Source organism: the organism of the source record quoted next, unplaced genomic scaffold (genome assembly GCF_019419815.1).
Source record: "Pyrus x bretschneideri cultivar Hongxiangsu unplaced genomic scaffold, Pyrus_bretschneideri_v1 Contig2, whole genome shotgun sequence".
Taxonomy (NCBI): Eukaryota; Viridiplantae; Streptophyta; class Magnoliopsida; order Rosales; family Rosaceae; genus Pyrus; species Pyrus x bretschneideri.
In genome coordinates, this window is record NW_025999501.1 from 12298024 (window position 1) to 12370112 (window position 72089).

The 72089-nt window shown below is 38.6% G+C and overlaps 4 protein-coding genes and 1 pseudogene across 4 annotated transcripts; 3 read left to right on the forward strand and 2 right to left on the reverse strand.

The window, feature by feature from the left end:
* Positions 1–24444: 24444 nt before the first annotated feature.
* LOC103931181 (26S proteasome non-ATPase regulatory subunit 7 homolog A) lies at positions 24445–27830 on the forward strand. The gene is made up of 10 exons (XM_009340602.3): positions 24445–24846; positions 25174–25266; positions 25362–25443; positions 25690–25786; positions 25921–25996; positions 26129–26187; positions 26362–26484; positions 26634–26691; positions 26790–26875; positions 27534–27830. The coding sequence occupies exons 1-10, from the start codon at positions 24660–24662 to the stop codon at positions 27603–27605; spliced, it is 933 nt and encodes a 310-aa protein (XP_009338877.1). The 5' UTR covers positions 24445–24659; the 3' UTR covers positions 27606–27830.
* A 754-nt stretch (positions 27831–28584) lies between these two features.
* LOC103949461 (putative tRNA (cytidine(32)/guanosine(34)-2'-O)-methyltransferase) lies at positions 28585–31322 on the forward strand. The gene is made up of 9 exons (XM_009360582.3): positions 28585–28925; positions 29034–29083; positions 29176–29284; positions 29400–29460; positions 29555–29607; positions 29804–29896; positions 30037–30100; positions 30445–30552; positions 30736–31322. Exons 1-9 carry the CDS (start codon positions 28755–28757, stop codon positions 30975–30977), a joined length of 951 nt encoding a protein of 316 aa, XP_009358857.2. The 5' UTR covers positions 28585–28754; the 3' UTR covers positions 30978–31322.
* Positions 31323–32498: 1176 nt separating this feature from the next.
* On the reverse strand, positions 32499–33344 carry LOC103931183. The gene has a single exon (XM_009340604.3). It carries the CDS (start codon positions 33044–33046, stop codon positions 32654–32656), a length of 393 nt encoding a protein of 130 aa, XP_009338879.1. The 5' UTR covers positions 33047–33344; the 3' UTR covers positions 32499–32653.
* A 14445-nt stretch (positions 33345–47789) lies between these two features.
* On the forward strand, positions 47790–51956 carry LOC103949460 (sulfoquinovosyl transferase SQD2). Its single transcript, XM_009360581.3, is given in 12 exon segments — positions 47790–48369; positions 49281–49347; positions 49544–49614; positions 49741–49858; positions 49982–50055; positions 50199–50254; positions 50339–50422; positions 50555–50642; positions 50729–50806; positions 50961–50973; positions 50975–51018; positions 51196–51956. Coding segments are annotated over 12 exon segments (1545 nt in total). The 5' UTR covers positions 47790–48019; the 3' UTR covers positions 51698–51956.
* Positions 51957–55053: 3097 nt separating this feature from the next.
* Positions 55054–56858, reverse strand: LOC103949459 (annotated as a pseudogene).
* Between the last annotated feature and the right edge of the window lie 15231 nt (positions 56859–72089).

Genomic DNA, 72089 nt, shown 5'->3' on the forward strand with positions numbered 1-72089 from the left:
ATTTTAATCTATTTGTAATAGGATAAAGATATAGGAACATGATTAACATATATCTTATTTAGTTTCTTACACACACTTGTTGAATTATGATCAAATTAAAAAATTAACAGTAGGGTATAAATTGACTAATTATAAGAGTTGGGGGAAATTGGCTAAATTAAAGTTGAGGGGGAAAATTGGCCAAAATTAAAGTTGAGGGAGGAAATTGACTAATGATCACAAGTTCAGGAAGGAATTTGATGAATACCTCTATTGAGTTTTGTGAGTATACAAAAATTTTAATTTAATTTACTTGACCGAGAAAGGGTGCCACGCGTGTGCTTCCAAATTCGTCTCCCCCATGACATTTTTCAACTTTTTTATTTGTTAATTAAAAGAATAAAATAAAAACATTCAACAACCAAACAACAGGCGATCTAGCCCAATAGCCAGCCACCAAACCACACCAACCCTTCGCAAGTGGCCCTTAGGGTATTGACCTAATTTTAAATATTATTTTTTCACAAATGTTCCTCAATGTATTGTTAAGTCATGAGTTTGGGCTTTCATGTTTTAAAGTCATCAATTTCGTCCTCCATTTATTGACTTAGACCTGACATACGTATCGTGTTTTTTATGTTTTTGTTGTTGTCTTGACATACTTGATACCTTCATGGCTTGTGTTGTGTAACATCCGTTAAAATAAACGGTAATATGAACCAACCAGAAATCGGTCCATTAATATTATCAGATAATATGATCCGACCTTTTACCTATTAAAGGAAATATATTTTAAATCAATACATAATGAAAATGAAAAACATAATTTGATAAAAAAAAAAGTGGAAAACATAATACTAAATTAGTATATGTATATCATATTTTCACATTTTTCAGACTTGAACATTAATGGTTATTAATTTTATTTATGTTGAACTCCCTTAAAATACAATTCATGAGGGTTTGTATGGTTTTAAAAATTCAAACGATGACGTATCCATCCTCAAAGCGTAGATGATGTGATCACGAGCCTTGACATATTTTTTCACATTTTTTGCAAATGCAAATTAGTAATTATAATTTTTTAGAGAATTGTTATTGATACTTCCAAAAATCTCATTTTACACTCCAAATTTTCAATAATCAGAAAGAAAAATACACTTGTGAGGATTGTATAATAAGATTTTGGAGTGTTAATAACAATTCTTTTTTTTTAATGTGTTTGGTATTTTTAAATTACCTGATATTTTTATTTTTAATGTGTTTTATAATTTTTTTTTAATCTCACTCTTTGTCTACAGTATAATATAAAAAGGGATGTAATATCCACACACCCCATTTTACTCCTCACACACCTTTTTAATTTTCGATCATTGAATCAGATGAATTGAAGAAAATCAACGGACAGAAATTATCAAGGGGTGTGTAAGAAGTAAAATGAAATGTGTGGATAGCACATCTCTATAAAAATAAATAAATAAATAATTTTTTTTTTTAAAAAAAAATTTGTATAGAATAATAATACAATAATACATATTTAATATACAATATATATACATATATATATACACACATATTCACTATAGCTATTGTATTTTATAGTAAGTTTTTTACTAGAGTGGCAAAACGGGTTACCTGTGTGTCACTCTTATGTAAACTTGTTAAAAATCCGTTATTAATGAGTTCTTATCGTGTGACCTAATAACGACCCAATTAATTATCGTATTTAATTTACAGAAGTCATAGTAGTAGTAGCTGAAGGAGAAGGCTACACTCAACCTCTCCATTGAAATCAGTTCCTTAAATTAAGTAAAGTTACGTCAAATTGAAATCAGTCACACATTAATCCATAAGGCTTGCAATCAGCTACCTTAAGAGCAACTCCAGCGTTGGAGCCCTCCCCCCTGGCAATTCACTATTCAATCCACCTAATGAACAGTAATTGCCCTTAATGAACAGTAAGTAGCCCTGGCAATAGATTTTGCATCTCCACCGTTACACTTCTATAGCCCTGGCAATAGGCAATAAAATATTAGTTTTTTTTTTATTTATAAAATTAATACAAAATAATTTTAAATGTAATATCGGATAAGATTTTTAATCGTTGTCGGTGCGCCACGTGTCATTATCCTAAGTATTATTAAATAATACAAAATAAATAATTATAATATGGATTTCTGATAAGATTATTAACCAATCACGTCGCGCCACGTGTCATAATCGGTTCACAATCTTTGAGGATAGATTTCCATCAGATTTTAAACGAATGACGGCATGCCACGTGTCATAATCTGTTAACAATCTTGGATGATAGATTTCCATCAGATTTTTAACGAATGACGGCATGCCACGTGGCATTATGCAGAACCTAATCCTTTCTGAATCCTCTATATAATCCACCTTCCATCTTCACAAATCTCACACCAAAATTCTCAAAATCTCTATCATTATTCATAATTTCTGCTTCCTTATTCACAAAAATTAGTTTCAATATTCATAGTTTCTGTTTCTTTCTTTCAATGTCTTCTTCTTCTTCGTCAAGGATGATGTGGGAATTGAATCAGGAAGAGGAAGACTTGTTTAACCAATCAGAATCAATGTTCAATCAGCAGCGGGTAAGAAATGAGAGGGAAGAAGATGAGGAGCGTCAAATGAGAGATGACGACGTAAGAAGGGGCAGAGCCTCACATTCCCGTCGAGTCATCCAAGCTGCAGCTCAGATCTGCAGGCCCAGGCGTTCCGGAAACATTGATAGAAGCAGGCAACGACGAGGTATGGAACTCTTGGATGATTATTTTGTTCCTAATAGTGCATTCCCTGATACGTACTTTAGACGTCGTTTTAGAATGGAACGACATTTGTTCAACAAAATCATGATTGCTGTTTGCAACCATGATTCTTATTTTGTGCAAAAAAAAGATGCTTTTGGTGCTATGGGTCTACTGCCGGAGCAAAAAATTACTGCTGCCTTGCGGATGCTTGCATATGGAGCATCTGCAGACCAAGTGGATGAGATAACGAGGATGGGGCAATCAACCATTCTTGAGTCCCTGATGAGGTTTTGCGGAGCAATCGAATCTATCTATACCGCTGAGTACCTCCGGAAACCCACACACATGGACTTGGAGCGGCTGTTGAAGAAGGCGGAGATGCGTGGCTTTCCTAGGATGATTGGAAGCATTGATTGTATGCACTGGACGTGGAAAAACTGTCCAAGTGCATGGCAAGGTGCTTACGGGGACAGAAAAGGGGAAAAAAGTATCATTCTGGAGGCGGTGGCATCTTTTGATACATGGATTTGGCACGCCTTTTTCGGGGTCCCGGGAGCTCAAAATGACATCAACGTCCTTGCCCAATCCCCAGTGTTCAACGATGTCCTGCAAGGAAAGGCACCAAAAGTTACATATGAAGTCAACGGACGTATGTACGACGGGCCATACTACCTAGCTGACGGCATCTACCCGCGCTGGTCAACATTTGTCAAAACAGTGCCACGTCCGCGGAGTGCGAAGGAAAAACACTTTGCAAGCTGTCAAGAGGGGTGCAGGAAGGATGTGGAGCGTTGTTTTGGTATCCTCCAAGCTCGCTGGGCGATCGTCAGGGGTGCGGCCAGATTGTTTGATGTAGAGTCGCTTCGATCCATCATGATGACGTGCATCATTCTTCACAACATGATTGTGGAAGATGAGTACGATTATGAAGCTGTTGATGAATATGAGCCAGACCCGATGAACAATTCAAGAACACGTATATATTGTGCTCATGACGCCACCGATGACCCCGTGCAACATGAGCCATTACAAAGGAATGGACGTTACAATGAAAGGCTCATTCAACGATATACTGCATTTCAAATGCCAGACATGCACAATGCCCGACAAATTGACTTGATAGAGCACCAGTGGGCATTGAAACAAGCTGAGGATAATTAAGTTCATTTTAGTGTGTTTATGTTTATGTTAATTTATTTGGTATGTTTATGTTATTTTATTTGGTGTGTTTTATTATTTGGTATGTTTATGTAATTCTTAGTATATGTAATTCTTAGTATGTTTATGTAATTTTTTTATGTTTATGTTTATGTAATTCTTAGTATAAATAACTTACCAAATTAAATAACTTACCAAATTAATTCTTAATATAAATAACTTACCAAATTAAATAACTTACCAAATTAATTCTTAATATAAATAACTTACCAAATTAATTCTTAATATAAATAACTTACCAAATTAATTTGAATAAATATTCATGAACATGGAAACAACATAAATAATAAATTACAACCCAAAGTGATTGGAAAATTATGGGCTCCGATTACAAAAAGTACTCTATTCATCATCACTTAACCAATTTGTGCTGCTAGGATGATCTTCTCTTGCGGTGCTAGAACCACCTTGGCTTGCTATTGTTTCTCTTGCACGCCTCCTTCGCACCACGTCCGCTTTCTCTGACTTCCAAAAAAATTTAGAATTTGGAGACTTCCCTTCTAAAGACATGTTCATAATCTCACGATCTTGTTGAGCTCGTCTTTCTTCTCTAACATGTTCCCTTTCTTGCCTAAGTAGCTCTCTTTCTCTCTCATTAGCATAAAATTCTCTCTCAACAGCTGCTGCTTTTGATGCCTTATCAGCCTTATCAGCCTCATCTTTCGCCAGTTCCCTCGCCAAAGTCAATTCACCTTGGCGAGTAAGTTCTTCCATGAACTTTGCATAATCGTTCTTGGAAGCACTCCCTTTTCTCTTTGTAGCCTTCTTACCTTGAGGCCTAATTGGAAAACGGGTCGAACCCGACGCTTGTTCAGGGAGGGGCGTTTCGGGCACTTCTTCTGCATCATCTTCATGAACATGATCGGGTGTAGAGTGTAGAGGGGTGCTGTTCATGTGCACTTCTGGACCAACTGGCACAACTCTAAATTTAGGACAATCTTTGACAATATTCCAACATTCCCACCGGTTGAATGATTTATTTTTGCCTTTGGTTTTGGCAGCATACCAAGCTTGTGCTTGAAGTTCCTACACAATAAAAATAAGTAACAAATAAATAATTATAATGAAAATAAATAACTAGCAAATATATACATATATATATATATATATATATATATAAGTAACAAAGATAATGAAAATAAGTAACAAAGCAAATAAGAAGGCTTCAAGTTTAGTAAATAATGAAAATAATTAACAAATATATATATATATATATATATATATACATTAATTTTAATGAAAATAAGTAACAAATAAATAATACAAACAACATAATTATAATGTAACAAATAAATGTAACAAATAAGTAACAATAACATAATTATAATGTAACAAACAACATAATTATAATGTAACAAATAAGTAACAATAAATAATAAATTTTGTACGTAACAAATAAAGAATACAAACAATAAATAATAATATCTTGTTACCATATCCGAGTAATTTTCCCCACTTCGAATATTATTACTAGCTTGTGCCAAAGCGTCTCTCCACGTACTAAACGATTGGCTAAGTAATTTCCAACGACTGGACATCGATTCTTTGGTTCTTTTCCCACCAATTTTCTCAAGATAATTGGTATGAATAAGACTCCACATTTCTCTTAACTGCATCTCATTACCCGTAAGCGAACTATGAGTAACTTCAACCCAGCTAGTACACAACGCAACATCTTCAATAAGCGACCAATTCGTACCTGCACCAGTGGTCATTTTGTTGAAAAAAAATTGATTCAAACTTTGAGACAAAGAAAGGAATGTGATTGAAAGTGGTTGAGAAAATATGAAATTGTTGTGAAGGTAGATGATAATGAGAAGGTATTTATAGAAAAGTAAAAACAATTTTTTTTACAATTTTTTTCAGATTTTTTTTTGAATTTTTTTGAATTTTTTACATTTTTTTTTGAATTTTTATTCAATTAATTAATCTCTGCCGTTGGATATAAAAAAATTTGAATTCCAACGCTCCAGATTGTGCCACGTGTCACAACGGTAACTTTTCATATTTTTAAAACTATTTTTTCATTTATTTTTTAATTTTTAAAGCATTTTAATATCCACCGTTGATCTCAGATCGAACGGTGGATATTAAATCTGACAGTTTGAAAATTTTTTACCGTTGAGATCTAACGGTCCACATTAAGTGACCGTTACGATCTAACGTACCGTGGGAAGCCACGTGGCTTCCCAACGGTAACAGACAAACATTTTTTTTTTTCTGATTAATGTGTCAGGACGCGCCCCCACGCGCGGGTGGGGTGCACGCGCCTGACACAAAAAAAATAAAATAATAGGCTGACGCCACGCTGGCGTCAGCATGGCGTCACTCCCACCCCGGGCTCAAGGCCTGTCGATTCCTCACGGGCCTGGCCCTCGGGCCTTCCCCTTCCCCCCGGCTTCCCAACGCTGGAGCTGGTCCACCTTCACTCGGGCCTCCGTTTTGGAGCCCGTCCCCCGAGCTAAACCCCACGGTGGGGATGCTCTGATAGCTGGGAGCAGCAGTTGACTTTTGATAACAACTTCCAGTACTTTCCGTATCTAAAATTCCACTGATATGAAACGGCCGACACTCTCTCCCCTTCTTCAATACCTTCTTTTTTTTTCTTTTTTTTTTTTTTTTTTTTTTAAGTACTATATTTATTGCAAATCAAATTGAATAGGTACAAACTGATGATAGTGTGCATAATGAGTCTCGATAAAAAACTTATCAAAACTTTCAACTCGATCCCAGAAAAAAAGTGTCCCACAGTACAGAAGAAACCTATCCTCATAAGACAATGCATCAAATTATAAACTTTCTTCAAACAAAATATCCCTAATCAAACAGGAGGTTTCTCAAATCATAAGAAAGATTGGCTACTACCCACCCCCATAGGAACACGGCGGTGTGCAGCAGAATTGCCCTCCCTCGGCACATGGGTGACCATCCACTGAGGAAACGACTGAAGAAGAAATCGAAGTTCATTTTTTAAAGGTCCTAGCAGCGAGCAATCATCATCCTTCCCTTTCATGGCAGCCAAAGCCAAACTAGAATCACCCTTGAAAATGATATTGGACCCACTTGGACAACACTTTTGGACTAGCAGCACCGCTTGACGAGCAGCAAACAACTCAGCCTCGATCGCAGAATTTATTCGCCCACTAAATCCAGTTGCAGCTGCTGTGAGACCTCCGTCATGATCTCGTAGAACAACCCCAAAGCCACCTCACATTTCGTTTTGAGCCTAGGCACCGTCAAATTTGCATTTGACCTAGCCAACACCAGGCTTACTCCACTGTTTAACAGGTTGAGTGGATTTCTTCGAAACCGGCTTGTGCCATTTTTGAAACTCCTGCAGCCAACATTCCGACTGGACTACCATTTCCTACGGTGACAACCTAGTCTCTCTCTCTTCGCACTCTCTCTTCCCTCATCTTCACAGACACGAGCTACATAAATTTTTCGGGGCTCTGCTGCTATGTACGAGATCGGAAATTGTTGATTCAAACCGCCTAGTCTGCCGCCTAGCGCCACCTAGCCCACCTATGTCCTCCCCGCCTAACTGAACATTGTGGTCTAAATTGAGCCGGAGCTCCGCTGCCCAGCGCCTCGGCGGCCGTTTATGTCGATTTTTAGAACACTGGTTGACTCATCAGGTGATCCACAAAACACACAGTGATTCTCCACATTCACCTTTCTTTAGCAAGATTGGACATTGTAGGGAGAGCATCTAAGCATGCCCTCTAGGCACAAATTTTAACTTTCCCTGGTACACAAGCATTCCATATCTTCCTCCACAGCCTATCACGTCCGTTATCCGACGAAGAGGCAGAAGTACTCGCACCATCCCCGCCCGCAGAGACAATCTCCCTAGCAACAAGATAAACACTCCACACCGAGAACTTCCCATGACACTCGTAGTGCCAAACTCGTCTATCTCCAACGGTCCAAAAGTTTAACGGCATATTTAAAATTCGGTCTACCTCCTCTTGAGAGAATAACTGTTGTAGCAACTCAACATTCCAAACCCGCGACTATGACACTATAAGCTTGTCCACCGTAGCCTTTGTATCCTAATTCACCGGCGAATGACTTAATACTTTAAAATAAGAGTCTCTCGGCAACCAGTTGTCGTGCCAAATCTTGTTATTCACCCCATCCCCCACTTGCCAATGATGCTCCTTGAGTATTACCTGCCTAGCAGCCGCAGTACTCCTCTATATATATGACCCATTGTCATTAATCGGAGTAGTAAGAAACTCAGAAGTTGGGAAGTACTATGCCTTAAACACATGGTATGCGAGGGATTCAGGCTGATTAGTAAATCTCCAAGCTTGTTTTGCCAACAGTGCTAGGTTGAAAGCATAAAAATCTCTGAATCCCAACCCCCCTTCGAACTTAGGCTTACATAAGTGTCTCCAATTGAGACAGTGGATTTTCCTCTTTCCCGGATCACCACTCCACCAAAACCATGCAATCATAACATTCAATTCTTCACAGAACGATTTAGGAAGGAGAAAACATTGCATGGAATACATAGAGAGCGGCTGAACCATGGTCTTTACAAGCATCTCCCTACCTGCACAACTCAACAGGCCCTTACGCCGACTTTGAAGTTTCTTCCAAAGCCTATCCTTGACATAGGCAAAAGTTTCCTTCTTCGACTTTCGAACAAGAACCGGTAAGCCTAAGTACCTATCGTGAAACTCCACTCTCTTTACTCCTAAACAATTAGCAAGGAGTTGTTTGTCAATGATGGGGAGATTATTACTAAAGGACACACAACTTTTGTCAAAGTTTACGGCCTACCCCGATGCCACCTCATACACTTGTAGAATCTATTTGATACTTTGACACTCCTGTAATGTAGTCCTAGCAAACAAAAAACTATCATCTACAAAAAAAAAAGAGATGGTGGATAATCGGGGCCTGTCATCATACCTTGATACCCTTCAACACGCCGTCAGCTTCTATTGCTGTGAGGATAGCCGATAAACCTTTGGCACACATGACAAATAAATAGGGGGAAAGTGGATCCCCTTGTCGAACTCCCCTATCAGGTTTCACATACCCAACTGGATCCCCATTGAGCTTGAATGAATAGGTCACGGTAGACACACACGTCATTATTGTATGGATCCATGTAGAAGAAAAACCCATGCGTCTCATTATAGCCTCCAAGAAACTTCATTCCAGTCTATCATACGCCTTACTAATATCCAATTTTAACGCCATAAGCCCATTCAACCCTGAACTCCATTTATGCATATAATGAGCAACCTCCGTTGCTACTAAATAATTATCTAAAATCAACCTACCTGGAATGAAAGCACTTTGAGTAGGTGAAATGATATAAGGGAGTATGGTCTTCAGAGTATTCGCTAAAACTTTCGCCAAAATTTTATACAACACGTTACAAAGACTAATAAGACGTAATTGAGCCATCTTAGTCGCCTCCTTAACTTTGGGAATTAGTGTAACGTGTGTGTAGTTGATTTCCCGAAGAATATGCCCCGATGACACCATCTCTCGGATACCATTACAAACACCCTTCTCAATACCTTGCATCGAACCAAGTTGCTCTCTCTCTGTGAATACCTTGCATCGCGCTGCGAGCATCAAAACCGCCGACAACAGCGTTAAGATTCAGATCTGATTTGAGGATTCAAATCGGTTATAATGTCAAAACTCCAACATATCCAGCCATGTCAAATTCTCGTTTGCTCTAGTAGCTTAAGAGAAATTGACTACTAATAATTATTAAATTTCGGTCAATGAGTTCGAATTCTTGTAAAATATACCTTTCGATTAGATATTGGAGTTCTTTTGAAAGTTGAACTAGGAAGGGGAAGACTAAAGAAAGTTTTTGTTAATTTCTTACTCACTAATTAAGCTTAATTAAATGGCGGGCACAATAGCCACTGGCACGAGAAAGATTTAATGCCAGCCTGGGTTGGTACACCTCTTCCTTAGAGGCAGGTAGTAACTTTACTAAGAGTCTGTTCAATGAACGAAGTCTTTCGCAAGACTGGCAATTCCTCAGCCTTATCCATCCTGTAAAATAACTACTTCCCTTGGAGTATCTGAAGGGTTGGATTTCTGGGATATTCTTTTTCTCTGACGCTTTTTCCCCGGTTTGCAGCCGTCCTTATTCTCAAGAATGACATCATGTACCATGCTTATGTTCTCTGGTAAGTAATCCTGATATACATACCTTTTGAGTGGATATGTCAGACTTACATGCATGGAACAGGTTGATTGAGCGCCACTATATATATGGTAGTCTATGACTAGGTCTATGACTAGAATTGTACTAGTGTGTGGCGTTCAGGCCGTAATATGATGTCACATGTTTAAGTCAATTTCTCTTCAGATGTCACTGCATTATTAGATCGAAATGCCATGCGGCAATGAACAAGTTCCATGTAAGGTAAAGGTGTGTTAACCCCAGACATTTATAGATGATCACACTTGATCATAAACTTTGCTTCTTTTGTTTTACAGTTCTGATGCTGGCTTATATGTAGGTGTGTGTACTAGCCGTATATACTAACGGCGTATTTCATGTCGGTAATGACAACGTACTTAACTGGTGTGTAGGAGCTCACTGTCACTGACTCGGCTGCAATTCTCAATTTGTATTCCGGTATTGTAGTTATCATGCCGGCGTTCATTAAACCTATACAGGATATTTGCAGGGGTAGCTATTGGATGTTGTTACTCTGAGGGTCGGCCCTCAGGGTAGCCCAAGTAGGCACCCGCCTAGAGCCCCTACTTCGGAAGGGGCCCCAAAATTTTTTTATATCCTGTAATTAATAAATAAATACAAAAAAAAGTAAGAAATATCATAATTCATTGTTAGTGCAGTGGAAATGTTGGCTTCATTTTTCTTTGGGGTGTTGAGTTTGAAACACGAAGCTGCCTTTCAATCACTAGATTTTTCTTGTTTTTCAAATTTATTGCCAATTCATCTGTCCAATTCCCAATCTATCTGTTCAAATGCATATAAAGTTATAAAACTCAAGTCTCTTTGCAATCTTTTTTCTTTCAACTTCTCATTCTCTCAATTTCAATCGAATGTTTAAACCAACTTCTCATTCTCTCCATTTCTGTTAAATGCTTAAACCAACTATCATATGGTCTTAAAGATTGTGCTTTAAGGTAATCAAAACTTTGAATTATATATTTTTATTTTCAATAACTTTTTATTCAATGGATTATTTTAATATTCAATTCGTTAGTGTGAAGTTGATTTTAGAAAAAAAAAAAAAAAACACAAGAGAAGCAATTGGCGTTGAATTTATTATACTCATCAATTAAGTTTTATTGTTATTTACTCTTGTGATCATCAAGTTTTCACTCTCAATCTTAAATTCTTAACTGCAAACATTTAGTACATTTGTGTCTAAAAACGTGAATCATGTAATGTTTAAATAATGTTTGTATATTTATATTCTTTTGACATTAATTTTTAATGATATTTGATGTGAAAATAGAACTTTTTATGTATTTAGCAAATTCTTTTTTATACAAATCAATGTACAAAGAACAGGAGATCAGATAATTTTAGGGCCCCACTTCGAAGGCTCGCCTAGGACCCCCCAAATTCTCAGGGATGGCCCTGCTCTCCAGATTTGTCTTCCTTACCGTAAGTTTTTCTAGGTCACAAATTACTGATACATACAAATTACTTATACATATATACTTTGTAGATTCGGTAATATATATATATATTAGTTATAAATGGCACTCATTGTATAAAAAATAAACGTGTGACTCAACATATACATATAGAATTCAGGGGTTTTCACGTGTAAGGCCCGAATAACATCAAAATTTAGGAAAATGATGAACACTTTTTTAGCCTCTTACAAACTTCTGTTTAGTCTTGGTCGTTTTTTCCATTTGACATATTTGGTTACAGATAAAAAAGGATGTGTGAAGGTTAATATGGGTGTGTGGAAATCATCTCTCCATTTTTTTTTTTATTTGTTTGGAATACATACAAATTATATACACTAACACTACTACAGAAAAGTGTTTTCCCGACAAAAGACCATTCGTCATGCAACACGTAAATTTGTCCCTTAAAACATTGGGCAACGAAAATTTTGTTGCCCCTCTATACTCGGATAAAGTTCGAGACTCAAAGCTTTGCGTGGCAAAATATAAAGCTTTGTTGCGCGCAATAGTGTCTACACGACGAAAGTTACGTTAGAAATGCGACGAAAAACTTCGTCAAACGAAACTTATCGCGACAAAATACTTTATTGCGCCAAATTTAGGCGACAAAGCTTATCCATCGCAAAGAACTTAAGGCGACGACACATCTTCATTGCGCTAAGGTTTAGGCAAAGACCTTCGTCTCGAGAAAGTTTGTGCGATGAAAAGACGTCGTCGGGTAAACCAAGGCGCAACAAAATCCTTCCTCGCATATTTGGTTTTTGAGTGATACAAAATGGTAAGTATTAGACAACGAAATATTGCAATAAATTTTTAACGAGGATGCACTAAGATGGTAAGGTTGATACTTAATTAACTTAAATATTTTTTCGATTAAAAAATATATGCATAAATTAATCATGGTTAGTCTTCCTACAATCAAGAAACAGTCTCTATCTCATGTCTCTAAAAACTCTACAACGGTGGCGGCTGACGAGTTTCTGCCCCGCTGACACCGACGAATTTCAGCCCCGCCGACTCCAATGGATTGCATCAGCTAGAATTGTGAGGGGCTTGGGAACCTTTGGGCAATTCGCGCTGTAAAGAGACTCGTTCTCAAGCAAGATCCTACTGTGATTTTTCTCTGTGAAACAAAGAGTTCAGTTGCGTTTATGGAGAAGATGAAATCACGATTACAATTTGATTTTATTTTTTCAGTTCCTAGTCGTGGGCGTTCAGGAGGTTTGAGAGTCGTGTGGAAAGAGGAAACGAATCTCTCACTACGATCTTACTCCCAAAATCATATTGATTTGGAGGTAGGAGGATTGGGGGATGCGCTTCATTGGAGATTGACTTTTTTCTATGGGTATCCTGCTGAAGCTGACCGTTATAAGTCCTGGCAACTCCTCGAAAATCTCCATGCAAACTTGGCTTTGTTATGGTGTTGTATAGGAGATTTTAATGAAATTTTAAGAGCAGATGAGCAAGAAGGGGGAGACTTGCGGGGCAAGAGACAAACGAAGGGCTTTCGAGATACGGTGATGAATTGTCAACTTAAAGACTTGGGGTTTTACGGGGTATAAGTTCACCAGGGCAACAACAAGGGGTGGAGGTATTAAAGTGAGGTTGGACCGTGCCTTAGCTAATCAGGCGTGGATTGACCTATTCCCGAGGTTCAGAGTTGTTCATTTGAATCCTACTTCCTCTGTTCATATCCCAATTTTGTTTGATTGGGCAGCCAAGAAAGTAGTTAAGAAAAGAGGAACATTCCACTATGACGACAGTTGGTCCGTTCAAGATGGCTGTGTCGAAGCAGTGAGGGAGGGGTGGAAGTCTACGTGCCATGGTTCTTCGATGTACCTAGTAACAGAAAAGGTGAAAGCTACGTGTGTCCAGTTAATGAATTGGGCAAAGAATACTACGAGAACTCTCCCTAGGGATACTGCAGCCATAGAAGACAAAGTTGAACTGTTTGTTTGGACAACCTTTTAATGAAACCACCATTGCGCAGCGAATAGAGTTATATTTGCAGCTTCACTTTTTACTTGCCCAAGAGGAAGCCTTTTGGAGACAGAGATCACAAGAGAATTGGCTATGTATGGGGACCAAAACACCAAATTTTTCCATCAAAAAGCCAACAGATGACAAAGAAGAAATTGGTTGCATGGACTGTTTGATGCTAATGGAGTGTGGTACGATGATAAAACAGGTATGGAGAATATTATTGTAGATTACTTCACACAAGTATTTAAGTCGCAAGGATCAAATGAAATGTCAAAAGTCCTTGATGCCATTAAGCCGAGAGTTACAAAGGAAATGAATGATGAACTTCTTTTGCCATTTACGGATGAGGAAATAAAGTTTGCCCTCTTTCAAATGCATCCTACAAAGGCTTCAGGACCGGATGGTATGACCCCAGGTTTTACCAAAAACATTGGGGGATTGTGGGGCAAGATGTGTGTGTGGGGGTGCATTCGCTGCTTTCCTCGGGACTATGCTTGGTAAACTTAATTTCATCCATGTGACTTTAATTCCGAAGACGAAGGACCCCACATGCATGACGCAACTACAACCCATTAATCCTTGTAACATTGTCTGCAAGATTTGCTCCAAGGTCCTTACTAATTAGCTAAAGTCGGTCATGTCCAATATTATATCACCAACACAGAGTGCTTTCGTCCCCTGACGTTTAATTTTCGATAATAGTATGGTTGTGTTGATCTTAAAAATTACAAAGCCTACGTGGCGCACAGGTCGAGTAACTAATGAGCTAACTACATCCTTAGGTTAATGCGGGACGTGCCAACTCATCAGCCGAGCTTGGCCGAGGAGTAAACTTTGTTGATGTTGCGTTGAGCGCGTTGCTGACTTCTTGATCTTGCGATTGTGGCCGAGGAAGGAACAAGTCTCAGCCTTTGGATTCTCAAGCCTGAAGACAAGGCTGCTAGTTCTGTGAAGTTCAATATCGAATTCGGCTTTCAATGTGCCGAATGTAGTAACCTGTAACACCTCACTTTGGTGAGATGACTAATGAGATGACCTCTGCCAATAAGGATTCGAAAATCCTTCTCGACCGAGACTTGGATAGATAACCAGTCAGCCTCGATGTAATGCTGTTTATTCAAACTGAAGGTGATTCTCAATCAGCTGATTCTACGGCAACAGTGTTGTTTATCCAAACTGAACGTGTTCGCCGGTTGTCTTCATAGTGTTGTTTATCCAAACTGAAGGTGTGTTGGCGGAAAAAGAAACTAAAAAAAATTCAAGATGTTTGAAAGGTTTACGCATGGCAGTTGTGTGTTGAATTGGAGGTCCCTTTTCCGTTGCCATTGCATCTGTATTTATAGGGCTAAAATACTTGCTTTGCACGGTCATATAATGTTGCAGAGTTTAATTGCAACTCTAATTCTTGAAGTTGATCCGCATCAGAAACCAGGGCATATCTTTCAAACTGAGCCGTGGGATTTGTTCCAAGACTTTTCAAACCTAATAAAAGTCCATCTAGGCTTATCACATCACATTTGTAGCCCACCTAGGCTTCTCATAAAAACCCATCAGTAGCCATGCTTTATCTAATCATCAAAACATCATAGAAAAAGAGCTAGCCTACTTAGGTTCCTTGCGTCATCATTATCTAAGACCATGATTTTCCTTTATCCCATTATTCCTCGTGATTCTGCATGCAAATCCATTCAAATATGGAACTGTGCAACTGACTAGATATCAAGCTGCATCCATCACCTAACCTTGTTAGGTTTCTTATTCACCATTATCTTCTGCTTACAGATCCATGTTAAGCCACGTGAAGTATCCAAGAATCTATACAATTTATTTTGCATAAGAAAATTAAGATAATTTATTAAAAGATAATTATTATGATTAAGAACCATAATATTATCTCTTAACAATAGCAAATTATCCTAACTTTCTTATCCGACGATTAAGAACCATGCTTACTCAACGGCTTCGATCGCTTGGGCCGATGGTGTAAAATCAAGTCCAAACATTGGCCCCGAGTTTTCTTGAACTTTGGCTCGTAAGCCGAATGTTTAAGGAAATTAACCGTTCGTCGCCAACGACATTTCGTCATATTGCCGAAGCAAATTTGTTCCTCAGCATTAAAGTCACCTCTGTTCTGCCAATGTCGTGATCTCCTTCTGCTAATTCACCATTTGTCTCTTCCATGCACATGCATGCATTAACATTTGATGGGTACCAATTATTTTCAGTAGCTCATTTGTGATGGCAGAAAAGCTGCAATGTAGATCAGAAGGCAGAAAATAACTGGGGTCATGCTCGGCTGACAGGTCGAGGGTAAAGTAAAGCCAAGAAGAACTGAGGTCGAGGTTGATAAAAACCGTTCTTGGAGCTCGGCCTGCCTATATACACATATCTATAAAAGTAGTATGATTGTCTGATGTGATCTGCCAACCATGCAGTTGGCATATATATATATACACACACACACACACAGAGTACCAAAGCCATAAACTCAAATCTTGGCCTATTGGCTGCATTGATGATGTCTGCCATACATGTCTCTTCGACTTCGGCCTAATGGTTGGCCGAGCGCAGGCCTGTGCCAATTTTTTTTTTTTGGGCCGAGACTATTCCACCGAATGGGTCACGATGACATCACCATATTTCAGTCACATTAAATCTCTCTTACCTACCCCAAGAAAGGATGCAGCAACAGTGGAAATCATGGCGCTGGATGACCACTAAAAAGTGGCCTACCATTTAGGATCTATACATACACACACAACATCAGACCACCATTTTTTAGGATACACACACACACACACACACACACACACACACACACACACACACACAACATCAGACCACCATTTTTTAGGATATATATATACACCCACACATATACACACACAACCTCAGACCACCATTTTTTAGGATATATATGTGTATATATACACATACACACATGGCATCATGCCATAATGATGTTGGCTTTAAATTTCAAACAAATTGCACACTGCACAGCATCAAGTGAGTACTTTACCAAGCATCAGGCCTTCACTGCTTAAATGTCACCGAGGAGGAGCCTATTGAGACTCAGTCTATAATGTTTGCCCCCCATTTTTTTTTTTTTTACATCGGCTTGCATAACCATATGTTTAAGAAAATAACATATATATTTAACAAACGAAAAGAAAGTGGCTGAACCATAGTTAGGAGGAGGCCAACGATGCTTTATTCCAAGTCGAGATCTTGTAATAACAAAATTTTCAAATTGATTTCGCCGTAGGCCGAATAAAGAATTTTCTCCAAATATTTTTGATTTGGCGAAATATTTTTCATTTTCAGCCGCCGAATGTGTTGAACAATTATTATGCCCCCCAGGCATAATTTCTTTGCCAATTTTGGCTTTCAACTCGAGCCACTTAGCCGATCGGGATTTCTCCATATCGGCTTTATCACCAACAATCATATCAATTGGCGTAGTTTCGGCGTCTAAAACTATGTCTCCAATTACCATATCAATTGATGTGGTTTTATGGTCTGAATTTGTGTATTGGTCTTGTTCGTCATTGGAACACTCATTTGACGAATCATTTGCTGAGTCAATTTTTGGCTCAGAAACCTGAACATTTTCTTCTAGGCCTACCACAATTTCAGTCTCGATCGGAACAACAGGTGGCCTAGGTTTTTCTTCTTGGCCGACCATATTTTCAATCTCGACCGAAAAAATAGGTGGCCTTTGTTCTTCGGCCAAATTAACAATTTTTTTAGGCCGAATGTTGGTTGTGGTCGGAGCGAAAAATTGCCCTCCGGCTTTTTGATCCAACCATTCTTCAAATGGAATTGATTTGAACTCAAAAGGCATTTTCTTATCGAGCCATTCATAATATGGAGCTTTATCCTCATTTAACCATTGATCTTGTAAGCTGTGATGAACCTTCACCTTTATCATTTGAGAGAAAGATTTCTCCCTTTCTGTATTTGCTTTCACGACCCGGTCAAGGAGTTTTTGTTGCTCGACAATTTCCTCGAATAGGCACCAAATCTCATCCTTATTGTGATCTTGGTATTTCATGTGAACTTCATAGTTTTAGCATTGGGTCCCACTGGGCGTGCCAAAACGTTGACCCTAAAAATTACAAAGCCTACGTGTCGCGCAGGCCGAGTAACTAATGAGCTAACTACAACCTTCGGTTGATGCGGGGCGTGCCAACTCATCGATCGAGGAGTAAAATTTGTTGATGTTGCGTTGAGAGCGTTGCTGACTTCTTGATCTTGCGATTGCGGCTGAGGAAGGAATAAGTCTTGGCCTTTGGATTCTCGAGCCTGAAGACAAGGTTACTAGTTCTGCAAAGTTCAATATCGAATTCGGCTTTTAATGTGCCCAATGTAGTAACATGTAACATCTCACTTCGCCGAGATGGCTAATGAGATGACCTTTGCCAATAAGGATTCAAAAATCTTTCTTGATCAAGACTTGGATAGATAACCAGTCGGCTTCGACGCAGTGCTGTTTATCTAAACTAAAGGTGATTCTCAGTCAGCTGATTCTACGGCAATAGTGCTGTTTATCCAAACTGAAGGTGATTCTCGATCGGCTGATTCTACGGTAACAGTGCTGTTTATCCAAACTGAAGGTGTTCGCTGGTTGCCTTCACAGTGTTGTTTATCCAAACTGAAGGTGTGTTGGTGGAAAAAGAAAATAAAAAAAATCTCAAGATGTTTGAGAGGTTTGCGTAGGACAGTTGTGTGTTGAATTGGAGGTCCCTTTTCCAATTCCATTGCATCTATATTTATAGGGCTAAAGTACTTGCTTTGCACGGTCATATAATGTTGCAGAGTTTAATTGCAACTCTAATTCTGAAGTTGATCCACATCAAAAACCAGGTCATATCTTTCAAACTGAGCCGTGGGATTTGTTCCAAGACTTTTCAAACCTAATAAAAGTCCATCTAGGCTTATCACATCACATTTGTAGCCCACCTAGGCTTCTCATAAAAACCCATCAGTAGCCATGCTTTATCTAATCATCAAAACATCATAGAAAAAGAGCTAGCCTACTTAGGTTCCTTGCGTCATCATTATCTAAGACCATGATTTTCCTTTATCCCATTATTCCTCGGGGTTCTGCATGCAAATCCATTCAAATATGGAACTGTGCAACTGACTAGATATCAAGCTGCATCCATCACCTAACCTTATTAGGTTTCCTATTCACCATTATCTTCGGCTTGTAGATCCATGTTAAGCCACATGAAGTGTCCAAGAATCTGTACAATTGATTTTGCATAAGAAAATTAAGATAATTTATTAAAAGATAATTATTATGATTAAGAACCATAATATTATCTCTTAACAATAGCAAATTATCCTAACTTTCTTATCCGACGATTAAGAACCATGCTTACTCAACGGCCTCGATCGCTTGGGCCGATGGTGTAAATCGAGTCTAAACAGGTTGACTCGGAGATTGCCCACTTCATGCCCAAGAAGAAGATCGGGTGGAATGGTGTCATGGCGTTAAAGTTGGATATAAGTAAAGCATATGACCATCTTGAGTGGAAGTTTCTTGAACATGTCATGCGAAAAATGGGATTTGCCAAAGTGTGGATCAACCTAGTCATGACGTGTGTGTCGACAGTTACATACTCCTTTAAACTTAAGGATGCTTTAGATTTTGGTCCTTAAGGGTTAGGGTGTTTAAGGATGAGCCCGTGGGTTTTTTGCATCCCAAACGGGGAATACGGCAAGAGGATCCCCTCTTTCCATACTTGTTTGTTTTATGTGCGGAAGGACTTTCTTCGCAGTTTGATGAATGGGAACGACAAGGCCGCATTAAGGGGATCATGATTTGCAAGGGGGCTCCTAGTGTGCATCATTTGTTATTCGCCGATGATAGCTTCATTTTTGTCAGAGGTACACTGCAAGAATGTATCCAGGTAAAGCAGATTTTGAGCAATATGAAGGCGCATCGGGCCAAGCGATTAATTATTCTAAAAGTTGTGTGGCGTTCAGTGAAAACCTCACCGTCTTTGATAGTCAACTTCTTGCCGATTGCCTAGGCGTAACTAGAGTTGATTATCATGACCGATACTTTGGTTTACTGGTGTATGTGGAAAAGGCAAAAAATGCTATGTTTGCCTATATCAAAGATCAGCTTTGGAAGAAATTGCACGGGTAGAGAGGAAATTTGCTAAGTAGTGCCGGGAAGGAGTTGTTAATTAAGACGGTGGCACAAGCGATTCCTATGTACACCATGCAAACTTTCTTTTTACCTAAAACTCTATGTGACGAGCTGAATCAGTTGGTGCCCAATTTTGGTGGGCACGAGATCAAGGAAAACGGAAAATTCATTGGTTAAGTTGGCGCAAATTATGTAAGCCCAAGAGTGAAGGTGGTTTGGGATTCAAGGATATCAACTCCTTTAATCTAGCTTTACTTGCTAAACAAAGTTGGAGGTTGATACATCATCCCAATTCGTTAGTCAGTTGTTCAAGGCCAGGTACTACTCAAAAACTGGTTTTTTGGTGGCTCCAGTAAAAACTAATTCATCGTATTAGTTGGAGGAATATTGCAGAGGCTGGAAAAGTGATTCGCACATGCGCGAGATGGCATGTAGGCAACGGTTCAAGTATTAAGGTGTGGGAAGATAGTTGGATTCCTAGAAAGAATCTTTTTAAAGTCCTCAGCCCCAAGCCGCAAAGAATGGAAAACTCCTTCGAAGTTAAAAATTTAATTGTTCCTGGAACCAATGTTTGAAATATGGACTTGATCAATGCCATTTTCTTTGAAGAGGAAGCACGGCTGATCCGTAGTATCCCTCTATGTTACCTACAACCACTTGATCTTCTTATTTGGAATGTAGAAAAGAATGGGAAGTTCTCTACAAGAAGTGCTTATCATTTAGCTCGTACTTGTGATGAAGTTATGGGAAATGAATCAAGTGGATCTTCGTTGGGGCCTGAAACTAAATTATTGTGGAAAGCTTTATGGAGGGCTTGTGTTCCAGGTAAAATTAAAATTCGTGTTTGGCGAAGTTGCATGAATGCCTTGCCCACAAGGGCAAACTTGTTAAAGAAGAGAGTTACCACGGATGCGTCATGCATCTTTTGTAAGGGGGTGACAGAAACAACGGAGCACATACAACAGGATTGCCCTCGGATGGCGAGACTTTGGCTTTCGAGCCTATTGGGTATTCGAGTGCATGAAGCGCGTCATGTCTGTTGGCAAGATTGGATTGTGAGCTCAACACATGCTTTGGCAAGGGAGAGTTTTGACATGGTTTTGATGCTCATTTGGAGCATTTGTCAAGAACGTAATGCATGCCTTTGGCAGGAAGTATCTAGACAACCAATGGATATTCATTGTAGCAACCAAGCTTGGCTGAATGAGTACGAAAAATGGCATGGAAAAAAAAAGGAGGCAAAACATGTTAGTACGCAGAAATGGAGGAAACCAGAGGTTGGGTGGATAAAATGCAATTTTGGTGGGGCGTGGGGGGAGAATGGAGAATTAGGAGTGGGTGTCATGTGTAGAGATGAACGGGGGGAGTTCGTGGCAGCAATGTCAGCAAAACATGCTAGAATTTCCTTGCCATTAATGGCAGAGATGATGGCAGCCTATGCTATTGTTTTGTTCGCTCGAGACTTGCAGGCTGAATTGGCGGAGCTTGATGGTGATGCACAGGTGGTTTGCGGCAATGCAACGAAGTATAGAGGATGATGTACCCCCTTTGGGACATAATAGTGAACGATGCTCGACACTTCTTGCATTCGATCTCCCACACAAGGCTGACTTTTACTATAAGGAAACTAACAAGGTTGCACACAGATTGGCAAAATTGTTATTTGTGGATGAACAAATGTTGTGGTTTGAGGAACCTCCTGATATAATCACTAACTTTATGTTTAAGGATAGTATAGCATTGTAATTTGGTTTGGTGCGGGACGCTATTTTTCCCTTCAATCGGGTTGAAATCCCCAGCAAGGTTTTTATCAAGATCCTTTGATGCATCTCATCTCCTATTTGTACGTATTCCTTCTTCATATTAATGAATATCGTACTTCTACTCAAAAAAAAAAAAAAAATCATGGTTAGTCTTCTAGACACGTGGTATATATTTCTAGAGATGAGTAACGCTGCAATAAGGTTAAGAGAGTGTAATAGGGGATAGCAAAAACAGAATCTGAAAAATAATAGTAACTGTGGCGAAGAAAAATGGACTTTGAAAAGTAATAGTATTTGGTTCGGATTAATTCAGGTTTTTGTTGTATTGACCATGTCAACTCCACCAGTCTTTTCTTGGGCAATAGGCAGTAGTTGCAGCTCACATGAGGCCAAGTGCGTGGGCCAAGTACAAAAGAATCTATTTTACTCAGCACTGTCTCTGCTAGCTTTGGCAACTGCTTCTCAAGAGTCATTCCTGGACCTATTGCCACAGCCATCACAATCTGATAAGCCACCAATTGGTCAGCCGATCATTCTTGGTGACAAGGAGGAAAATACATTCGAGATTGTGATACTAACGTTCGTCTTGGCTATTGCTGCCGTTATAGCAATTCCTTACATCAGCCCCTGGTCGGTTAAGTTTGGAATAGCTTGGAACCTTATGCACTGTGGTATATATCTACAATTGTCTTTTTTAGCGGCGTATGTTCATACAAACGTCTCCGAGCATATCATTGTCCAAGCCGTCTTTTCGAAGTTTTTGCAGAACAGCATCTCATAGTCACCCTACGCATCTATATTCCCTTGTTCTTGGCCTATATCCTACTAGGTATTATATCTTCCATCGGAAATATGTACTTCATCAAACAGGCAACCTACTTGAATCACCATGTTGGGAGCTTATATGTTCCTGTTGTTTTATTTCCGATATTCAAAGAATTCGGGGGATTCATTTCTCTGTGAGTTCACCAGAAGTTCGTAATCCCCACGCCGGCATTATAAAAGCGTTGATCGTTGGAACTCTATGTTGTATCACTGCTGCAAAAGTGGAGACCCGGCATTGTTAAGAGCAACGGTTTAGTTGACAATACAACAGACAATTGCAATGACCATGTTCTGGGTGGTTCCACAGTTTGTAGTCCTCGGATTGACTGAATCGATCACTCGGCAGATTGTTAGTGATTTATTCGCTTGTCATCCGCGCGGCGAACGTCCAACTAATGACGACGAGGCAACCAAATAATCCAAGACTACAAGGGCGAACATTGCTCAGGCTTCTGAGGGAGTTGGAATTATATGCGGCGTGTTGTCGGTATATGTGGTCAGAAAGATCAAACCTACTTGGTTCCAAGACACGTTAAACACGAGTCGTTTGGAGAACAACTACCGGACCTTGTCCTTGATGTCTGCCGCCAGTGTGCCGTTGTTGAATGTGAGAGATTTTTCAATGTGTCGGAAACACGGACCGGTACATCAAATGTGATAGTACAAGTGGTTATAGATTTTTTTCTTTTTTTTTTTTTAATTTTAATTTTCAACCATTTGTATTATAATATTTGATGTACAAAGTCGTATTCCCGTAACTTTGAAAACTTTCTCCTCATTGCATCGCTCCATTTGTTTTACTGGTGCTGTTCAAGATGGGGCCCGCCGAGAGAATGAAGGACTATGTCTGATGGTGTAATCAAACTTATTTGTACTTCTATATTGAATCAAATTATGCCCCTTCTTAATGTATGAATGAAGAACTCGATGCATTAGTGTGATGTTGGGTTTCTAGATATTAGTGCTACTTCTGTCAAGATTTGCTTTTTTGAGTTCGTGTTTTTTGTCTCTCTCATGGTGACACTGGAGTGGTCTGTCTTAATACAATTGGCGGCTTCGTTGGTGATTTTGTGTGCAGAATTTTTATTGGAGAAAATTGTAATAATAGTTCTTTAACTTTAATTAAATTGAAGTAATGGTATTTCAATTAAAAATCTATTATTATTGGCCTCTCAACTTATGAAAATATGTAGTTATGGTCATTTTTTTCAATTTCGTTAGAATTTTGTCAAAATAAGTTGTGTTGGAATGACCATTGCGATAATTGAGGTCCCTCAACTAATCAAAATGTGTAGTTATGATCATTTTCATCAACTTCGTCTGAATTTTGTCAAAATGTGTTATGTTGGAAGGACTATTACTATAATGGGGTTACAGTTGCGGGACCATAAATGCATGTTTTGATAAGTTGAGGGATCAATGATAATGAATTTTTAGTTGAGAGACCATTGCTCCAATTGAGTTAAAATTAAATGACCATTGCTACAATTTACTCTTTTTATTGTAACGCTCATTATTTGTTTATTTCACGTTTCACTTTATAATCCATGATATTTTCATTTAAGGAGTGCTCACTTGGTAATTTTGTTGTCACTTTTGTGCGGAAAATATCTGGTTTGGAGGGTTGAAGTAATTAAATTTCTAGTTTTCATGACTGATTTTAATTAAAAAAAAACCATAATATTTAATTTTTTTTATTTTATAAAAAACTATTAAGATATAATAGATGGTGATTCGAATATAAAACATCTTATTTACAAGTGAAAAGTGATAAAAGTCCACAATACGATTGTAAAATTGTATTTTTTAACTTTTTAATGAAAACTACCTTTTATCTAAATAACGCTTTAACACAGGAGCGGAAAACAATTATACTAATACTCTTTGGTGTGAGTTAAATCGTTATTGATTTCACTACTCCCCAACAACTAACTACCTATACTAACGCTATCGCTGCAGCCAAAAATTTAAAAGATAAAATTTGACAAAAAATATATATATATATAAAAGAAAAACTATCTTGTCCAAAGAATAAAATAAAGCAAAAAGAGTATTTATTGCACACCATACCGCGAAGACTCTGTGCCACACTGAAAATTTTCTCGCTACGCTGGCTCCCTTCGGTCAACACATCGGACGGCATCTGTCCGCGTATTGCCTGAACTCCCAATAGCTTTTTCATCTCCCTTTTTGTATTGTCGGGGGTTTTTCTTCTTTCTGTGAAGGGTTTTAGAAATTTAGTCACGAAAAAAATCCGAATTTCACCATCAGAACACAGATCGAAGCTTTGAGATGGACGTCATCAAAACGCAGCAAGTATCGGCGAGACTGATCGAGAAGGTGATAGTCCACCCGCTTGTTCTGCTCAGCATCGTCGACAACTACAACCGAGTCGCCAAGGACACTCGCAAGCGAGTCGTCGGCGTTCTGCTCGGAAGCACCTACAAAGGCGTCGTCGACGTCTCCAACAGCTACGCAGGTCCGATTATCTAAGTTCCCCTCAGTTGATTTCACCGCATTATTTCAAATTTTTCCCCCCAATCCCTTGATTTGATTTGTCCTTAGGTTTAGATCCGAAATTTTGTTGGATTGATTGTGAATTTTGAGATTTTGGGATTTTGGGGTTTGTTTGAATCGAAATTGGCAGTTATTTCGTGATTCGAATTGGGTTTTAGTTTTTCTATTAGTGTATGATTGATTTAATTTAGGGTTAGGGTTTGCAAATTGGGACCAATTTGGATTGGGGTTTGGGTTTTGTTTTACAGTAATTGAAGATTGAGCTTGAAATTGTTACTCTGATGTTCAGTGCCCTTTGAAGAAGAGGAGAAAGACCCTAGCATTTGGTTTCTTGACCACAACTACCATGAAGCAATGTTTTCCATGTTCAAGAGGATCAATGGTAACGTGTGTTCAACATTTGTGTATATTTGGATGCTTGCTTTTTTTCGTGGGAGGTGTTAGTGATCTCATTTATGAATGTTTGTTAAATTTCAGCCAAGGAGCATGTTGTAGGTTGGTATAGCACTGGGCCAAAACTCAAGGAGAATGATCTGGATATTCACAGTTTATTCCACAAGTAAGATTATGTAAATTAGTATATGCGTGCATTTAGCGGCATTGTGCATTTTTCCCAATATGTGCTTTTCCTTCATCTCTTTACCACAGTCCTGATTTTATTAAATGCGTGACTATCAAGGCTGGTCGTTTAGATTAGTGAATGAGTGTTATACTAATACACACATACGCGCTCTTTCTCAGCTTGGAATATTATGATTGTTGTGCTTAATTTTTATTTGTTTATAAAGTTCTTTATGGTATGTAGCTATGTCCCAAACCCAGTCCTCGTCATTATTGATGTCCAGCCTAAGGAGTTGGGAATACCCACCAAAGCCTACTATGATGTCGAAGAAGTTAAAGAGGTAGCCATGGATTTACATCTTCTTATTTAGCTGATATCCCCTGTTTAAATGTTGAGAACATAGTTATTACTAGATTTCTGACAAGCTCCTTTGTATGGCCACCAATGCAACTAACTTAAAAGATTTGATTACAGAATGCAACTCAAAAAAGCCAGAAGATTTTTGTTCATGTGCCGTCAGAAATTGCTGCTCACGAGGTTGAGGAAATTGGTATGCCGTAGGATGAATAGTTACATTTTCTTGTTAACAACTTATCCCTGTTCAAAAGCTGTAGGACATACAAGCATACACTTCTTTAAAACCCTAGCCTACTAATTGTGTTATGTTGTTATTTATCAACAGGAGTGGAACACTTACTAAGAGATGTGAAGGATACAACCATCAGTACACTTGCAAATGAGGTTTTTCAACATATAATTTCTTTTTCCTTTTTGGTCATCTTGTTTTCCTTTTCAAAATGAAAAGATGAAGTCCAGTTTGATTTTAACCTACAGAAAGAAACTTGAGAATGAATGTTAAAAGCGTCTACAGATTTAATGAATTTGAAGGAATACACTTACCTTTCGTATTTACAGGTTACTGGAAAACTGACTGCTCTAAAGGGTTTGGATGCACGGTTACAAGAAATACGCAGTTACCTAGATCTTGTCATTGATGAGAAGCTCCCACTAAATCATGAGATACTTTACCATTTGCAGGTACACTTCTCATTCCTTATTTATATTTGCCGCTATCGCTTATTATGACTACCTTGTTGTGTTTCTTGTTCTTGCTGCATACTCACTTTTCTTACTTTTTGTGTATTTATTATATAATGCCATATTGAGATTGTTTTTTGAAATGTCAGGACGTGTTCAATCTACTTCCAAATCTCAATGTGGCAGATTTAGTCAAGGGATTTTCAGGTATAAAAGCAAAAATATCTAGTGTGTGAGTTCAGTAATTTAGATAGCTCTACTCTTTAATGCAGGCCTTTTGATGTATATTTCCCTTCTCTATGCAGTAAAAACAAATGACATGATGTTGGTTATTTATCTTTCTTCTCTCATCCGAAGCGTCATCGCCCTCCACAACTTGATCAACAACAAGGTAACCATGCCCTTTTAACTCTTCATCCCACTCCGTCAACCAGAAGTGTACAACTGCGCTGCACGTTTTGAACTTTCTTCTGAGGGTTTAGATTCCCCTTGTACCTCCCTCGTATTGAGCTCTATCTGAGCTGAACTGAAGTAACACCTTATAGGAGTTCACCACCACTGTTAATGTTCCTTTCTTTCTGGAACACAAGTTTCTATACATGTGCAATATAAAGAGTGAATATTCTGCCCCGTGCAAGGTTTTTGTTTCCCCTAATTCGTTCCAAAAGATATGAAACTATTCTTCTCAAAAAAAGAAAAATAATAAATTGCAAATCTATTAATCTTGTCAAACTCCCCGCTTCTCCCAGTAGGTCAGACAATATGAGTCGGGGGTTTGTCTGTGTGCTAACCTTTTGTGCCTCTTAACAGATGAGATTGTGAATGTGCTACTTTAGATTGGAAATTTAAAAGGCTATGCTACTTATATGCTCTACTTATAATAAACCCCAACAGATCAGATAAAAAAAAGTTGGGAACCTGAGGGTGTGGTCACGGTTGCATCTCTTTATTAAAGAATTAGAGTATGGTACTTTCTATCGAATTTAAATGGATATCTTCTGGCAGACTGAATGATATATCTCTATGATTTTCTCATATCTGTTTTCCAGGTGCTAAACAAAGAACATGAGAAAGCTGAGGATGCAAAGCCAGCAACCGTCCCGTCTGCCGCTGGAAGCTGAAAGACATGATTTGCTGGTGACTGGGGTTTCAACCGTTGCGACAGTGCCCTAACTTTCGTTGTGGAGTCAATTCGATCTGCTACTTTCGAGGCTTTTATTGAAAATTTTGTACTCAAGATTGACAGGATTTGCAGGTGGAGATATTTCTGTCATTGATTTGTTACACTATACGAGTAGACTCTCGATGCATTTCTCCGATTGGCAAGCATTCATATTTAATCAGTACCAAGCTAGTTTGCTTAAAAATTAGAACAACGACCTCCTTTGGAAATAGGTGCTACCATTTCGTGATTGAAGATCAAACTGTATGAGCACCATGCGTAATGGAAATAATCGGATTGATGGTGACATTGCAATGTCGTGTTTTTAATCCACGTGTCATAATGCAAGTGGATGGTCATATTATCACATTCTGATATTTATTCATTTGTTATGATATGAATTGACGATAGAGTTAGCTTTAGTGTGACGTCATATCAAATAATTAAAAATTTAGAGTGTAACATAAAAAGAGGATGAATTAGGCTGTGTTTAAATCCAAAACTAATTTAGGTATGTTCCAAAGCAACGAAGGGAAAATTTTCAATTTGTCACTTCAATGTTTGCCCAAGTGGCTAATTTAGGTAAGTCCAAAACCATAGGTGGCGCATTGCTTCAATTATTTTTTTCCAAGTGGCGAATTAAAGCTCTTATAAAAGTTCAATTGACAAACTCAAAGACTTGGCTAAAATGATCTTATCAAATTTCAATTGCTGAAATGATTGAACTTTCAGTATGTTGTTCATGTTCGGCCTATACATACGTAATTTGTATTATTGATATTTAATTTTGATTAGTTCAACAATTCGTGAAATTAATTTATGATGATTTAGGTCAATTTACAAAATAAAATGTCTCCAACAAAGAAACTACACGTCGTTTAGTTGATAATCCTCGAAACGAAACGACACAGCGTTTTAGTACATGTACCTCTTTACCCAAAACCCACTGTGGCGGCACAGCCACTTCAGCCCTGCCGCCCCTGGTAAAACAATAAAGTAGAAACGAGCCTGACGAGGAGGGTTTAGGGTTTTCCGGCACGGCGCTACGCCGGAGAACAGCCCAACTCTGAACTTTACCTCTCCACTGTTTCTGTGAGAACATAGAAAGATGGGGAAAGCTTCAAGGGATAAGAGGGATATCTACTACCGGAAAGCAAAAGAAGAAGGATGGCGTGCACGCAGCGCCTTCAAGCTCCTCCAGATCGACGAGGAGTTCAATATTTTCGACGGCGTCAAGCGGGTCGTCGATCTCTGTGCCGCCCCTGGTAGCTGGAGTCAGGTATCAAACCATTCATATATCGTAATATCTATGTTGTCCTTACTGTGATTACGCCGAAAACCCAATTCAAAGTTCCTAATTTTGATTTTGATTTGTAATTTGGTGTAGGTTTTGAGTAGGAAATTGTATCTCCCAGCAAAGAGTTCATCTGATTCTAAGTAAGTTTTCATGTCGTTTTCAGCTGCTAGTAGTTTTTAATCTTGTTCTAACATACAATGATCCTAACTTGATCCTTCCCCTATTTTTTCAGAGATGGCGATGTTCCGCTTATCGTAGCTATTGATTTGCAGCCAATGGCTCCGATTGAAGGTGTTATTCAAGTCCAGGGTGATATAACTAATGCCCGAACCGCTGAAGTGGTACAATCAGCTACATTTCTAGTTTCCCTTCTATACATATTGTTCGTTATCATGGTATGGTGGTATGTGTTGTAATCCGGTTTTTGTTTATCTGATTTTTTTCGTAACACTTTAGGTCATCAGACATTTCGACGGTTGCAAAGCTGACCTGGTTGTGTGTGATGGTGCTCCCGATGGTATGTCGTGTTTCTGGTTTTATGGTCCACTGCGTTGTTACTTGCTTTCATTTATAAGTAATGTCTGCTTAGGTGTGCTTTATATGATTTGCAGTAACTGGCCTTCATGACATGGATGAATTTGTTCAGTCCCAGCTGATACTAGCGGTAAGTATCCCGGAAGTCCTTGCAAGGCAATTTAACATTATAAAAGTTTGCATGATAAGTACCTGTTTTAGAATGTAACATATCATCATTTGTTGTCCATTCTTGTTACTTTACATTGCATTCAATCTTTCTAACCCGTACGTATGCTGTTGAGCTTTGTATGGTATTGATATCACCCGTTGGGTCTTCCTTGTAGGGTTTAACAATTGTGACTCATGTACTTAAAGAGGGTGGTAAGTTTATAGCAAAGATATTCCGTGGAAAAGATACAAGTCTTCTGTACTGTCAGGTAGTTTAAAGCTCACAAATTTGGGATCCTAAAAACTTGTTACAACAATGTATTCTGCATTTTTTTTTCCTTATGTTTGGCATCAAGAATCATGATTTCATTAAATGAATGTCCTTGTTGTTTTGCCCATTTGGTTGCAGCTGAAACTATTTTTCCCCATCGTGACTTTTGCAAAGCCGAAAAGCAGCCGCAACTCCAGCATAGGTAACAGATTGATCATCAGTCTTATATTATGGTTTATCATGTAGTCATTTGAGAACTAAAATTCAGAAAGATTAATTGTGGGTTGTGCTTATGTAAAAAAAAAAAGGAGGGCTCTTTTTCGTTGTTTATATAAGTTGGAATTTGAATATAATTCTGGTCTAGAATTCTAGATATATAAGTGCCTCTTGAAATGCAGCTGAACGAAGTCTTCCATCATGTCTAAATTCAATTCCTTAGAGGGCATCCAGCATGGCATGAGCAGCACAGGATTCTGAATATATTAACATAACATGGTAGTGTGCTTTTGTCGTGTCAAACTAATGCTGGTATTTCGTGTTATACAGAGGCATTTGCAGTCTGTGAGAATTATTCCCCTCCTGATGGGTTCAACCCTAAGGATCTGCATCGCCTGCTAGAAAAGGTGGGAAGCCCCTCCGGAGCAGATGATCTAGGTATATACAATTAGACTCTTATGGTTCATAAAAATTACAGTATTTATAGCCGTTCTTGCAATTCTTTGGTGATGTGTAATGGATTTGTACAGTCACGGTTCAAAATTTGAACGAAGAGCACAGCTTCGTTGTATTTTTGGATTTTGATATGGCAGTAATTGATGTCATTTTGTCCTTTGGCAGATTGCAGTAGCGGGTGGTTGGAAGGGCCCAATAAGGTGTACATTCCATTTTTAGCATGTGGTGACCTCAGTGGGTACGACTCCGACCGCTCCTATCCGCTGCCTAAAGACGCCCAGGGAAGTTACCGGAGCTTGGATCCTGTACAGCCCCCAATTGCCCCTCCCTATAAGAGAGCTCTAGAAATGAAGAAAGCTTTCAGCCAGGGCATTACAGAGCCTGAGAAACTTTCGTTGGAATCTTGAACGTGTTTCGCTATCGTTTCTCATTCATACACAGAATCAAGCATCACTAGCAATCCTTAGATATCGTATAATTTAACTTATAGACGGGCTTGTGTCCCAATTTTTTAGAGAATTAGTGATCCTTCATTGTTGTAGCAGTGTGTGATGTCTCATGATATTTGATTAATCTTGGATTTCCCGTTGCTCTTCCTGAGTAAATTCAGCTGCTTTGTTGGGTCAAAAGATTGAGATAAAGTTGATGTAAAAAGTGGGATATTCGTTGAGTTGAACAATTGTGGTCCAATCCAAAAGAGGAACGGGACTCTAGCCCCACAGCCCATGCTGATTCCTCTGAATTTATCAGTATCCATGAGTTGGTAACTTTGCATCATGTTTGGTACTTGTAAGATATTCGACAGGTACTTCTTTGAATTTGAAGAATAAGCATAATTACATTTAGGCTGCAGGATTAAAAAGTTTTAATCGCTTATGGTTATTCACTTGGGTTACAAGCTCTTGCTAATTACTGATTCGAACACAATACTTAGATTGCAGGGTTGGTGCTTTTAATCACCCAGTAATTACTGGTTTGAACAAGTGTTTAATAAAAAACGTATCTCGGGGCGTGCTTAGTCAGTTTTGGAGTCGGGGCAGAGGTGAAATAACCTTTGCCCAGTGAGAGAAGGCATAAACTCGCCTAGACGTGGTCAAGGCATGCTTAAGCGCTTAAGGTGTTTGATTGGGCATTCCCAAAGACCCTTTAGCAATCCAAAATCTTGCTTAAAATTTGAAATTTTTTGGGAAACCTTTGCTCTCGTTCTATGTTGCTACAACGTCTTCACGAAGAAGAATTAACGGTTTTTTCCATTTATTTAGAGACTTGGCCCAAAATGATGCTGTTTTGGCCAAGCCTTTAATCTTTGTAAATGACTTGACCCAAAACGACATCATTTTAGCCAAGTCTAATTTTATTTATTTTTTATATTCACAAACGTCCCCTTCTTCTTCCCTACCCAATACCCAATACCCGATTCTCTCTACTATATTTCACCTGATCCTCGATTCACTCTATTATATTTCACCCAATCCCAAATCCCCAATTCCTCAAACCCTAAATTCTCAATCCCAATCCCATATTTCAATTTTAACCCAATCTTATACTACATTTTGTTTCAAAATTCAAGTTTTTAAGTATTCTAATCTCAATTTGGTAATGGTCAGTTTGATTGCTTGTTTTATTGATGATTTGTTTGTTTTACAAAGCATTACACACACACACACACACACACACACACACACACACACACACATGTATATATATACATATATATTAAAAAATTTATATCTCGTGAGGCTTCGCCTCATGCCTCAAAGCTTTCGCTAGGTGAGGTTACCCATGAAATGCCTCACCTATGCCTTTGTCCTTTAAAACATTGGTTTGAACACAAGATTTTGCATTCAGGAACCACTCTTAACCACTTGATTTATGAGCTCTTACATATTATAGACTATCAGTAATTGCTCAAAATTAAAACAACTTGGTAAACAAAAATTCACACAAGATAATGTGATTTGCACTCGTTATGTATCTTTCTACATGTTACAGATAAATTTTGCATGCAACAACCGAAAACTTTTATTTTCTTGCCTTTTTTATGAACACTAATCATTCTACAAGTCTCTTATTAACAAAAATTTCAAGCAATTGAATTTGTTCTCTGCAAAGAAGCAGTAGAATTCAGGAACTCGATGCAGTCCTCCAAAGCTTCAACTCGATGAGATTCCATAGGGTCGGATACAGACCTTGACCTTGTCAGATGGTTGGACGATGACACCTTCCTCGAAGTCCGCTTTCTTGCAGACATAATGCACACTGCTCTAGCCATGTTGGTTCTGAGAGTTCGTAGTAGTTTGATGGGTGTGGAGAGCACTTGTGTATCTTTGAGCAACCTGAAAGTCCAAATTCCGGTCACCCTGCTCCTGCTTCCACCAACTCTGGAGCCGCCACCGCCGCCCTGTTTCAGATACAGAATTGGCTTTTCATTCACATCAGGACTGAAACTCACCCTCCTACTAGCTCTCGTTGACATTTTACACACAGAGAGAGAGAGAGAGAGAGAGAGAGGGAGAGAGAGAGAGAGAGAGAAGGGTTATGATATGAAAAAAGTTAGCACTAGATTGTGGAGCAGAGAGAGGGCAGTTGGGTTTGTTATGACGAGTATTTATGGTGGGATTGGATTTGGGAAAAGAGAGAAAAGGAAAAGGGAGGATTGGATACAGAAGGGAAAAGAAAAAGAGAGGGTTGGATTGGACTAAAATTGAGAAATGGTTTGTGTGTTGGTGTTAAAAAGCAAAATGCTGGTTTGACTACGAGACCGTGCAAGTAAGCGTTTGGCTCACGCTGTCACTCCTCTGGGACGACTGGGTCATATTTATATACCTGCATGAGCCATGCACATGGCGCGTGTGATGTAATAAGATGCTAAATTAATAGATCATTATTAAACCCACATTCTCTGCAGGCCGGCTTTTAAAGTTGATTAAGGGGTTAACTACGTTTATACTCTTCAAATTTAGAAATGATTTTTTAAAATAAGTTGCTGTTTTAAAAGTTTTATTTATACCATAATGTTTTTCAATCGTATCATTTTATGTTTTTGGATTGTTTGACTATATGATTTTTCATTAAATTGATGGCGTTGCACGACAACGAATTGAATAGTTTGAGCCAAACATTTCAATTATGAATAATACGTCAGCTTAGAAAGTGGTCTCACATATGGCATGTCATTTATTTAATTTAAGACTACACATTCAACCAGACAAAATATAAAAATTGGTACAATTTCAAAACCTCATTATGTAATGTAGAGATTTATTCATGGCTCATTTTAATCATTGTTAGCCCTTGCTTTGATTAGCCTCTTGCCACACTTATGTGTGTGGCAATAGACTTTTTTACTTAAATTTATACTTAAAATAAATAAATTTATAATTTATGTACTTTATAAATAATTTAATAATACGAAATATAATAATTTAACTACCCCAACCTGGGATGGTTTTAAATCACATATATTATTTTATTTTTTTCAGCCTTATTAATTAAGTCAGTTTTTCCAACATTTATATGTAGGGAGAAGCAAATTTGGTATTTCAAAGATTTCACCAAATTAGCACCCTCTCTTTATACATAGAGATTAATCACAATGACACTGTTTGGCTTTTTACATGCAGTGACGGTTTTGGTGGTGCCCTTGAACAGGGCTCCCAATCCTAAAGGGCCCTTAAAAGACAATATCATATACACATGCACCAACTTGGTTTGTCGCAAACAAAAAAAAAAAACTTCATTTTTGAAAATTTTCTAGATTCTGCATGTGAATAAGAGAACACATGATTTTTGGATTTTTGACTATATGGTTTTTCATTAAATTGATGGCATTGCGGGTGTGAGACTCAGTTACGAGATACAATGTATGTTACATTTGCACCAAAAGTATTCATCATGGAGCTTTATTGTTTCCTTAATGAACGCTTCATGTCCCCAAACGATAGCGAATTGGATGGTTTGGTCCAAACATTTCAACTATGGCTTATACATCAGCCTAGAAAGTGGTCTCACATATAGCATGTCATCGATTTAATGTAAGACTACACGTTCAAACAAACAGAATATAAAAATTGGTACAATATCAAAACCTCATGATGTGATGTAGAAAATTATAAATTTAGGGCTCATTTTAAACACTGCGAGCCCTTGCTTTGACTATCCTCTTGCCACACATGTATGTGTGTACTTTTTTTTTAATTAAATATTTATTTTTTAAAATTTATGTAATTTATATATAAATTATAAATAATTTAATAATACAAAATAAAATATTTTAAAAAAAGTTAGTAACTACCCCAACCTGGGATGGTTTAAATCACAATAGCATATGGGCACACAAAAAGTGTGTGAGTAAATTTTTTATTTTTGTTTTTGAAATAGAAGGAGAGAGGAAGAGAGTGATAGAGAATGTGGGAGTGGGAAGTTTTATTTATTTATTTATTTTTATTTAGAGATATGTTAGGATTACATATAGGTGAGGCTTTGAAAAAAAAAAACAAAATTTGGTTGTGTGAAAATACATTTCTACCCCATATTTCTTATTCAAGTTATGTTTTAATTAGAGGTTAAACTGGTAATTTCATAGAATTGTGGTTGACAATGAGTGTTTTATTAATTAGTAAAGATATATTATTTTATTTTTTCAGCCTTATTAATTAAGTCAGTCTTTCCAACATTTATATGTAGGGAGAGGCAAATTTGGTATTACAAGCGTTTCACCAAATTAGCCCCCTCTCTTTATATATAGAGATTAATCAATATAACACTGTTTGACTTCTATTGTGTAGTGACGGTTTTGGACATGTGGAATAGGAAGCCATTGAATAGGGCTCCCAATCCTAAAGGGACCCTAAAAGATGATATCATCTACATATGTACCAATTTAGTTTGTCGCAAAAAAGAAAAAAAAAAAAAAGAAAACCTTCATATTTGAAATTTTTTCTAGATTTTGCAGGTGAGTAGAAATATGACCTCCATATGCATTATCACTTTTATATATGTTTTTAGTTTGGTTATGTTGGTTTTGCTTTATTTATTTATTTTTATATATAGTTATAGTACTCCATTTATATCCCTTATTAGTACAACCATAGACATATAAATTAGCTTTGTGGCAAGAATTTTTTTTTTTTTTTTTTTTACAAGAGTCCATTTATTGTCTACTGCACAAGAGCTCCTAAAATCTCAGAGCCGACCCTACTTATGTGTAATGCCTCTTTCGTTTATGCTTGCAAATCACAAACTAACAAACGTGCAAAAGTAACTCATTAAAATGATAAAACGAAAAACTTGATGCGCACATATGAAACTGTGATTTGTCTGTAACGATAAAATGACTCTTTTATCTGTGAGAAGTTAGGTATTTGTCTTGATTATGATTAGAGCTAAAGGTGGTTGTATATTATTACCAATCAGCTGGCACTAATAGTTGGTATGATTAGCATGGGAAAATTTTGAATCTTAGATGTTACCGTAGAACATTTTGATGGGATCGAAGAAATAGGTTTTGGTCAAAAGAAAAGAATAAGGAGGTGGTGGAGCCATGAGAGGAAGACAAAGAGTGGAGTGTTGAGGGGAGGGGGCAAGCAAGAGAGACAAGCACTTGGCAATTCTTTTCTCATCAGCAATATATTCTTACTTTTTAGGTGCTCCCTGCGGTGCAGTGCAGTGAAGGCCCTACTTTTTTCCCTCAGTTGTCCATCAGAATCTCGGTGGTGGGGGGGGGGGGGGGGGGTGTGGAGAGAGAGAGAGAGAAGAATCTGTTTTGAATATAAGAGAGGAGGATAGATGTGGGTTTGGCGTGAATATTAGGGCACACTTTATTTGCTCTCCTCTTCTTTTTGACAGAAGAAAATAAATAGACAAAAATTCCTGTGTCGAAGAATCTGTTTGCTGGGAGTGGTTCTTTTTGACTGACTGGTACAAAAGCCAAAAGGCTCATCCCGCTCCCCAATAAATGTGGATTTTGCATATTCAGTCCAGAACTCATTCTCATTGTTTACGACACAAGTAAACATAGAGACTAGGCGCTACTAAAGTTCGTTGGAATGGTGTACTTCTTTTTGATGTAATTAAGTTTAGTAACGCAACGTACTTTCTCTCGACAATTAAGTTTGAATTTAGATTAAATTAATTAAAGCATTCATCATGAAGATGCCTTTTCTTGCTAAATTCTCATTATTTTGTCGCTATTTTTCAGCTCCAATTTGTATTGGATTCTGAGTGTTCCACTATGTTTCCTCGGTAAATTCTTGTATGAAATCAACATTTCAAGTTTGGGTTCAAAGTTTTCTGCTTTGAATCATGACTTGTTGGAATCAATGTATGCCACTTTTTTATATCCAGCCTTGACAGTCATTGCAGTATGGAAGAAAGGAGATTGGTCTGAGGGTCCTCTATTCAAAATATAGACTATTAGATGCTGCTGATGCCCAGGTGGACCACAACTATACTTAGACAGTAGACTTCATCTTTACCACGCCTAAAAAGTTTAACGGGGAATTGTTTGACGATCACATGGTGTTACTAATTAATTTACGTAAATATAGTAATGTGTTTAATCTAATTATTGATGACGAAGTACAAGATTTTGGATAGGGTTCGTTGTGGATTTTCATGATTACTAAGGTGTGCTTAATTACGGAGTTTTGCTCTAATTTGAAAGTTCATAGTTTTGTGCGTGTGGAAGTTTTGATGCTCACTTGAGTTGATTTGGCTTCAAGTTTGGTGTAATATATAACAGGATTGAAATGAACTCAATGTTAAATCATTATTTTTCACACATCCCAAATTACTTCTTCCACATCTTTTAATTTTTTAATATTTTTCTATCAAATGTTAGTGGTGTGTAGAAAATATTAAAAAATTAAAAAAATGTAAGATAAATAATTTAGGGTGTGTGAATATAATTTCTCTTTTTTTTTTTTTCTTGATTCTTCTAAGTTGGTACCTCGACAAGTTCGAGTAGACTGGTAGAATAGATGGACTACATATTATTCAAATTTTTGGTGAACGAAATCATATAATAAGTGCTTTGACAAACCGTGGTGCTTAGTGATCTAGTTTTTGTAGTAGGACTCGGCGACATGCTTTTATTTTCTCTTTTTGTCATAGGAACTAGTTAAGCATGCCCAATGCATTTCATAATAGTTTAAGTGACTGATACCTATATATAAGAATCAGAGACATATTGAGTTTGATATTGACAACACTACTATTACACTAGTATGAGTTCAATAATCTTGAGAGTTAAACTTTAGAACCCATTAGTTTACATGTATCACACTCATGAGTTTAAATATTGGTATCACATTAAAATTTTCTGGCCCATTGCAGGATTGTGATTCCTATATGAGCTCAATATATTGGTATCATGCTCACTTTTTTCAGTCTACCATAAAATGCCTAACTATCATTTCATATAGGTCTTTATGATCTTTCCTCTATTATTTCCAAGGTTTCGCTTCATGCTTGTCACATTCTACTTTTTTTTTTTTTTCTTTCTCCAAGGGTACGTTTGTTGTACCGAACTAGCTAGCTTTGGAAACTAAGCTAGACTGATGTAATGAAGTGTTTGTGTCACATCCCGATCCCGACATACAACCAAGATCAACACGTGACGTCACCACATTCCTGTTTATCTATCATGTCTCGCCTCCGAGACAAGACCACAACACAATCAATGATTTAACTACGCATTCATTTTCTTTTATTTCATGGTGCATCTAACATTAGCGTTACACTACCTACGTATCCTAAGAAGGGATCAAGCCATTCATATATAGTTCACCATTCACTAAACTCAGACATTTATCCGAGTGCGTTCTAACAGGAAGGCATAGCATTCCTCACTCAATTATTGGGACTTGACAAGCATGAATTACTAGATTCAGGACTACATAACAAACCCACATGACAGTCAAGATTTCCATTTCATCCATCTTATAAATCACTATGTTTCAATATAATACCTCAATTTATAGCATGCAACATCTCAAAGAACAACCAACGTAGCACAATATTATTCTCTAGCCACATTGGTCAATGAATCTGATCATAGTAATAACAATCATATCTAACATCATTCCGCAATCACTCCAATGAATCAATCCCAAGAATCAAAGATGCACGATATTAACATTTAACTACATTAATCATCACTAAGATCACATATCAATTCATGAAATTTAATAAAGAAATTCTACATAATTCCTTACCTAGATTCCAAGTAATAACATGATAAATTTAATTTATAAACACAATGTCTATTGTGAGCAATTTCTATTCACTCAAATCTAGGGTCGGACTAACCTTATGGAAATGAGCAAGAGTAGGGATTCTGGACAACTCAACGAAATCCAACTAAAATATGGTCGCCTATCGAAATGTACCAAGTACAACTAATCCTCATTACCCCTAAAATGCATATGGTCCCCCATTGCTGATATACCAAGCAGAATCATAGGCATAATCTAATCGTGCAGGCAGTGATCACCCATTGCGGATATACCAAACATGATCACCCCTAAAATACGTATGGTCCCCTATTACGGATATACCAAGTAGGACCATCTATGTACCACTACTATATGGTGCAGTTAGATCAGCACACAACCTCCTTACTCCCATCTTAACCCCTATAACTTACAACGCAATCGCCTGCACTATCAACTTCTCATGGCCACTAACTAAAATGTCACACAATCATACAAGTTCTACGGAACACTTTTAATAGGATTCTAGGCTCACATTGTCATAATAGTTACCATACATGTCATTCATATTATCAAGAAGATAAATACACATCTATATCACAATAAGGTGTCCCATACACATAAACTGAGGTATATATTACATGGGATAGCTCACTAACCGATATACTCACTAAGCCCTACTTGTTCTCTAATAATACTAATTTTAGTATTCAATAACGAATAAGAACATTTTGATCAAAATCAACCCTAGTAAATCAATCAGGAAGATCCGCCCATCGGATTTCCAATCTGTAAGTTTCTAAGGTCCTCAAATATTACATATATTAATATAATAAAGTTTGGTAACGATCTAACGACGAATCGTCAATTGTTATAATGATGAAATGGCGGCCTCTAACGAAAATATGTTCAAACGACAAGATTTCATCAATTGGATGTCACATATGGATTTGGGGTATCGAATTTAGCCTAGAAAGACAAAGTTGGCCCACTTGCCACTTGTCGCCGCATGCAGCGGTTTCTGACGAATGGAAATTTAATTTTTCAACTAACTCTAAAAATTACCAAATTTTATAAAAATGTAGAGCTCATCAAGCGGAAGAACTTCTATACTTGGGCCGTAGTTGAATTCAAATGGGAAACACCTGAAATTGGCCTCGATCCATTTGAAACCCTAGATTTGGGTGTTCTCGATTCGACCTCAAAACGTACTCCGATGCCTTAACCCAAGAATGGGTCTTGTTCTTGAGATTGAGAGGAGTCTATTGGGGGTAGTGGTCGACGAAGTTGGTTTCAGAAATATTGGATCGCCGCCAAGGAACACCGGCAGCACCGACACTGTTCATAGTGAAACGGGGCCAAATCACGTTAGTTTTTGCGTGAAATTGAAGAAGGGATCGACTAGGTTCAAAGTGAGGATCAACATGACACTAGTCTCATCATCAACGGTGGTTGGAATATGGAGATATGGCCGAGTCGGGTTGGCAGATCGAAGAGGGGGTCCGGTTCCCTCATTTTTCTTCTCCCTTATTTCCCTCATTTCGCCTCCTGATTGGTCATTCTCCTTCCTTTTCTCTCCTACATCTCTATCTTTTCCCCTCTTCCTGCTGCCATCTGGTAGCTTCTAATTTTTATTTATTTATTTTAAACAACTAAAACGTCTCTAACTTTTTTGTTTCAATTCCTATTTGCGAAAGGTTGTTGCCTACGCGCTCATAGGATTGAGCTTTATCCAATTATACTTAGTGTGACAGATTTTTAATGATTACTGACCAAAATTCAAACTTTGTAATTAGTTTAATTAAAATCTAAATTTAATAAAATTTAATATAAATTCCCGAAAATAATATAAAATCTCGTTAATACAAATACATAGTTTACAATAGTGAAATCTAGGAATGGGATTTCACAGTTTGGTGCAATGTCAAACTAAGAAACAGAATAATAACAAATTTTAATACTATGTTATTTAATTTATATTTATTAATATCTCATTATTACCTTCTTCTTTTTATTTTTTATTTATTTTTTCATTTTAGAAACCTCTCCCTTCTTACTTTTCTTCTCCATCCATTTCCCTCTTTTTCTTCCTAATTTTTTTTCCGTCCCTCTTCTTTTTTTTCTCCCATTTCCTTCTTTACCTTCTCGATCTCAAATCAGATTCCAAAGTCTTAAGCTTGCCTTGATTCTCCTGCACCTGAGCTTCCAAGCATGACTTGGCGAATTAGAACTTGAATCAGAATCTAAGTCATCTGGGTATTCATGAGTCGACTTCTCCGGCGTCAATGGGGAAGGTCTGTGATCAGGGAGTCTGGACCGTGTGTATGTGTGATTAAAACGACTATGTGATTGGATGATTGCTGTGCGTTTCAGACGCACAACGATTTTGTGAAAGAAAAAAAAAATGCTTGTTTGTTTCGAATTTTAGGGGTTGGATCTAGTTTTGAAAATGGAACAATTGATAATTTTTTTGCTTTTTTGTTTCAAATTTTGTGGGATTTGGGTTTGAAAATGGTAGATGGAAGAGGGGAAGCGGGGCAAAGTTGGTAGATGGGATTTGGGTTTCAAATTTTGCAAGGAAGAATTAGATAAGAGGGGTGAAATGGGAAAGAGTTGGTCTTAGCAATCCGCTCAATTTCAGGGAGTCTCGCTAAGATCCTCTAGTGAAGGCGCTTAGTCGTGTTTAATCGAGGTGAGTCTCATTAAAGCTTGTCCCGGTGTGTAACTAACACGGGACTATACTATCAGTTTGTCTAGTTCAATCCAATGAATGCTAGTGAGGGTAAACAAACACACCCTAAATATTACAAGGGACAGGGGGATGCTCTATTAAGGATTAAGTTTCATCTAGTCACTTTGACCTCGTCTGGTACACCGTATAATACAACAGATAGGACTAATGATACAAAGTACGGTGTTTGGTATCTGGTTGTATTAAATATCCACCAAATTAAATAATTTGACCCACCTACTTTATACTGTAAACACCCGCTTGCTTTTACCCTCCAAAACCATAGTACAATTTAGTCGAGTGAAATCTCTTGCTCTCTCCTTCCTCTCCAGACGCTTTCTCTACCTCTTGCGCTTACTCTCTAGTTTGATTCCCAGGTTCATCTTCTCAAACGCCTTCTTCTTCTTCTTCGTTTGAATCCCAGTTCATCTTCTCATTCTTCTTCTTCTTTTTCTTCCCAGGTTCCGCCCTTCCCTATGTTCTTCCCTCCTCCTTCTATTTTTGTTGCAATTTTCTTTCAATTGATTGAATCTAGTTATTGTTTTCTCTCTAATTATGCAATTGATTATGTAATTTTGTGTTTTAATTAGAATTTTTGAATTTTAGGGTTAGTTGTTGGGGTTGAATTTTAGATTTGTTGTTGGTGTTAAACTTTCATCCATGTCAATATATTGTTAAGTACTTGGGTTTAACTTAAATGATATATGCCTTGTGACTTTTCTGGTCATTGGCATGTGAGGTTTAAGGCCATGGCTTATGACGCATGCGAGGTTCAAATCCTTAGAGTCTGTTTTCTCAGTAGTGTTTTCGTCGTTCCTAGGAGATTCGTACCCGTTACTGGTCTGGCTTTCAATTCTCCCTATTGTAATGGGTAATGCTCTAGCTGCTGTCACTGAGGTGTCATTTAATGTGCAAGGCCTTTGGGGTACTCGAAACGTAGTTTACAGAACTTCAAGGAAGTAGATGGGTTGAATTTGTATGGTTGGATCAGTATAATTTCGTTCTTCTATATGTTTCCCGCCGCTATTTTCGTTGAAGGGTCTCAATGGGTTCAAGGATATCACAAAGCTCTTGCAGCTGTGGGAAAACCATCCACATTGTATATATGAGTGTTGTTATCAGGAGTGTTTTACCACCTCTATAACCAATAATCTTATCAAGCACTTGACTAAATTAGTCCCTTGACCTTTTCAATTGGGAACACAATGAAGAGAGTGGCGGTAATCGTATCGACCGTGTTGGTGTTCAGAAATCCAGTTAGACCTCTTAATGCTCTTGGATCCGCCATTGCAATTTCAGGGACTTTCTTGTATTTGCAGGCAACAGCTAAAAAGAAAAAGGGAGGTGAAAAGAAGGATTGAATATAATTTTACTTGGTCTACTTTAGGTGTCTTATTTTTTGGCCTAGTAAAATTTGTGATTTTGCTTTGGTTTATTATATAGCTATCAAGTTTTAGTAACGGCTTAGGTTTTGATATCAAGTTTTATTCTACCTGTTCACTTGTTAACTGCTTGTTGGGTGTGAAGTTTTTGTTTGAAATTCGAATGATTTAGTTTTGATGTTTATTTGAGCCTAGAGTGACCTAGGAAGTTGAGTGTAGAATTTTGCCTTTTGGTTAAGCTTACATATTCAGAGAAGGTCATTTTATAGTTAAGTTTTAAATGTGTGTTGTCTGGCTTTATAGTTACACGGCACCTGAGACTATAAAGGTTTGGGGGAACATGGATTACTTGTAAGATAGTAGTTTAGTGTTCTTATATCTCTTTAGCTTCCTTACCCATGTATGCTTGTATACTTTTTGTATCCTACTACTGCGGATGTTTAATCTCCTTTGCATTTTTTTTCTTTAATTAGCCAATGATCATGTCTTTCTGTATCCTTCCTATGTCCTTACTTACATGCATAATGTCATGCTCCAATTACTTAATTTTTTGCTACTATCTAATAATGTTATTTTATATTTTCATTAGACATGGATGAAAGAAAGATTGTGGCATGCTTCATTGTTAAGTTGTGGTACTTGAATATTGTGACTTGGTTGATGATGTGGTTCATGATGAATCATAATTCAGCTAGAAGGCAGAATCAGCAACTTGCGCTTAGAAATTGCACATTTGTTAAGAGAATGGTATGGTCAGCCTATTTAGATAGCATAATAGGATATGATGATGTTCATTGTGTGAACCAAATCAGAATGGATAGAAGAACATTCCATTATTTATGTCAGATGCTCCGTGACCACAGTAGAGTAAAATTGGATGGTGTAGTGACAATGGAAGAACAAGTTTGCATGTTTTTGCATATACTTGCACATTATGTAAAGAATCGTACAATTGGGAGCAGGTTTTGTCAATTGGAGGAGACCATAAGTAGGTATATCAATTCCATTTTACATGGAGTGTTAAGGCTATAAGGTAGAGTTTTGAAAGTGCCAGAACCCATTCCTAATGCCTACCCAGATCCTAAATGGAGTTGGTTTGAAGTATTCTTCATATTTTATAAAAATTACTTCTAAAATTAATGTAATTAAATATATTGAGCTTACTAATGTTAATGATTTTTTTCTAGAATTGTTTGGGGGCATTGGATGGGACTTACATTAATGTTCATGTCCTTGAGCGAGATAAACCAAGATACCGATCAAGGAAGGGAGAGATTGCGACCAATATGTTGGGAGTTTGTAATCTGGACATGAATTTTATATTTGTGTACCCAAGTTAGGAAAGGTCGCCCTTTGATTTTAGAGTACTTCGAGATGCGATAAGTAGACCATCAGGCTTAAAAATTCCCACAGGAAAGACCGAGCAACCGAAGTAGGAGCTGCAACTCCTACTGAGATGATGAATGAGCATGAGCAAATTAATGAAGATGAAGATGAAGCTGAGGTGGAGACTAGTTCTTCATCTATTGCTCAATGTTATAGCAATTCAAGTACCCGAAAAAGGAAGAGGTCAACTGCTAATGATAATGATCTTGCTGTGGCATTTAAAGAAATGCCTTTTGAATTAGTTGATAAGTTTGGTAAAGTTTTACAAGCTGCTTTTGGGAAATGAATGGATCCAAAATCTGAGATTGCTTCAAAATTGTCAAAGATGGATTTGTCTATTATGGATCAAATCAAGGCACTCAATATCCTTTCAAAAAGCCACATAATGAGAGGACATTCTTGTCTTTGAATGGTGCAATGAAAAAATCATTCGTACTCATGTTACTTGGACAAAGTAACCACAATTGACATTGGAAAGCAACAACGATATATTTTTTAAAAGCAGCATGCATATCTTTTGTTAAAAGCTGCAACATGTATATATTTTGGGTACTTGGACAAATTGCTTCTTACTGAAAGCAAAGCAGCAGCATGCATATATTTTGGCTATTTGGACAAACTGTTTCTTACTGAAACCAACTTGCATTTGTTATTTTGTGAACTTAGATATGTGGTTGGATTAATCTATATAACTAACAACTGTAGTTGTGTTTTGTGAACCTTCTTTTATGTTATTGGAAAATATTTTGAATTTGATGTATGGAATTTACTATTTTTCCTTGTTATTTAAAAATTTGTGTGGTTTTCAATATCTATAAATATGAGAAAAGTTCAACAACAAACAAAGATTTGTCAAATTTTTTTTCTTCCCTTTTCTTATCCAGTTCAATACCAAACACATACAGTCATTAGTCTGATACTACACCAAACGTCCTACTACTTTATTCAGTACTATCCAATGACTATTTACCTTATCTGACATAAATAGTTAGCCAAGCTGTCAAATGAGGTCTTTAAGTAGGGCAAGAGTAAGTTACTTTGATATACCAATGATTGAAATCTAATGTAGACTTCTGCGTGCGTAAATACTCTATTGCCTCACTAGTTGCTATTGTTGCATTAAAGAAAGAAAGAAAGAAACGATAATTACAACATTTTTTGTATTCTCATACGTACTTCTCTTTATTTCTAACCATCAAAATTTTAAAAGTATGTAAAAGGAAAAAAATTATGCGTCAAAATTTTAAACGTACGTAAATACTCTATGGGCCTAACTTCCTTCTAATTTGGGCTAATTCTTTTTCTTTTCTTTTTTTTTTCCTCAAAAGTTGGGCCAAATCTTATAAGGAAAGAAATAGAAAGAGCTTCAAAACTTAACCAAAAATACATAAACTACTTTAATTAATGGTTAGAACAAAACTTAATAAACCAGCCGATCACATGTTGCAACGCCACCCCCCCTTCCCCCCAAAAAAAAAATCTGGCCCTGCATGCGGTCTACACGTTGCAAGGCCAGTTGTGTTTAAAAAATTTAGGGACTTATTCCGTTAGACTACATACATTTGTGATTAGACCTGTATCTAAACTACTTTAATTAATGGTTAGAACAAAACTTAATATCAAACCAGCCGATGACATGTTGCAAGTGTAGGCATTGCCCTGGAGGGCTTCGTCCCGCAGTTGACGGGGAACTCTCAACTGAAGAATGAGGAGTGACGCAGTATGTTTTGTCTTTATTGAAGTGCTAATGGTCGCACGTACTTTACGTCACCTATTCGTGTGCATATCTGATTACGTACAAAATTTATTTTTTAATCATATCTAATTACATAATTAAACAACTTCAAGTTCGTCATAATAACTAAACCACTAATTATAATAAAAAGGCCAATACTGCTTGTATCGATATGTTAGATTGGTTGTACATTATTTGAGTGTGACCACATGATATATGGACTAACAATAAAAGGGGATATTCAAACGAATGTGGTATGATCCTTTGAGATATTTTAAGACTTCCACATATTTCACATTGATTAATATAAAATTGCTAGATCACCTTAACGAAGTTCAAATGTTCATGCTTAGGCAATCCGATGTTGTATATGTCAGTATCGTTTGCTTGCGCATGAATACTGGTGCACGTTTTTTTTCATTTGATTTTAGACGCTGGTTTTATTTTTGTTGCTTAAAGTATTCGATATGATTGCTTTAAAAGAGATATATATTTCACATGCTTAAAAATTAATAATTGAGCAAAATGGGCAGCCCTGGAAAATGAATAATTGAAGCAAAAGATAGTACGGAAAGACAGATAGAGCACCTACCAAACTGTCATGTAAATGCCAGATGTAGAAAAAGTATGAGAAGAACAAGTGCACGTTGAATAATTGGGATTTTGTCTCCAAACATTGGAGTGTAAATTCAATTTCTTCACCAAATTATCAAAAGTTAAAAATCAGTGAATTCAATGATTGGTAAAACTATTGGCGGGGCCCTTTTGTTTGGCGTGAAATAAGATTTTTTTTACAAATTTTTGTGTCCAGAACCTGCATACTGTATCACTCAATTTCAATTCTATGATTTTTATTAATTTGTTTCATTAACCTTCCTCACCTAATTTCAAAATTCGAGTTTCTCTCTCAACGGCCTAGATCTCTCGATCTCCGAACTGCGAACACAAAGATCCACATTCTTTCGTTGTGATGCTAAGACAAGGATTTGTGGGATGGAGGCCGTGTGTTACTCTATTGCCCACATGTCAATTTCCGAATAAAGGTGAAATCCAAGCTATGTTTTTAATAGTTTGACTGTAATTCAAATTGGATGAGGATCCCATCTGGATCCAAATGGTGGGATACTAGGGATCCTCACATTATAACCGTTCATCGTACATCGTACGATCAGTTTTTGTCAGGTACTATTTATATTTAATTTTAAATAATAAAAATTAAATAATTTCTGACCGTACAACATACAATGAACGACTAGAATGTAAGTATTCGTAAGATCTCCACCATTTAGATCCGGATGGGATCCTCGTCCATTCAAATTAAATAATCTAAAAGTGAAAATTAGAAATTATCTGATCAAGTGATTGTCAAATAGTACCACAAACAAATATTGTACATTTGTTTTAATTACTCCACATCATATCTTCTTTTCTTGTCAACTAGGAGAAGGTAAACAATACACCCACTTTTTAGTTGCCCCTTTTTACTTGTTAGCCTTCCATCTTGTCTTAATTTATTAAAAAGTTACCCTTTGGAATAATTCGCTCCGTTCAAGTAAACAACTCTCTGCCAGTCAGCTGTTGATCATTAAACAAAATTTGTTTAAGTTAGTTATTCAGTTTGTATGGACAACTTCTGCAGTAATTGTCAAAAAAATAAAATTTGAAATGCATTAAATGTTGAGAATTTTCCACCCGAGCGTGTAACATCTTTCCCTCGTTTTGTTGGCTTGTTGAATGGTGAAGAAGAAAGATTCAACTCAAGTTCTCAAACATCTCGAACCAATAAGGAATAGAGGACGCATATGCTAGGAGAGCTTCCGTTTGACTTCACCTTCCAACGAATATCCTTTCCAAATAATTCATCCAATCTCCACATGCAACCCAAACTCTTGTGATATTCCCTTAAATCCCAATCGAATATTTCCCACAAATTTTCTAAACAATAAACCCTCTTCCACTCCAACAACTACTTGCTTATATTACGATTTACAGTACACTCATCATGGTGGCCTCCTTTCCTGCTTCTCTCTGTCTAAATTCCTCTCTCTCCCCTCCTCCCTTTTCTGCAACCAATACCCAACTATCCTTCTCCTCGCCCTTTCCTCCTCTCAGATTCCCAGCCTGCCGATCCTCACGAACAAAACCCAGTAGCCTTTGCGGTAAAGGTGTTCGATTGTGTTGCTCTGAGAGACCAAAAAGTAGAAAACTTGAGCTTAAAGCCAGCGACATGACTATTGCAGAGGTCGGGCAAGAGGAAAAGGAAGAGGAAGAGGGTCCTCCTCCATATGCTGAGTCGGAGATTAACTCGAGACCTCGTCGCATTGCTCTCTTCGTCGAGCCTTCTCCCTTTGCGTGAGTCTCTCTCTCTCTCTGTCCCTACTGTTTTGCTACTTTGATTTAGCTTCACTAAATTTTCAATTTTGAGATTACCCATGTTGTCAAAATGCTTTCTTTTGCTCTCTTTAATTGTGGCTGTTTAAATTTTTAAGGCATAATTAAGTGAAGTTTATGCATTTAGGTGCTGCCATTGGCAGTAGCTTTGCGTCTAATCTGGTTTTTTAGATTTAACTAACATTGTGTTAGGTGAATTGTCTATGACAGACGTCCTGCATCGAGAATTTCTGTTGGTTGTAAACTTTAACTATAAGGCAATTGTGGTTCCTTTAAAGGTTGTACATCAGCTAATCGTTAACTTTAGCTAAAATTTGGTTGTTTTAGTTTCAGTTTACGTCAAATTTAGTGTTAAAATATGACTTGTGCTACTGTTTTAGCTGGTAGATTTAGTGGCTCTTTCCGTCTGCCAGCTGCTGTCCGGCTTGCTGGTTTGTCCATTCTTGCATGTCATGGGCGTCTGTTGGGATCATTGTTTGATGAGTTATTGGCTAGTTTTGTCTATTAGCTATTAAGTGTTCTTTCTATTCGGATCAGTGTACTGCATTCAAGTTAGTCTTTGTTGCAGTACAGGAGTATAACACATTAGGAACGTAATTTGAGCTTTGGTTATTTGTAATTTCTAGCTCTTTTAAATATTCAGCTGATATGAACGACCAAGGGTTGCCTATTGAAAGTGTTGTTTTTTCTATTTATCCTTAGAAACGTAAATTAAAATAATGTATTGCATTCAAGTAAGTCTTTGTTGTAGTACAGGTGTATAACACATTAGAAACGTAATTTGAGCTTTGGTTATTTGTAATTTCTACTCTGTTAAATTTTCAGCTGGTTATTTGCCTATTGAAAGTGCTGTTTTTCTGTTTATCCCACAGATATGTGTCAGGTTATAAAAATCGGTTCCAGAATTTCATTCGATACTTGCGTGAAATGGGGGATGAGGTAAATTCTTTATATCTCCACGCTTTTGTATTGTATTGTGTATGGATATCCTTATTCGAACCTGCATTAGTGAGAATCAAAGTCCTGCTAAATTGGCATTTACATGCCTATTTAAACTTCGAGGCAGTGAAATTCTTTAAATTTCTAATGTCTTCACACGAGGTCTGACATATTTTCTTGCTGATACGTGGTACAGGTGATGGTTGTGACAACCCATGAAGGAGTTCCTGATGAATTTTATGGAGCAAAGTTGATTGGATCCCGAAGGTAAGCTATATAGTGATCTAATTTCTATTGTTTGGTGCAAAAAGGATACGAAACAAAAAGCATACAGAACATTACTTTTCCTAATATCTCTCCCATTGGTTTGCTCTTTTTTGTATTATTTCTCAGTTTTCCCTGCCCCTGGTATCAAAAGGTGCCCCTTTCCCTTGCACTTAGTCCTAGAATAATTTCGGAGGTTGCTCAGTTCAAGCCTGACATTATACATGCATCCTCGCCTGGAATTATGGCAAGTATTCAAATCGTTCTTATTCTTTTCGTTGTAGGTGGTAGATTGACTCTGTATATATAGATAAACTAGAGTAATAACAAATAATTGAAAAGATAGCTGACGCGGAACACTATTTTTCAGGTTTTCGGCGCCCTCATTATCGCTAAGTTGTTATGTGTCCCTATAGTGATGTCGTATCACACTCATGTGCCAGTGTGAGTTTAATTCTTTATATTATTGAAGTTTGTCAGATATCATTTTATATTTTGAAAATTCAAATTCATTTAATTACTTATGAAGAAAGTAATGTATGTTTATGAGTGCTTAGGACTGAGCCTTGGTCTCTTTTGTTATGCAGATATATCCCGAGATACACCTTCAGTTGGCTGGTGAAACCCATGTGGTTGGTCATAAGTATGTAACCCTAACTGTATACTGGCCTCATATAGTGATATGGATACCAGAGCATATAATTACGATTGTTGTTTTCGTTATCAGAGTTTCTGCACAGAGCTGCTGATCTCACACTAGTGCCATCAGCTGCAATCAGTAAGGATCTCCTAGAAGCTGGGGTGGCTGCAGGTGATTATAGTGAACGTGTTTGATGTCTCAATCCCAGATTTACTTTTCGGAAAATTTGGACTGATTAGAAAGGAAAAAAAAACGTGTCCATTCAGCACAATTGTAAACTAATCTTTAATTGCTTATTTGCAGCTAATACAATCCGTCTTTGGAATAAAGGTGTTGATTCGGAAAGCTTCCATCCCCGCTTCCGTTCTCATGAAATGCGTATAAGACTGAGGTAGTGCCTCTATTAGTCAATTTATCTCTCTCACTTTCCCATTGGGTTGGAAACTTTTTTTAATTCGTGTATGTTGTTGTGAACAGCAATGGTGAACCTGAGAAACCTTTAATTGTTCATGTTGGAAGACTTGGAGTGGAGAAGAGTTTGGATTTTCTGAAAAGGTAGCGTGCTTCTCTCTTACAAATAACATATTTAAAATTTAAACGTGGATGTTGTTATATCTTGTGGTAGATCTCCTCTCTAATCTGTACCTTGATTTTATAAAAATATTTACAATTTGCAGCCTTTAACTTATGAACCATTTGGATTTAACAGTGTCATGGATCAGGCTTCCTGGAGCACGAATTGCTTTCATTGGAGATGGACCATACAGGTATTACTCTGGTACTTAATGAACTTTTAGAATTCTAGGTAGTAATCTACGTCTACAGAAAAGCTTGTGAAAAATTGATGCAGCAGCTTGTTATTGGAAATGCCGGAAAAAACATGTTCCCTTCTCAACATAAAAAGCACTTGTACTCATTCAATTGTATGGCTTTTATTTTTGCAGGGAGGATCTGGAAAAACTGTTTGATGGCATGCCTGCAGTATTTACAGGAATGTTAGGAGGTGAAGAGCTCTCGCAGGCATATGCCAGTGGCGACGTTTTTGTGATGCCTTCAGAATCAGAGACACTTGGGCTTGTTGTATTGGAGGCTATGTCTTCAGGTATCCCTGTGGTGGGAGCTCGAGCTGGTGGAATCCCAGATATAATTCCCGCAGATCAGGAGGGGAAAACTGGCTTTCTCTACGATTATAATGACCTTGATGACTGCTTAAGTAAGTTGCAGCCCCTGCTGGAGAACAAGGACTTAAGGGAAACAATTGGCAAGGCAGCACGTGAGGAAATGGAGAAATACGATTGGAAAGCAGCCACGCGAGTAATTCGAAATGAGCAATACAATGCTGCCATTTGGTTCTGGAGGAAGAAGAGAGCGCAATTTCTTAGACCTCTGCAGTGGTTTATGAAGCGCATTTTTCCTCCAACCACACCAGCAATCAAGTACAGATGATTTTGGGTCCTACTGCTTTCAGCACAGGTAACTAGTTATTTGTAAACTTGCTTTGCGCTTCAAAAGAAGTTATTGTTGGATTATACTTGGGATAATTGTAGATTATTTGTTTGTAAATATTGAACGGTAGACAATGTCAGTTACGTCGTTCTCTTGCTCATTTTTATGTTCACGAAACTGCATTTGTACCCATCATTGCCACATCTTACCATGAAATTTGTAATGAGAGATCTGTGTGCATGTTTTGTGCATTGTGCAAGTTCCTTGTGCGTTCTTTTAACGCGGTAACTTTTAGTCAGATGTCAGCTGAGAGTAAGTTCAAGTGTAGGGTCACTGATTCCATGCATTTCACATGCACATCATCTCCTTCACTCATAGATCAGGTACCTGAGGACCAGTTGCAGTAAGTATAGGGAAGGAATAGCTCTGGTGTTCATTAACTAGTTCACATGCATTCGAATGAGTAGGTCTAACTGAAAGTGGTAACACATTTTCATGTACATGGTGGTCTATACGCAGCAGGCCATGGATCACAACATCGAAAATCATCCCGGTGTATCCCCTGGATCAGAGAGAGACTTCCCTGTCCCGGTTTCCCTATTTCCAGTCTCTATCCTCAATAGGATGGGGACAAGAAAACCAGGGCCAGAAAGTATTTTTCTCCATGCCAAGCTTGTCACATATAACATATGGGATTGGATTTAGACGTCTGTTACGGTCTTGTTGAATAATGTAAAAGTTGCGCACTAGAGACTTGACGCGATAAAGTAAACTACATGCCTATCATGATAAAACCTCACATCTACTTTGTTGTGCATTGTATCAGAACATGTACTTTTTTAGACAAACCGAACCACAATCATCTCAATTTTCTGGTTAGAGTCAAACCATTAATCTTATCTAATTCTAAGCCATTTCCTCTCACCCCGTCCTCACAACTCGAGCTAATTAGGTTAATTTAGGTCATGTGTACAATGTAAGACTAAGAGTTGGGTTTGGACAGGAAGTTTGATACATCTCACAACAAATTTCGTGGTTAATTTGCGAAACACCAAACCAATACTTGTCAAAAGTGTAAAAAGAGAGGAGAATCTATCTAACGTGCACTTTGGATGGTTGGGACCAACTTGCGGAACACATGCACAGACACCTGTTGCACTGCTTCTCAGTAGTGGTGGTGCCTGCTGCCTGCTGCCTGCTGCCTGCTGCCCCATGAAAAGAAGTTTTGGCAGTTGGGATAAATGGTCGAGGTCTATATCTTTCTCAGACGCGGTTCGGTTTGGGGACCATTGGGGATACTATTGTCTCCTTTACTGACGAAAATAACTTGCATGGAACGGATTCATCGTCACATGAAGTTTGAATTCAATAATACGTTATTATGTGTAAGCTTATCTCCAGATATCATTGCATTCTTGAATCTGAATTTCACGTGGTAGTAAACTTATTCTTTTGTCATCGAATGCAAAGGCATTGTTCTATCTACTATCCATGGGACAACTTCATTCGGGAAAAACCAGAATTTTTTGGAAAGCGATATGAATTTGTTTATCAGATGAAAAGTTCTTAATGGGTGCTTGCTCAAAATTGTGTTTATAAAAAGTGAATCAATGATCTTTTACAAAGAAAATGTTGAGATACATAATTATAAAAGGAGAATCAATGATTTTGATTAGACAATTCAACAAGAAATTTTTTTTTATTATAGAAATGTGGACAGAGAGAGAAGTGGAAAATAAAATTGCAGAAAAGATTTTGATTAGACAATTCAACTGGAAAAAAAATTTACAGAAATTTGGGGGGAGAGAGAGAGAGAGAGAGAGAGAGAGAGAGAGAGAGAGAGAGAGAGGTGAAAATAAAATTACTTCTGTAATTTTGATTAGACAATAAAAATTGCATATATTATCAATATAAAAAATTACAACTGAAGAAAAAAGTAAGAATTTTGAGAGAGAGAGAGAGAGAGAGAGAGAAGTGGAAGGCAATTCAAGAAACGTGGACAAAGCATCGCTTGATAAAATCGTATCCATGGTAGTTTCATAAATTGCGAAAATTACTTTTGAATTTGGAAGTTTGCTCGGCAATTGGGATGCGGCTCTACAATTTCCCCTCCATGTCTGAAGGTTGCAAAACATCAAAAAGTAGGGGTGTTTGTGTCTATTCAAATAAACATTTTGTTATATTTGAAAGCTTTTATAAAAATTGATATTTTTGAAATTAAGAGTCAAATTTTGGCTATTAATTATAAATACTTTTGAATTTCTCTGTTTTGACTTGTATTTACATAGAAAGGAAAATGAGTAAATTGTAAGACCATCATTTGAAAAATTTTATGTTCATTTTATCTCAATCCAAAGCCAATTAGCTCTAGGTTGGGATTTTTTTTTTTCTTCCAAAGAGTAGATATCATTAAATTCGAATTGAAATGTTTACATTAGATGCTAGAACATTAAATAATCATTCTGGCTCAAAACAATCCCATACATGCACACCCCCCACACTCATGAAAAAAGCTGCCACCTGACGTGCGACCCCATTACAGACACGAGAAGTGAAAAGAAATTCAACTGATCGTAATTGTTGCTTTAACGGTAGAATATCCCACACAATACTATCAATGATGGCCTCATTTTGTAATGCACCATTCAATATATCCACCTAGTTTTTTGAATCAAATTCCACTTGGACCATGTCAAACCCCCTCTCCACACATGCCAACAACGTCTCCCTCATTGCCTCAGCCTCAGCCATTAAACTCAACTAGCACAGTACACTGCCCGCCCCTCCATCAGCTTTAAAAATCCCAGCAAAATCTCTTGCTACGCATCCAAAACCCCTCGTTCCAGTTCGAGAACACCAGGCACCATCACAATTGACATTGATTGTCCCAAATGGTGGTTTAGACCAGCTAACCTCATCGCCTCTAACTTGCAGATCCTGTCGACATGCCTTTTGTCCTCCCTCCCCCGCATCCACTTCAATATCACTCCAATGTCTCAAAAGTTCCACCGCCTCCCTTAGGTCCACTGCAATCTTATAAAAAACCATCCTATTTTGACACTTCCAAATTCGCCAAAGGTTGGATTGGTTCTTTTCTGTATTGAATTGTTAAAACTTCAATAAATACAGTCGAAATGGATATTTGATTAACAGAACTCAAATAAAAAAAATGAGTCACCTGTTAGAATTTTGCTAATATAAGTCACCTGTTAGGATTTTACTTTCGCAAATACTCAGTTTCGCTTTTTTTTTTTTTTTTTTTTTTGTCAAATAATTGGTGTGTGTGTGTGTGTATATATATTTCAGATTGTGATTTGGATACAGGGAGATGGGACTCCTACAAAATTCACAAAAAATAGAGGCTTTTAATGGATTATTATCATATTAAGAAATTCCGCAATTTCGTCACATGCATAATTCTTTTAGCGGATGAAATATAATATAATAATTCCCCTACTATAGTACAGACATACACTCCCACACACTACACTAGAAGCCAAAACGTCGCTGTTTTGACGTCTCATCGCAACCGTCCAAATCAATCTCACCACAGCGATTGACTAAGTTTTGACCAATTCCTAAATCCCACGAGCCAGCCACCATAACGGATTAACCGTAATTTGAAACATTAACGGCGGGTCCCACCCACAGTGCGGGTTTGAGCGCCTACAACCCGGCTCAGTCTACAACCGATACGTATTGCATGAACTCCGCATCGGACAGCAGCCCGGCCATCGTCTCGGGAGCCAGAACCACCTCCAAATCAACGCTGCCGCTGCCTTCCCTCCCTGGAAAAGCCGATATCTTGCCATCGAATTTGTTGGCCGCGCCGCTCCTCACGGCGAGGGGTTTGCCCCACCCGAAATCGTTGTTGTACATCGGGAATCGCGGCGAGCTGCCCATCGTAATCATCGCGCCGTCGAAGTTCCCCAGGGGGAACAGCCTCGGCGCGCTCTCCCAATCCTCTACGCCGCGGCGCACGGTGGCGTCGTCGTGCGCAACCACGTTGTTGTGGAGGAGATTGGCACCCCAGCGCAGATCCCGGGACAGCAGCTCGCCGACGGTGGCGACGGTCGGGATGCTCTGTATCGCGTTACCAAAGTAGTAGCGAGTCCATCTTCGGCTGGAGGCGGTGGCGGCAGTTCACAGCCATTCGGAACGTCGTCGTTTTGGAATCAGGTAGGTTCCTGGCACGCGTCACGGAACGCCAGAGCTGCGCGCTCAAAGATTGAAACGACGAAATCTCCGCCGTTTTCGCGCCGTTATATAGGTGGACGATATTCCAGCTGTCATTTAGCTGCTTCCCGAGAATCTCAGCCGTTTCAGAAAGGCCGTTATCGTTAGAGTTACCGTTACCATTACTGTTACTGTTATGCGTTGTTTTGAACAGATGAGTGTTATTTGCTCTGTTTTTCAGTTTGAGAATTGATTCTCTGGTGAAATGGAAGATTCTCTCACGCAGCGGATCGTTGCCGGAGAAGGTGACCTTAGGGCCGCCTTCTGGGAAATGGAGCACCGCCGGTGAGTTGAAGACGGTGTCGCGGGAAAAATCAGGAGATTTTGAGATTTTCCTGGCGCCTCGGTTAATCTCGGCGAAGGTGTTGAAGAAGTGCCAGAAGGATGTGCCGTCAACGACAGAGTGGTTGACCGTACATCCGATGAACATGGCGTCGGTGAGCTCGGTGACTTGTACGGCGGCTAGAGGTCTGAAGTGGCCGGAGTAGCTCAAAGTCCTTTCATACGCGAAGAACTCCCTGAAGCAATGTGGAACGTCGGCGTTGGGCTGCAGGACGGCGTCCAGAGAGAGGTTCTTGGCTTTGGCGTGCACGAAACGGACGCCGGCGTCATTACAGACAATGTGGACGTGACCGTCAGCGTCCGTCTCGAATCGACCGGCCAGGGCAGGGAAGTGGGAGAGGGCGAGGGAGAGGGAGTGTTTGAGGGAGGGGAGGAGGTCGGCGACGGAGAAGGGCGGGGAGTCGAGGAGGACGCCCTTCTGGATGTAGTGGCACGAGAGCATGGGAAGATCAGAGACGGAGAGCTTGAGAGATTTGACGGCGGATTTCTGGTCGGGGTAAATTGTGCATTGCGAAATTACGGAAACGGAGGAATCGGAGCAAGGCATGGTGAAATGGTGCGTTTCGAGGAGGTGTAGATTGAGAAATCCAGGGGTATGAAATTGTGAGTTGTGGAGGGAGTTGGGAGGGGGGTATATATAGTGGTGGGGAGGGGGTCGGGTTGGATGCATGAACTTGCGTCCTACTTTCTTGTTGGAGAAATTTAATAGCAAAAGGACGGGGGCCAGGAAATGATATGACGACGTGTTAAGAAATACCGCCACATATATCACTTTACAAGTGAAGAAGCATTTAAAAAAAATATATTTCACTAGTAATGTAATAACATATATCATACGAAAAGGTCAAATATATAGTGAAGGTAAAAATTAAAAACTAAGACAGGTAAGTACCTTAAAAAAAAAAAAAAACCTATTTGCCAAACGGAAAGGTCAAAAAAATGAAACAAACTTTTTTGGAATAAGACTAACCAAAAGGTCAAAAATAATTTATTTATATTTTTACTTTTGTGAGTTAAGCCAATTGATCATTACATTATAGCTATCATTTATTCAAGTTCGAATTGCACTTATTGTAGATTATATCATTATAGTAATTTAAAAGAATGTTTGTCAATTTTCTCTTGAACATGTAAGACTTGTTAACTTTAATTTTACCGAATTATCTCCTGAATTTTATAATTTATTAATTCTCTTCTGACCATAGATTTTGAATTTTTTCATCCAATTTTCTAATCATTTTGTCACATGGCAAATGTTTGAGGTAAAACAATTTTATCCTTAATGTGGACAACATATTGATTTTTTCTTCTTCTCATTCTCTTCTAGTAGTTGAACATTCTCTTCTAGTAGTTGACTCTGGACACTTTCTATTTGAATTAGTCATGAGAGTCCAATTAGCAGCTGCAAAGTATTGGCTTTGCACTCAATTTACCAAAACAAAATTATCTTTTGTCCTTGTACAATTGTCATGTGTTGTTCGCATGTAAGATGGATGGAAAATTTCAAAATCTAACACGTGGAGGTTGGGGAGGGAAGGGGGATTGGTTATATACAAAAGTTCAAGGGAATAATCGGCTAAAATTAGAATTTAAAAAAAAAATTGCAACTATATACAAGTTCAAGAAGCAAATCGACAAATAAGTCAATTTAAATATTATCCTATATGAGTAATTTACTTATATTTTAGCATGCTTATATAAAATCCCCAATTATTTAATCATGCTTGTATCAGATCACCAATTTTAGTGATGCTTATATCGGATCACCTATTATTTAATCATTACTCATAAGCTGCATGGATTTTCATTGATATTTCGTCACAATATGGGTAATGTAGAGAGAGACATGTGCCAAGATCCTTGGGAATTAGGGATAGAGGTGTGCTATCCACACACTCATTTTTACTTCTTGCATACCTCTTGTTAAATTCTGTCTGTTGATCTTTTTCATTTCATCCGATCTGACGGCCAAAAATTAAAAGGATGTGTGAAAAGTAAGAAGAGATGTGTGGATATCACATTCTTTACGAATATTCACGCCTAGATAAAAAAAATGAATATAATGGTGTGTGCATTTTTATGCAGATCTTCTGCCTCATTGAATTCCGAGCAAGAAAAGTTAATGTTTTGTTTAGTTCTAAGAGTCATGCTTGGGTCAGTCCTACCTTTAATCCTTCGTATTTGTGGATAAGGTTGGGCAAGAGTTTGATATTTTTTTTGGTTTGGTTTAGGATCTAATTGGTAAGTTCAAATCGACTATGTTGGTAATGATTTGGACACACTGTTGCCAATGTGATCGTTTTAGGTTCGTTTGGCATATAAGATTCTCGATTTGGGTTTGTTTTGGTTTCCATTTGTATTTTTCCTTGCGTAAAGAGTTTCGAGACCACATTTTAAAACCATCTTACACTAATTCTCATCGTTGAACTAACTATACTAATTTTTGAGTAATGCTAAGGAGATTATATTTTAAAATTACATTGGTGTATCATGTCATGTGAAAAGCGTTAGATACACCCCAACATCTAATATGATAAATTCATTAATTGACGTAGTATAACGTCACTTACCACGTCGGATAGTACACCATTGTGGTTTAAATATGTGATCTTCTTGACATTTTCTTTGACTTTTTGTTGCTTTGGGGTTCATTCCACAATCATTTTCTAATTACTTTCTTATTGTTTTAAAAAATTAGTAGGTTAAAACTTTTTATTCTTAACCAAGGCCTTCGATTCAGGTTAGAACATGGATATAAAATACAAAATAAAGAATCAATAATTGTCATTCCAAATCGAAATGTAGGTTTTGGATTTATTTCCGGCACGATTGCCCACAACTATGTATAAACCCACGTTGCATGTCGCCCATGTCGCTAGCAAACATCCTTTTAGTAGTTAATAGTCGCAAATCTAAAATCTCTTCAGAAACTTGTGGAGAGGATGAAACGAGGAGATATATATCCTTCCATCTTGATTCTAAAAGCATAACAGACACACTGATAAGAACTATATTTCTGCTAGGTATATAGTTTAAACACACCAGATTGATGTTCATGATTATGTACCTCGAATTGTTGGACAAGTAGGAAATTGAGAGTATTAATTTCCAACGATAAATGTAATAGTCGGGCGAGTTAAGTTGGCATTTGTGGCTCTCTTTATTCGGCCGCCACTCTTGTTACGCATAAATCCACGCTGTAGAATAAAAAATAATCTGAAAGATTCTAGAGTTAACATGTGGACTTTCATCTACTACTAACAAGAATGTTTTTATTAAATTGGTGAGACTCACATTTATTCCACACACAGTTCAACCTTCTTGAAGACTTGAGCTGCTAACTACAACTTCCCCAAACTCTGCTTTCCTAATTGAAGACCAACTCCATAAAGCAAGGAATCACAATCATATCCAATCAAAAACACTACGACATAATCCATGATATTATTTAATTAATAATATCTTCGGGATAATTCTTTCCTCCATTTTAGGGGATGCATGACACACCTTGGCCAACTGGATGACGACAAATGGCATGAAAAACCTACACATGTGGCCGACCCTATGCTCCTATAAATACCTCATTCTACACCAAATTCTAGTAAGCCACATGTGTGTCTATTGCAATTAAAAAAACAATAAGCTTTCGTGTTTGATCAAAGGTATTCTCATGGGTACATGGTTTTGGTCTTTGATCAAAGATGATTAATTGTTTTGTAGGTACAAATTCGTTAAGACTGAAGTTGCCGTAATTTTGATCTGGCATACATAATTACCATCTCACCACAGCTAGGGTTTAGATAATTTGGTTTATATTCACTTACCCAAACTTTTCAGTACATCAAAGCACTAATATTACATTTCGCACGTGCTAAACCATTTTTGCTGCTTCTGGGAAACCCAGTTTTGTCATCTAATTACAATTAGGTGAGTTTATGAGTAGGCGCTCTTTCTTTTCTAAGCACTAACGAGTGCCGCCCATTTCGTTTGACCTAATTGAATGTAATCTCTCGTGTTATAAACGTGGATAAATATATTATAGTGTATAATTACTCAATTTGCGTTCAATAATTTGTCACTCAACAATCTTTGTTTTGTTTTGTTCTGTTTTGGAAATTTAACTACTTTCTATACCCTGAAAACAAGAAGACAAAAGAAAAGCGCAAGTACCACCACTGCTACAAAAACCATTGCTTTACGAATCATATAAACATGTGTAAAACTCAATAAAAATTTTGAATCATTGATTTACTCCATTGAAATTTAAAAGGAAAGTATTCTCTACCTAGGAATGGAAAATTCGAGTTCAAACTTTTTCATCAAGTTTTTGGCTTAGTGGGGCCATTCTTTCTGATATTAAAAGAGATTAAGCACTATGTTGTACTAAGGATGATCGAGAGCTACAGTTGACCTTTCCCGATGTGTTTTTTCCCGGTCTCTACTCCGGCATCTTGCTGTGAGTCTTCAAATTTGGATCATTCATGGATTTCGTGCCCGGTGTGTTAGACAAATAAGGAATATGGTTGGAGTCCTTGTGTAATTGTATATAATATTATTCACTAGCCGTCCTACAGTCGTCAAGCCGTCCTACAGCCGTCCTACCTTGTCTTACCTACACACTAGCCGTCCTACAGCCGTCAAGTTGTCCTACAGCCGTCCTACCTTGTCGTCCTACAGCCGTCCTACCTTGTCCTACCTACACACTAGCCGTCCTATAGCCGTCAAGCCGTCCTACAGCCGTCCTACCTTGTCCTACCTACACACTAGGACGGCTACCTTATCCTACCTACACACTTGTATCATGTATATATATCCTTGTAATCTTGTAGAGAAAGATAATGAGAAAAAAAGCATTCTCTTCCAGTTTTCCACATTCACGTATCAATAACAAATATATTTTTTAGCCTACATACCTTTTTCTACATGGTATACAGAGCAGGTTTATAACCCTAGCCCTAGTTTTTTTTTTTTTTCGGTAGCTTTCTCTGCCGTTCCCATGGCTGACTCTTCTTCTTCCGATGGTGTTTTTTCCCTTCATCATTCCGACCACCCGAATCTTGTCCTTGTATCCAAGAAGTTGAATGGTGATAACTACACATCCTGGGCCCGTGGCATGCAGCTTTCCTTGAGTGCCAAGAATAAACTTGGTTTCATCACTGGCGATATCCAAGAACCTTCTTCCTCCGACGACCCTGATGCTCACGCGGCTTGGTGTCGTTGCAATGACATGATTCTCTCTTGGCTTCTGCATTCCTTGGAACCTGACCTTCAAGAATCTGTGTTTTTTTCCACCTCTGTCCAAGCTGTATAGGATGATCTTCGCGAACGCTTCTCTCAGAGTAATGCTCCACGCATCTTCCAACTCAACCGGGAACTTGCTACAATTTCTCAAGGTTCTTCTTCTATCTCCGCCTATTTTACTCGCCTGAAAGCTCTCTGGGATGAGCTTGCTTCTTATAATGATGGCTGCACGTGCTCTTGCAACGCCAAGCATGACCGTCAACAACTCATGCAATTTTTAATGGGCCTCAACGAATCCTTTGCTGCTGTTCGTGACCAGATTCTTTTAATGAATCCCCTTCCCACTGTTCGTCAGGCCTGTTCCTAGGTGTCTCAAGCTGAAAAACAACGCTCCCTGGGCGTCCTCCGCTCTGTCGATCAACCTGATGCCATGGCTGTTCGTGGCCCGTCCCGTCCCTCCTCTGCTCGTCCTCCCCTCCACTGCACCTACTGCAATTTTGATTATCATACCCGAGACACCTGCCATAAACTTCATGGCTATCCCGTTGGCCATCCCCTCCATGGCCAACCATGGCGACCACCGCGCCGTGCCACTGCTTCCAGTTCTTCCCGCAGCCATGCACCTTCCAGTCCTCCCCAGCAGCCACGGTTTTCTGCTTCCCGGCCCCATAATTGCACCCAGGCCCATCACGTGCAAGGCACCCAGGCCCCCGCCTCCTCTTCTACTCCAGCGACCCACCAAGTACACGGGGCCCAGCCCATTTTGCATGACTTGCAGCTTGTCATGCCTGACCTCTCTGCCGAGCAGCACTCCAGTGTTCTAGCTGCTCTACGTGACACCACAACCCCTCTTCAGGCCAATGCCGTGCTCACTACTGATTTTGCCCAAGGTTTGTTACCTGTCACCTCTCGTCATGGTCAATGGATTCTTGACAGTGGTGCTACGGATCATATTACTTCTTCCGCCTCATGTTTGGTTAATCGTTCTCCTTCACATTTGCCGCCTGTTTCTTTGCCTAGTGGTGCTTCCGCTCCCATTACTTTTACCGGCACTCTTCCTTTAAATTCATCAGTTACTTTGAAGGATGTTTTATGTGTCCCTAATTTCCGAGTGGACCTTTTATCGGTTGGTAAACTTACAGATGGATTATCGTGTTCCATAACCTTCTTTCCTTCTTTGTGTGTTTTGCAGGACTTGGTTTCGAAGGCGATGATTGGTGTGGGTAAGCGACGTGGCGATCTGTATTACCTTGTGGCCCTTACCTCTTCTCTCCCCACCCGTCAACCTCTCTGCAACATCATTACCATCCCCTCCTCCCTCTGGCATAGGCGTCTTGGTCACCCCTTCTCCACTCGTTTGCAAGCTTTAGCATCTAGCTCTCTTAATTGTACTTTTGATTCTAGTCATATTTGTGATGTTTGTCCGTTGGCAAAACAAACTCGTCAACCTTTTCTTTTAAGTTCAATTTCATCAACTTTCCCTTTTGCTTTAATTCATTGTGATATTTGGGCCCCGAATCGTCAATCTTCTCTTTCTGGTGCTCATTATTTCTTAACCATTGTGGATGATTTTCCTCGCTTTACGTGGGTCTTCCTCATGAAACATAAATCCGACACTCAACAATTAATTAAGGATTTTTTTTGCTTATGTCACTACCCAATTCCGCACTACCATCTAATGCATTCGTACTGACAATGGTGGTGAATTTTTATCTCTTCGTAGTTTTTTCTCTGATCATGGGGTGCTTTTACAAACTTCTTGTGTTTATACCCCCCAACAAAATGGCGTTGTTGAAAGAAAACATCTTCATCTTCTTGAAACCGCTCGCGCCCTTCGTTTTCAATCCCATCTTCCTATCAAGTTTTGGGGGGAATGTGTTCTTACCGCTACTTATCTCATCAATCGTCTCCCTACCCGTCTTCTCCATCATAAATCCCCATTTGAGGTTCTCTTTTCGAAAACCCCATCTTATGACCACTTCCGCGTCTTTGGTTGTCTGGCATATGCCACCTCTGTCACTCCCCCTACCAAATTTTCCCCTCGGGCTCATCGTTGCATTTTTCTCGGTTATCCTCATGGACAAAAGGCCTATACCCTTTACGATCTCGACAATCACCGCATTTTCACTAGTCGAGACGTCATCTTTCACGAAACTACTTTCCCTTATGCCGTTTCTCACCCTCCTATCCCATCCTCTTCGCCTACCCTACCCATCCCACCCTCTCTGGACTTTACATATAACCCACCCCTTCCTGCCCCGACGCCTCACCCTCCTCCACCTTCCTCCCCTTCCACGCCTCCCACAGATTCCCTTGCTGCCCCATTACCCGTTCCTCCCCATGCCCCTTTACCCACGGACATCCCTACCCCCCCACTACCTACCAATCCTCCCCTTCCCCGCACCTCTTCCCGTGCCCATAAACCTCCATCCTATTTAAAAGACTACGTTTGCTCGCAGGTGATTCTGCCATCCCACCCATCTTCGACTTCGCAACCCGGTTCTACACAAGGTACGCGATATCCACTTTGTAATTTTCTCTCTTATCACCGTTACTCTCCCAGGCATTTTTCTTACATTAACTCTATCAGTCGGACTGTGGAGCCTTCCTCCTTTGCCGAGGCTGCCACTGACCCCAATTAGCAACGTGCTATGACTGAGGAGCTTCAAGCTTTACATGCTAATGGTACTTGGACTTTAACTTCCTTGCCCCCTGGCAAAATTCCCATTGGTTGTAAGTGGGTGTACAAACTCAAGCACAATTCCGACGGCTCTATTGACCGCTACAAAGCTCGTTTGGTTGCTAAAGGCTTCGCTCAGGCTGAAGGTATTGATTATCATGACACTTTTTCTCCTACTGCTAAGATGATTACAGTGCGTTGTCTTCTTGCTCTTGCTGCTAGTCAGTCTTGGTCTCTTCATCAGCTTGATGTTAATAATGCTTTCTTACATGGTGACTTACATGAAGAAATCTATATGTCTCCTCCTCCTGGTCTTCGGCGACAGGGGGAGAATCTTGTGTGTCGCCTTCACAAGTCACTTTATGGTCTTAAGCAGGCTTCTCGCCAATGGTTTGCCAAATTCACTAGTGCCATCATTTCTGCCGGTTTTCAACAATCCAAAGCTGACTATTCATTGTTCACTAAAAAGTCTGGTATGTCTTTCACAGCTTTGTTCATTTATGTGGATGATATTGTGATTACAGGCAATGATGCTAGTGCCATTAATTCTCTGAAGTCTTTTCTCCGTGATCATTTTCGGATAAAAAACCTTGGTGATTTAAAATATTTTTTGGGTATTGAGGTTTCTCGTTCCAAACAAGGGATTTATATTTCTCAACGCAAGTATGCATTAGAGATTCTCAAGGACTATGGTTTTTTGGGAGCACGACCCATTGCTTTTCCTATGGATGACACAAAATTATCTGATAAAGGAGAACTTCTCAAGGATCCTGAAAAGTATCGACGATTAGTAGGTCGGTTAATATATCTCACTATCACTCGGCCGGATATCACCTATTCTGTGCATGTTCTAAGCCGTTTTATGCACGAGCCAAGGATATCTCATATGGATGCTGCGCTTCGTATTGTTCGTTATTTGAAGGCTACTCCAGGTCAAGGTTTATTATTTCGTTCTGACAACCAGACCAAGTTAACTGCGTTTTGTGATTCTGATTGGGCAGGTTGCCCTATCACTCGCTGTTCAACTATTGGGTATTGTGTATTCTTGGGCGGTTCTTTGATTTCTTGGCGGACGAAACGACAGAAAACCGTTTCGCTCTCTTCAGCAGAGGCGGAATATAGGGCCATGGCAGGTGCTTGTTGCGAGATAGTTTGGCTTCGTTTTTTGTTGAAGGATTTGAACATTCCTTCGGACGGTCCTTCCATTTTATTTTGTGATAATCAAGCAGCGTTACATATAGCTGCCAATCCTGTTTTTCATGAACGAACTCGTCACATTGAGATGGATTGTCACTTTATACGAGATAAGATTGTAGATGGCACAATAGAGACCAAGCATGTGGGTACGGCACAACAGTTGGCAGACTTGTTTACCAAACCTCTTGGGAAAGAAAAGTTTTCGGGTATGTTACGCAAGTTGGGAGTTCTTGACATCCACTCTCCAACTTGAGGGGGAGTGTTAGACAAATAAGGAATATGGTTGGAGTCCTTGTGTAATTGTATATAATATTATTCACTAGCCGTCAAGCCGTCCTACAGCCGTCCTACCTTGTCTTACCTACACACTAGCCGTCCTACAGCCGTCAAGTCGTCCTACAGCCGTCCTACCTTGTCCTACCTACACACTAGCCGTCTTATAGCCGTCAAGTCGTCCTACAGCCGTCCTACCTTGTCCTACCTACACACTAGGACGGCTACCTTGTCCTACCTACACACTTGTATCATGTATATATATCCTTGTAATCTTGTAGAGAAAGATAATGAGAAAAAAAACATTCTCTTCCATTTTTCCACATTCACGTATCAATAACAAATATATTTTTTAGCCTACATACCTTTTTCTACACGGTGCTTTCTTTACCGGTGAGAAATTGGTAATCTCTCCGCAATGTCCAACAAGGATGAAATTCTCGACTTGGTAATCTCTCCGCAATGTCCAACGAGGACGAAATTCTCAACTGCCTCAACATCACTTTTGAGGATAGCCTTGACCTCGAAGCGCGCTTTGACAACACAATACACTTGGTGGGGCAGCTGTTTGCTGACAACGAACCTTCACAAAATGTGGTCAAAGAAATCCTCAGATCTGCTTGGAGCAAACTGGGTGTTGTTCGTGTTCTTGGAGCAAGAGCAAACATCTACGCTATCACTGTAGGGAAGGAAAATGTGGCTAGAAAGCCACTGGAAGGTAACTCCTGGTTCATAAAAGACTACTCTTTTTCAGTGAAGCTCTGGCCATCCTACCATTCCCTTGATGACATTCAAGCCGACCGGGTTATCTACTGGATTCAAGCCCATGGAATCCCCAGAAACTACTGCACGGTGAAAAATACTAGGAACCTGGGATTTAAGGCCATTTCCAACCGAGGGCTGGCTAGAGGGCTCGTTTTAGCCCTCTGGCCCTCCAAGATTCTCCAAGATATTAATATTTTAATGAACAGTACATGGCCATATTTGCCTCCGTCTCCAACCAAGAGCCAGAGGGCTCGTTTTAGCCCTGCAACAAAAAACGGTCTCCAACCGAGGGCCAAAGGGCCAAACAGAATTTATTATTTAAATTTAAAAACTACAACAACTTAAATTTAAAAATTACAACTTATATTTAAAAATTACAACTAAAATTTTAAAACGACAAATTAAATTTAAAAAACTACAAATTAAATTCGAAAACAACATTAACTTAAATTTAAAAACTAAAACAACTTAAATTTAATATCCATAATCAACATCATCTTCATCATCCGCCATCGTAGGGGTATAGTCAGAGGTAAATAACTGCCGTCTGCTCATAATTTCTTTTTTTTTTTCCTATCAAAATAGGCCTTACTCATTGGAGTGTAATTCGAAGTGTTCTTTTCCATATTCTTATCATCCATCTCTTCTTGTATTTGTTTTGCCCGTTCTTCATGCCTATGCTTCATTTCTTCGGCCTCAAGGGCATTTTGCTCCGCCAATAATCTCAATGAGGCTGCCACTTCATGTTGAGCGGCGTAATTATCATTTGCCTTGCCCTTTTCCTTTAACCTTCGTGCCTTGTTTCGTCCCATAGCCCTAGGTATGGAACCTTCACCCGAAGATGGATTTTCTACCCTTTTTTGTTGAATGGTTAGAGATCCATCTTCATCCATATCTACAGTTAAGGATGCATTTTTGAACACCGGCGTAGGAGCTCTCTTTGGTGGATCTTCAAATAACACCTACCCTTTACAAATTTCCCAACAACTGTGAAACTGAAAGGGTTTCGAGCTGCTCTGCATATACAATTCCTCCACTTGGCGTACCTAGAAAAAAATTAAAGGAAATTAATTTATGAAATTAAATGTAATATAATTAAATATTTAAAATAAATTGTGAAAACACTTACTTCTTCGTAGTAATTAGCGCGGCTTTCATGTCTACTTGCGGCTGTTAACAACGCTTGATGCCATTTGTTCATACTTGGCTGAAGATGTTTCTTCCATCTTGAAGAACAATTCTCGTGGTTTCAATTATTCACTGGAGTGGTGCCTTCATAGAACTTTAAGTATTTTTTGGATACACGAGTCCAAACACCGTCATTTGTTTGACAATTCCCCCTCACACTATCTTCCGACACCCATCTATAAGCCTTGCAAAGAGCTTCATCTTCTTTTCGGGTCCAAGCCCTACCTTTCATTGTAGAAGAGGCCATTTCAAAATTATTAAAAAAATTGAAGGATAGATTTTTGAAAGAGGAAGGAAACTATGAGAATTGAAATGGTAGGAATGGTGAAAATTTTGTGAGGAATGGTTTAGGTATTTATAGGAAAAAAAATAGAATAAAAAAAAAAAGTGGCCCAAAAAACCCTAAAAATAAAAAAATTTTGAATCCAATAGTAACTAGCGCCAGCTAGCCGTTGGATTCAAAATTATTTTTAAAAAATCCTATCGGTTATAACCAACAAGATTTCCAGTTTTTCTGGCCAGCCCTCCAGCCCTCTAGCCCTTTCCGATTCCATAAGGCCCTCTGAGATTCCACAGCCCTCTGGCCTAGCCCTCGGTTGGAGACGGTTTTCAAGCTATTTTCGACCCTTTGGCCCTTAGGACCCTTCGGTTGGAGATGGCCTAAGATTCGTGCCATCCTCGAGGTTGAAGACCCATCTGAATCGGGGTTTCGCGGTTATCTGCGCATAAGAGTTGATTTCGACGGCCGAAAACCTCTGACCACCAGTTTCTTGGCTCTTTGTCCCCGACTAGGGTCCTATCAAATTCAACTTCGATACGAGGGTCTAAAAAACTTTTGCTACCGCTGCGGCCGCTTGGGTCACTCCACGGTTTCCTGCGTTCGGCAGCTCTGTCTCATACTGGAGAAAGTAGATACCATGCTTCCCTCCGTGCGGAGCCTCCATCAAAAGCCAGTGCTCTTCTATTCCCGACTCTACCTTCTCGACTGTTTTCTAGTGCCAACGAACACCATTGGCGCCAAAAGTGAAGTTGCAATGAATGAGGATTTTACGGATTATCGGACGTTGAACATGATATTCCGACGAACAACTTTTTGAAAATTCAGAAGGACAAAGAATTGTCAAAAGGGACATTCGGTCGTGTCCCCTGCCCAGAGTCCCATCCTGACTCTTCTAATTTCTCTGATAATCCAGTCCCCCACATCACTTCTGCGGGGAGCTGTCTTGATCTCGTGCCTCCACGTCACAACCTACTACCGGATTATGTGCATATGTGGCATCCGGATAATTTTAGTACATAATTCACTTATGGTACCCTTACCATTGCCGTTAATGGATTATCTCTGGAAAAGAATTGGTGTGACCTCTACAGGCTACCTCATTGAGCTTTGGAAACTATTAATGGGCTTCTCATGGCCTCAGATGCTACTTGGGCAGGCCTATCCAATTTTTCAATCAAGGACTGCTTCCCACCTAAAATAAATCTACTAGAGGTGAACCAACAAAGCCTATTGCAGGCCTTACAAATGGTCCATCAAGTTAACAGTAGGAATGATCCTTTGGGAGCTGAGTTTACTCTTTCTATTAAAAAAGCTCGTGTCACTCTTAACTCAAATAGTGGTTGCCCACTTCATCTCTCCAACTTAAGGACTTGAGGCTCTAAACCGAGAAGAGGTGATCGTGGAGCCAAGAGTCTTAATTGATCTGGCTATACTTCGTGTATCGATGAGGGCAACCCATTTGAGCTCTGTGACATAGTTATTAGCCCATCAAAGGAATTGGTAGAGGCAGAAGAATGTGGTATGATTGGCAAAAAAATGTGGTTACTCTAATACTAAAACTCTGGTTGCTGATGCGCTCCAGCCCCGCCGACGGCCATGAAAACCTTATTTTGGAACTGGTGAAGGCTTGGGAACCCTTGAAAAGTTCAATCGTTGTTGGAATTAATCCACCAGCAAGCGCCCAAAATGGTGTTCTTGTGCGAAACAAAATTTGATCTTTCTGCCTAGTTTCCAAAAATAAAATTGGGTTCTGAGAATATGTTTAGGGTGAGCTCTCTAGTTAAATGAGGTAAATTTTGAATCTTATCATCCTCTGACCACCATATCAATTTCAAAATTGGCGATATTGGCGAACCCTTCCATTGGTGATTTACTGGTTTTTATAGTTACTCTGCCATTGTTGATCGTAAATAACCCTGGAATCTTCTTGGATTTCTTGTAACTGCAAGTTCTATCTTTTGGGTGATTGGAAGGGATTTCAACGAATTACTCAACATCAACGAGAAAGAAGGCGGTCCCCAACGTCTTATTAACCAGGTCCTCTAATTCAAAGAAGTTGTTTATGACTACAACCTTCATGATTTGGGATTTCAGGGCCCAATTCATACGTGGGTCATCACCAGAAATGGCGGCATTAAAGAGCGCCTCCACAAAGTCTTAGCTACGACACCTTGGAAGGAGTTATTTATTAATGTCGCTATTCTTCACCTTAACCCCTGCACTTTAGACCACGTTCCCATCCTCCTCTCGGTGGACAAAACTTTTTCACTTTGGTGAAAGCCTAAAAAATCCTTCTGGTTCGAAGAATTTTGGGCTAACCATGAAAACTGCGAATGAGTAATTCATGAAGCCTGAAGCTCTTCGGTGACTGGGGTTCCTATGTTTCAGGCGGTTCAAAAAATCAAAGTAACCAAGGTGGCTCTTCTCAAGTGGCACCAATCGGTTTTCTTAGGTCGGAAAGAGGAAATAGCTAAGGTTCGTGCTAAGCTTGGTTTCATCTTAGCACAACCTTTAACCAACGCTGCTATTGCTGAATGATCCAACCTTCTACTCCAATTGGACAATCTTCTCGGCTAGGAAGAATCTTATTGGCGCTAACGCTCCCATGTTCTCTGGCTTCGTAAGGATGACAAGAATACCTACTTCTTCCACTAACGTGCCAACACTCGCCGTTCAAAAAACAGTATTAAGGGATTAACTTCCCCTAACGAAAATTAGGTTGACTCTGATTGAGGCATAAAAAATTCACTCCTCACCTACTTCTATAAAGTCTTTCCATCTTCAACATCCTTAAACTCAAACAATAGGGATGTGATTCTTCATTCTATGGAGCCTAGAGTTTCAAGTGATATGAATCGCCTACTAAATTCATGTTACTCTGTTAAGGAAATTAAAGTTGCCATTTTTCAGATGAAGCTTTCTACTGCTCCTAGGCCTGATGGTATGCCACCCTTCTTTTTCTAACGTTACTGGTCAATCGTGGGTCAAGATATCACTTGTGCCATTCAATCTTTCCTATCCTCCAGAAAAATTCTGAAACAAATGAACTACACACTTGTTTCACTTTCAGAATGAGTGAAACATCTGAAAGTTGCAACCCAATTCAGGCCAATAAGCATATGTAATGTATTATTCAAAATTGCGTCCAAAGTATTGGCAAATCGCCTCAAAACGTTTATGCCCTAGATTATTTCTCCAACATAATCAGCCTTTGTACCTGGTCAGCATATTGTAGATAATACAATCTTGGCCTTTGAAATTGCCAACTACATGTTCAAACGCCACAGGGGCTGAAATGGTTTCTTATCTTTAAAGCTGGATATCAGCAAAGCCTATGACATGATTGATTGGGGCTTTCTCTGGAGGATTCTATCGACCTTAGGGTTCTCACCCAAATGGATTCAGTTGGTTATGATATGTGTCTCCACTGTTTCCTACTCATTTATCATTAATGGCAATCTAAAATGATACCTCCACCCTTCCCGCGAATTACGTCAGGGAGATCCTTTGTCTCCCTATCTCTTCCTCCTATATGTGGAGGGTTTTTCATCTTTGATCCAAGAAAGAGCAAGACGACCTTATTCGTGGTATTTCACTTTGCCCCAATGCCTCGTTGGTAAGTCACCTTCTTTTTGTCGATGACAGCTTCCTATTTTGTAGATCTAATCATATGAAATGCCATCATATAGCCCACTCTTCATGAGTATGAAATGGCTTACGGTCAAAAAATTAATCTTCACAAGAGTGAAGTTTGTTTTAGCAGAAACATCAAATATCCTTTTCGGTCTAGATTGGCTTCCATCCTTGGTGTGCAATGTGTGTAGTGTCATGAGAAATACTTGGGTATGCCAACCTTGGTAGGCAAGAACCGAAGTCGATATTTCAGTTCTATCAAGGATCGTCTTGGAAAACTTCTCCAGAATTGGAAGGGAAACTTCTCAGCTCATGGGAAAGGAATTACTTATTAAAATAGTGGCTCAAGTAATTCCTAACTATACCATAAGTTGCTTCCTTATCCCAAAACATTTATGTGAAGACCTTAATAAGCTTATTGCTTCATTTGGGTGGAACAAGAATGACGGCGAGCACCAGATTCATTGGTGTTAATAGGACAAACTTTACGTTCCAAAGACGGAAATAGGTCTTGGTTTTCAGAATCTTTATGCTTTTAACCTTAGTATGCTGGCTAA

Coding starts and splice junctions, on each gene's coding strand:
- LOC103931181 (XM_009340602.3), top strand. CDS start 24,660: ATGGACGTCATCAAAACGCAGCAAGTATCGGCGAGACTGATCGAGAAG. Junction 25,787..25,920: donor ATGTCGAAGAAGTTAAAGAG/GTAGCCATGGAT, acceptor ATTTGATTACAG/AATGCAACTCAAAAAAGCCA. Junction 26,485..26,633: donor AGATACTTTACCATTTGCAG/GTACACTTCTCA, acceptor TTGAAATGTCAG/GACGTGTTCAATCTACTTCC.
- LOC103949461 (XM_009360582.3), top strand. CDS start 28,755: ATGGGGAAAGCTTCAAGGGATAAGAGGGATATCTACTACCGGAAAGCA. Junction 29,461..29,554: donor GTGTGATGGTGCTCCCGATG/GTATGTCGTGTT, acceptor TATGATTTGCAG/TAACTGGCCTTCATGACATG. Junction 29,608..29,803: donor AGTCCCAGCTGATACTAGCG/GTAAGTATCCCG, acceptor TCTTCCTTGTAG/GGTTTAACAATTGTGACTCA.
- LOC103931183 (XM_009340604.3), bottom strand. CDS start 33,046: ATGTCAACGAGAGCTAGTAGGAGGGTGAGTTTCAGTCCTGATGTGAAT.